At 45.2% G+C, this 71,208-nt stretch overlaps 3 protein-coding genes, 1 long non-coding RNA gene and 1 pseudogene across 7 annotated transcripts in view; all 5 read right to left on the bottom strand.

Moving 5' to 3' along the window:
- Positions 1-2,686, bottom strand: part of LOC109751558 (MICOS complex subunit MIC60, mitochondrial) — a 7,092-nt gene extending 4,406 nt beyond the window's left edge. The window contains exons 1-4 of the mRNA XM_020310439.4: positions 2,413-2,686; positions 2,270-2,333; positions 783-1,397; positions 108-194 (exon numbers count right to left, since the gene is read on the bottom strand). Coding sequence (XP_020166028.1) covers positions 108-194; positions 783-1,397; positions 2,270-2,333; positions 2,413-2,423 — 777 coding nt within the window. The 5' untranslated portion in view covers positions 2,424-2,686. The remainder of the gene's footprint in view (positions 1-107; positions 195-782; positions 1,398-2,269; positions 2,334-2,412) is intronic.
- Positions 2,687-4,550: 1,864 nt separating this feature from the next.
- LOC109751564 (epoxide hydrolase 2-like) lies at positions 4,551-5,917 on the bottom strand (annotated as a pseudogene).
- Positions 5,918-7,561: 1,644 nt separating this feature from the next.
- LOC141041824 (uncharacterized) lies at positions 7,562-14,814 on the bottom strand. 2 transcript variants are annotated; one of them, XR_012203539.1, is made up of 6 exons: positions 13,397-14,814; positions 9,743-9,865; positions 9,329-9,668; positions 9,015-9,234; positions 8,085-8,733; positions 7,562-7,999 (listed from the first exon to the last, which is right to left on the bottom strand). It is a non-coding gene; the product is annotated as an uncharacterized lncRNA (long non-coding RNA). The 2 variants fall into 2 exon arrangements; XR_012203538.1 differs by having other exon boundaries at positions 8,085-9,234.
- Positions 14,815-40,092: 25,278 nt separating this feature from the next.
- On the bottom strand, positions 40,093-44,548 carry LOC109751557 (uncharacterized). 2 transcript variants are annotated; one of them, XM_020310436.4, is made up of 3 exons: positions 42,936-44,548; positions 42,193-42,285; positions 40,093-40,794 (listed from the first exon to the last, which is right to left on the bottom strand). In XM_020310436.4, exons 2-3 carry the CDS (start codon positions 42,274-42,276, stop codon positions 40,351-40,353), a joined length of 528 nt encoding a protein of 175 aa, XP_020166025.1. In that variant the 5' UTR covers positions 42,277-42,285; positions 42,936-44,548; the 3' UTR covers positions 40,093-40,350. The 2 variants fall into 2 exon arrangements, with proteins under 2 accessions (XP_020166025.1, XP_020166027.1); XM_020310438.4 differs by lacking the exon at positions 42,193-42,285 and having other exon boundaries at positions 42,936-43,187.
- Positions 44,549-44,829: 281 nt separating this feature from the next.
- Positions 44,830-50,843, bottom strand: LOC109751556 (uncharacterized). Of its 2 annotated transcripts, XM_020310435.4 has the most exons (3): positions 50,783-50,843; positions 48,467-50,140; positions 48,005-48,328 (listed from the first exon to the last, which is right to left on the bottom strand). In XM_020310435.4, exon 2 carries the CDS (start codon positions 50,003-50,005, stop codon positions 48,476-48,478), a length of 1,530 nt encoding a protein of 509 aa, XP_020166024.1. In that variant the 5' UTR covers positions 50,006-50,140; positions 50,783-50,843; the 3' UTR covers positions 48,005-48,328; positions 48,467-48,475. The 2 variants fall into 2 exon arrangements, with proteins under 2 accessions (XP_040255950.1, XP_020166024.1); XM_040400016.3 differs by lacking the exons at positions 48,005-48,328; positions 50,783-50,843 and adding an exon at positions 44,830-45,005 and having other exon boundaries at positions 48,467-50,111.
- Between the last annotated feature and the right edge of the window lie 20,365 nt (positions 50,844-71,208).

The raw sequence follows: 71,208 nt of genomic DNA, 5'->3' as shown, positions 1-71,208 counted from the left end.
ATATGAATATTAAGTGTCATCAACTTATTTCTAGCAGCCTCTCCATCAATAGGAAGTATTTCTTCCAATGTTGGTATTGTCCAATTTTTAAAGGTGGGAATACATACCACATCTTTAGGAATATCATGCTCCTCCTGTAGTAAATATGTCTCAGCAAGAGATTTCTGTTCACCTACATCAGCACCTAATGGATCCTACAGATAAGGATTTATCAATTAGACGATTCTACCAGCGTCCTTATTCAATATATACTTAGAAACAGCATCATGCAAAAATACAGACATAAAAAAAGTTTCGTCAGATTTTGCTACATGGAACAACTGGTGGTGTGTTACTAAAAAGTAACTTACAATCTAGCGGTTCTAAACTTCACAGTGATAAACTCAAAGTCAATATACTATCAACTCAAAATTGCTCAAGAGCGCCAGCTCTAAATGTCAAATTCCAATCGAATAAAAAATTCAGAAATCACAAACATAGATAGATGATAGTACTGTTAAACAACAAGCTGTGACAGCTGCATGACTAATCATGTTTTTTAAAACTAGATTACTGGAGGATTTCATTAAGATCTCCATTTTTAGATATTTCTTCTGCATAAATCATATGGCATAACCTCTACAGTGTATAATCTATAAAAAGTGAAAGCAACACACAACACAGTAATCCTTGTTAAGCCTATAGAATCCATCGAATTACCAATTTGGAATGAGACAATATAAGTACACATGCAAATGATGATAAATCGTTGGTTATATAACAAGTTCAGGACGAACTCAAACCTTTTGTACTTCAGCCGTTGTTGGGCTTGATTCTACTGGAGAAACTGTGCTACTTATCTTGTCAGCTTGTCCAAGAGGAACTTCACCTGCTGCCTTATTTACAACATTTGGCTTTATATCAACAGAGAGAGTATCTTGAGACGGCAGTTTAGTATCAGCACCATGCTCATCTTGAACTGGCAGTGTTCCCTGGGTTACGGTTTCTGTTTCTTTTTCTTCTGCAGGAGTAGGCTGCTCACCGGCAGTTGGAATCCCTTCAGCTGGAAGGCCCTTGGGTGTATCCTGAACAATGCCATTCTTTGGATCCAACATGGTTTGTTTCTGATCAACCTTTTGTTCAAAAGGGGACTTCAGATTTTCATACATCTTTGTGAGATTTTGCTCCCTGATGGTCGAAGGCAATTTTTCATCCATAAACTGAAGGTCTATGTAGCCAGCTTGATAAGCGGCCATACCAGCAGCACCAACAAGCAGAGTTCCAAGCAGAAGCTTTGGAACCTTGCTTCCAGACTTAGAAGGTTCTTCTTTAGGTCCAGGGACAGATTTCTGTGCTGAACCTTGTTGGGATGCTTTTGTTGAGTTTCTTCTTAGTTGACCAAATGTTGGACTCTGGACCTGATAAATAGGTTATTCTGTCACTCTTTTGCACTTCAGGACTATCAGCAATAGAAAGAGAAAAAAATGCAAGAATACTCCCAACTATTGTGCAAACTTCCAAAGCTAAGGAACGGAATGAGGAAAGGCGGTTGCAAAAGCATTACAAACCTAATAACATAAATTGTGTGCATTCATTGCACATAGAAAATCACAGCATTTATGTAAATATATGTGATGAGCACATAGAATAAAAAACCTAGACATGGCTTTTGACAGGTCCGATCAACTCGCAGTAGAAGTTTGTGCTTGCACTGACAATATTACTAATGAATAAGTAACAACGTAACATTACAAAATATCACAAGAAGGTGTGGTCCTATTTCCTTCTAGAAGCATTCATCAAGGGTTTGCGAGTAATCAGTGTTCCATATGAAAAATAAAACAAACCGCATATGTAGCAAAACAAGTAGAAAATACATGATTCATGTGAGCCCATTGTAATTGGATTCTTTCATTACCAACTAAGCTAATGTCAACTCATATTAAGTTCCAAACATTGCCACATGTACCACAGCGTCATGCTCCAAACACAGACAGCCCTTAGGTAATCTCATCTCAAATCAGAGTAACACAAACGGGCTATGTTAACTAAAACAAATGACAGGACGAGCAGCATTCTCAAACTAATCATACATGAACAACCATAACACAGCCCCTCCACTGGCAGCTTAATCAACGAATCCACCAATCCCAGGTAAGCTCTCACAGGCAACCGAATTCCCAGCCCAACACGCGCCTGCCAGAGCAAGCAATTCGACCAACTGCAACCGCCGGAGACCGTCCTAATGGGGGGGATCGAGCCATGGGACATAACGGGGACGCTTAATTACCTCGCTGGAGATCGGCCTGGGGATCCTCCTGAGGGACCGCAGCGGGTACAGATCCCGCACGCACCTGCGAAGGCAGAGAGAGCCCGGCATTAGGCGTGGAAACCCTAATTCGGCGGGGCGGAAACCTAGGTCGGTGCCCGTACCGGCGCAACATGGCGGGCGATGCCGGGGGAGGCCTCCGCCTCTCGGTCTACTCGCGCCGGGGAGGGCGGAGGAGGCGAAGAGCGACGCGGCTCCGATCGTCCTGCGGGGTCACCGCCTTGCGCCGCGGGGGCGAGCCGGCGACGGCGGGGGGGAGGGGGAGCGGCGCGGGGAAGAACGGGGAAGACGGCCGTGTGACGCGGCCTGGTTATGTGCGGCTTCGGGAGAATACGAGACTGTTTTTCTGGTAAAAGGAATTGTTTTTCTTTTTCGAGCGAATGGTAAAAGGAATTTCTAGGAGTAGATGTAAAAGTCACCGGTAAACCTGAGGGAAGCCCGAGTAAAAGGCCCAGGGCCGAAAGCCCGGCATCCGGGCCCGACTCGTGCTTAGCTTTTGCGCCCAAAGCCTGGCCTAGAATCTCAGAAGAAACTCGAAGCTTCCCTAAAAAAGAGAAAAAACTAAAAAACTGGGACACCGGTATTTTAGGAAAGAAAAAACAGGTACAAAAATGTATTTAAATAATCCAAAAATGATTAAGTTTTTTTAGAATCTTCAAAAATGATTAAGTTAAATACTAAAAAATACTATTCATGTTTTTTAGAGGCAAAAACTACTATTCATTTGTTTTGGGTCAGGTTCGGGGTTGGCATTTCGGACTGCTTTGTTAAGCCTGGCTTGGCCCGATCCGGAGTATCATCAGGTTTCTATTGCATAGTTTTAAATAATTGTTTTTAAGTGTTTTCTAGTAAATGGAGTAAAACATGATACTACACTCACTTTTATCTTAGTGTGAGATATTATCATTCTAGAGGTTCACATGAGCGGAAAAAAAATCATTGTACTTGAGGTATATGAACTTGTCATGTTTATTCACTTTAGTCCATCAAATTTGTAAAATGCAATGTATAGTCCATGAACTTGGCTCATGGGTTAATTTTTATCTAGACCAAACTGGTTAGAAAGAGCTACATGGGCTGGACATTCGCTCCGATAACAAATCTCCCTCAAAAAAAACATAACACGTCTACACATCTAATATATACATGTGTTCCACCACTTTGATGTTCACATAACACTACACATGAAATACAACAAAGTATAAACATATAACTTTGCGATGTATGGTGTTCAAAACATACAACAAAGTATAAACATATAACATGAAACACAACAATGTTTTTTTGTAGCCATCACGTGTGTGCATGGTGTTCAAAAAGTTGGAGAAGAAAAACTTTACCATCATGCATTGTAGGTTGAGGTTGAAGGGGCAACAAAAGTGAAACCTATTCATAGCCAAGACCGCCGCGCAAGCCACCGAGGAAGAAATCGAGGATCCAACCGACCCAACAAAGGAACCGCCCAAGAAGATTAGAAGAGGATTCCGGGGAAAGAAGTGGGAGTAGGAGAGGGCAAAGCGAGAAGGTGTAGCTGCCAAGTTGACAGAGAAATTCGAGGACATCTTGTCGAAGAAGGAGGAGGCCCAAGCGGTCCGACATCAAGGAGGAAAAAAAGACAGAGGTTCAAACTGTTGATGGAGACAAGCGAGAAGAAACTAGCGCTCGAAGAGAATAGGACCTTGATCGAAGAGAAGAAGGCCATGCCCGAGGAGAAGAAGGCGTTGCTCGAAGACAAGAAGGTGCAGATGGCAGCCGATGCGGAGGACACCAAGAAGTTGACCTTGAATTTGGATGCCGACACAACAATAATCGTGCAAGCCGTCCGCTACAATATGTTGGAGCGGCAGAAAGATGACTAGAGGCAGTAGACAAGGAGGAGATGGAGGCGGCAGAGGAGGAAGAAGCGGAGCCTGGCTACACCTTGAGTATGGAAGCTCGAACTGCTGATCCGGCAGGGCAAAAAATCTAATTTTCTGCACGGACTAATGGACTGATATGTTTTTGTGGTCGGCATGTAAAATCTACAGCATACTTGCCTCTTTTTTGGGCGTGATCGCGCATGTGATCCGCCACTGTTGTGATCCAACGCTCCTATGACCCGGCGCGCTTATGGATTGGACTCATTAAATTTTAAATTAGCCTTTACTGACGGACATATATAAGATAGTTGGATGTCGGCTCCGGCATCAGTGTGGTCTCATGTCAGTCTGGTTCCATGTCCGCTGACGGATGCCCGAGTAAATGCCCTAACCATCCAAGTTTTACCATTCCAGAGTTGTCACGTCTCACAGAGTACAAGGCACACGAATACAAGGGCACTTGGATTTGGATATTTGCTTCAAGGATACACGTGGTGGTCGCTGTGCAAGGCAAGCCACTGTTGCGAGTTGCACCTACATTACTGTAAACAGTGTCATCCCCACCACGGCCGGGATCACGGGTGGTCCTTCAAGAAACAAGGAGGAGCTCGTTAACCTGCGCCGGGAACTGCTCCTGCACGAAATGGCTGCCCTCCGGGACGAAGGCGACCTTGAGGTCAGGCGCGAAGCCGGCCATCATGCCGCCCCTCACGGCGGCCTCGAACCCCGGCAGCTTCATCACGTAGTCGTTCTCCCCCATCACCATCAGCACCGGCACCTCGAACCTGGCGTCCAGCTGGGTCGCCATCTTGTCCAGGGACCCGTACGGCATGCGGATCGGGAACCCGAAGCCGGAGTTCTCGTAGAGCGCCGCGTACACGTCGAGGTCCTCCTCGGTGAACCACCCCGGCAGGGGCGCGGAGCCGTCGGTGAGGTCCATGGTCTCCTGGCCTTGTTCGGCGACCGGGACCTCGCTGCCGGAGAAGAGCACGTAGATGGTGCGCACCACGCGCCGGATGTCGTACCGCCCGAAGTCCGCCTCCGCCCGCCCCGGCTGGCGCCACCGCAGCGGGTAGAAGCCCTCCGGCATGGTGCCGGCGAAGTCGAAGGGGACCGGGCTGAAGGGGATGCCCAGGCACGCCACGCCGCGGGTGCGGCCCGGGTGCCGCAGCGTGAAGTCGTACGCCGGCATGGCGCCGAAGTCCTTGCCCACCAGGAACGCCTGCACGCACGCACGCACGCACGAAGGAAAGAAAACAAGGACGACGACGATCACTCGTGTACGCTTGGGAGTTGAGACTTGGGACCATGGTTTTCTTGGGTGGTGCTGCTTACCTTGGGGATGGAGAGGGCGTCGAGGATGGCGAGCACGTCGGCGACGAGGTCCTCCCAGGAGGGCTCCTCGTGCTCCGGCGGCTGGTCCGACAGGCCGTACCCGCGGCTGTCCGGTGCGATGGCGCGGTACCCTGCGGCGGCCACGGCCTGCATCTGGTGGCGCCACGAGTACCATATCTCCGGGAAGCCGTGCAAGAACACCACCGTCCCAAGCTCATCTGCATGCACAGATCCATTAGCTCCTCAGTTGCTCTGCTTACTCCATAGGATTTGGTGGGCTCGACGGCCATGGTCATGCCAACACTAGAAAAGTCACTGACCTTTTCCTACTTGAGCAACGTGTAGGCTGATGCCACGGACGGAGAGCTGTGTGTGCTCCATCTCTTGCGCCATTGCTGCTCCTTCAGACCTCCAAGGCTCCAAGTAGATGGTGTGATCGATGCTTCTCTTTTAGCTAAATTTTTTTAAATAATACATTTTTTTTATTAAATTACAGAAATATTACGCTGAAAAAATAATTTTCAAAAATAATACACCGTCGGCCCGCTGCAGGCCGACTGAGCCTAGTCAGCCCACAGCAGGCCGACTGGTGGCCTATCTGCTTGCTGCTGGACGATTGGGCTGTCGGCCACCAGATCAAGTCCAGTCGGCCTGCAGTTGGCTGACAGGGTCCAGTCGGCCTGCAGTTGGCCGATAGGCACTAATTGGCCTGCAGTGGGCCGACAAGGACTAATTGGCCTGCTGTGGGCCGACTGGTGCATGCCACCATTTTTTTCCCGAATGATCCCCCTTTTTTTTTTAACTATGACGTATTCCGCACAACCCTTTCCCGCCATATGTTCCCGCAAACTCTTTCCCACCATATGTTCGCGTCAACTATTTTTCCCACCATCCGTTTCCCGCCACCCGTTTTCCGCCACCCATTTCCCGCCAACCCTTTCCCGCCATACCGCAGTCGTTCTTTCCCGCCATTTTCTCCTCTCTACCTATAAAACCCCCTTCAGACGGAGGTGGATAAGCATTCCAGTGTAGTGTAGTTGAGATGTCCTATTATCCTTTCGATCGTAGTTTTCACCCTGGGATGAGCAGGACTCTTCTGAGGCTAGCTACCGATTTCAGGATGGATAATAGGATAGTTCCATGGGACGAACTCACCGGTAGTGACACCATAATGAATGAGTTGGCTCACCAATTACGTAGGTCTGGGTGGCCTGAAAGGACCTATGAGGAGGTACGTAAAGAACTTCTTAGGTTGCATGACAGGTGGAAGAAGGTAGTGGTGCCGAAGAGTGAAACTTTCAGAAGGACTGCAGCAAATAATCCATGTTTATGGACTGAGGAGAGCGAGGACGAAGATGATATCTTCATGCCGCCGCTTCCGGGTTCTGCATCGTCGAAGGTCAAGAGTTCTTCATCATCGAAGGGCAAGGTTTCTGCATCGTCGAAGGGCAAGAGTTCTTCATCGTCGAAGGGCAAGAGTTCTGCATCGATCGAGGATGACGATGATGACTTCATGTAGTTTTTATGCTGTATGTTGTGAGTTCAGTTACGTACCATTTAATTTAGATGTAGTTCTATCTAGTTGTTTGTAATGTCTTGTTGTATGAGTATTATGTTCTATCTAAATATGATCTTGTAGTTCGGATAACAGAGTACTAAAATAGAGTAGGCATATGTCTCATACATAAGTACATAGTCATTTGTCTCATACATAGAATAGACATAAGTCTCACACTGAAATAGATGGTAATGTCTCTACTGATAGATAGAAGCGTCAGTGACGACGTCTGGCCTAGCGGGGAGGCGGATCTGGAAGCGGCGACCATCCCCACCTGTCGGGTGCCCTAATGTGACGAGGAGGAATCTCAGACTCTCCCTGGTCATGCTGTGTATCCTGTGTGGGGCCTCGGAATGTTGATCACTCCCCCACGTATCATGTGATGCCGACATAGACGCCTGATATCCGCAGGCTCCTACGCGATGGAACATTTCATCATGAAGAATGAGGTCGCGTCAATTAATATTAAAAACAATAAATATGAAGACACATACTTGTTGGCTGTGACGGCTGCTCTGGCTCAAACACGAAACTGGACGAGGGACCGTGCTGCTGTGGCTGTGGAGAAAACACGAAGCTCGACGAGGGACCGTGTTGTTGTGGCTGTGGAGAAAACACGAAGCTCGACGTGGGACCATAGTGCTGCGGGTGCCACGTAGAACTGCCAGGTTGGTCAGGACGGCGTGGCCTGGTTGTCGGCTGATGTGCTAGACGTGGACGTGGTTGATGTCGGTGCATGGAGTGACGCGGCTGCTGCTGCTGGTGCTGAACAACATCGGTTCTCCGGGTGCACGTGATAGCCTCGTACACAGTCCGTATCTTATTCTGAATTCTTTCCAAGGAGGGCTGTAGCACTTGACGATGCTGAAGAAGAGGTCCAGACGATAGTGATCGTCCAAAGGTGGTCACGTCGTCATAGAGTTCGCGTGTCAAGGTAGCCTTCAAATTTCCATGACGATTAATAATGTCTGTCTCTTGCACGTCAAAGTATGTGACAACATTACGTAAAGAAAATATATCTTACCGCGTACTACCTAGAGCCCGAAGTATCATAGCTCGGGTACATATCCGACGGAGTAGGATCCGGTATCTCCTCTGGGTGGGAGTACTCAACGATGCGTAACCGTGTTCCGGTCATGTAGTGCCGCAAATAGAGATTGAATTCATCGAGATCGAAATTGTGATTCTCGTTCCATAGATTTGTGTTTGCTGTCTCCCATTCTATAACATATGGCTCTAGTCTAACTAGCCAGTCAGCAATTGTCCTGGTCATGCCCTTCCTTGTCGTCCTAAAATTGTGGTGTGTGTTCAACAATTACCTAAAGCTTCGAATGGAGTACTATGAAAGATAATGCAACATTGAAAAACTGGTTAATACCTGTGGATGTGTGCTGGCACCGGGTTCTCTATAGGGGAGGTAGCTCCAACTGCAGAAGACCAAATTGCCTCATAACCCTCTGTTGTGCCATCTCCTCGACGAAGACATCGAAGATGATCTTAGATTTTGTCATCCAGTAATCTCGGTCCCTTGTGCATAGCACAGACATACCACCAGGGTATCTCGCTTGTATGGCTGCTTCCGTGTAGGGCTGCCAGATGACCCCGGTGTACGCATCGAACTGCTCGTTCAATGCTGTGTATGCCTTCCTGGTCTGATCACTAGCAAAGCGTCTCTGCAGAGAAGAAAAGTTAGTAGCCGCTAGCATCGAACTATCTCTTGTGCAGAAAAAAGTTGCATTAAACTACAACATGGTGCATGCCTCGCGACGTGTCCAACACAGACCGAAAGTAGGCATGTCGATGCCGTCAACATCAAACATGGCGTCTATAGGCTCATGAACACGTACATCTGGTCGCCCTATAGAGAACCTCTCCCACGACCACAGCTGTAGGAATAGAGGGCATCCAAGAAGGGATGGCTTTCTCGATGTAAGCTGGCAACCGTTGCACATACCTCGGTATGTAGCCGCTAAGACCGCCGAACCCCAACTCCTCTGTCTGATCTGATCCGCCGTCTGAGCGCTCGCTATCTCGAGTGCCATAGGGATGTAGAGCGCGCTAATAGTGGTGACATGGTTCTCCGTGAACATCACCTTGCCGAAAAGCCACATTAAGTAGGCCTCCAGGCTCCGAGTGATCTGTTCCGCAGTCAACGGCGCCCGGAAGTTTTGGATCTGCATTAAGCGAAGAGAAAGTTTAGTAAGCCGCAATTATTTTCTGTAAAACTGTATGCACGATAACTTGAAGATAATAGGTAGGGGAAATTACCCGGAAATTTAGCAACCACTCATACTTAGGTCTGTGATGCTCCCATACCGGATCCGGAGCATCCGGAAAAACACCATGAAAACGTTGTGTAAGAGCTCGCTCCCAACCAGCCGGTGCGTCCAACAGTCCTACGGCATGACCTGCCAACGGTAGTCCGAGCAAAAGTGACACATCCTCCAGAGTAGGAGCCATCTCTCCCCATCTGAAATGAAACGTGTGGGTCTCTGGCCTCCAACGGTCCACTAAGCAGCTCAGCAAGGACCCATCGATGGCGAGGCGTTTCTCACCCGGGATAGACTCAACCAGACGCGCGAAAGGTAAAAGGCCGGCCCATTTCAACCTTCATCAGAGAACATTTCAGTTAGTGTCTCCCATTAATATGCATGTCAGTTTGCAAATTAATAAAGCACGTACCGCTGAAGCCATCCTGAGTGTATCATCCAGTTTTCCATAGGAGTGCGAGTGACCAGAGGCTCAAGCTTGCGCTCATACCATATCGCAGCATGTCCCCATTCGGCAACCACAATCCCGACATTCCTGCACATACAAAATTCAGAACATAGTGCCACACTTAATACAAATCTCCTCTCAAGCGCCGCATGCATACAAATTCAGAACATAGTGTCACACTTAATAAAAATTCAGAACATAGTATCACACTTATTACAAATTCAGAACATAGTTCCACACTTAATAAAAATTCAGAACATAGTGCCACACTTAATACAAATTCAGAACATAGTGCCACACTTAATACAAATTCAGAACATAGTGCCACACCACACTTAATACAAATTCAGAACATACTACTGCTAGCTTAGCTTCTTCCTCTCGCCCTTACTCCTCTACTGCCTCTACCTCCTCTTCTTCCCCGGTTGCCTCGTCCACGCCCAGTGACGAAAGTGGGACAATTAGTGTCCCTATGGCCAAATTCATTGCATAGAATGCATTGCCTAGTCGGACCTCCTGCTTCAGATTCATCCATATCATTCCGGATGCGCTGACACTGCCGTCTGCCTCTACTTGTACGCATATGCTCTGGGTTTGGAATGTAACGCCTTTCGGCGGGGTTGACGCTGTTGAAATTACCCATTGATCGAAAACCCATCAGCTCACCTGTCCAGGTATTGAGGACAGACTCTTTCAGAAAAAATGGAGACACAAACGATATTGCGTCCATTTCAAGCTGCCCGCAAGCAGCAAGTACATGTGAGCAAGGTAGGTGAAGCAATTTCGGTTTATTGCATGTGCACTCACACGTTGGCCAGACTTCATTGCCAATTTTCACCTCATGCGTCCTCAACTCATTTGCACATCCGAATTTGTTGTTGGCCAAGCGGACCTCAAACCTTCTTTCTTGATTACCGATGGCGACTACAGTGTGTGACCTAGCTTTTTGCATCTTGTTGTCCATGTACTTCGTGACTCTTTCACAGTACCATGTATTTGGGTTTCAAGATATGCTACTCTGCTTTTTGACGTCTATCTCTGAAATACTTGATGGTGCCATAGAAATACCCTCAACGATGGCTGTAAGTGGCAATGTCCGGTTTCCTCTGAGGACAAAGTTGTATGTTTCTGCGAGGTTCGTTGTCATGACACCGTACCTTGCTCCATGTGTGTCATGTAGCAAAGACCACCTCTCCAGACTCTATCCACTGCTCGAAGGTTTTAATCGACCTCCCGAGCCTTCTCCTAGTACCAGGTGGGTCAAAGCCTGGCAGGTCACATAGCCCAACAGGCTCCTCCTCCACGGCCGATGTTCCTGTTGCCAACTGTGCAGCTACTGCTTCAACATGTGCCCTCACCGCTGCATTTCTTGCAGCTTTCCTGTCCCTCACGTGTCTCTCCGTGCACACATTAAGTTTGTCGCGTATCAAATTGTACTTCCATAACTGGTTCTGCTTGCAGAGTTTTTTGAACAGATTCATCAGGTTCTTATTGCTAAACTGCGAGAAGAAATTAGCCCCCAGATGGCGCATGCACCAACGGCTCTGCAAGTCCTGCCATGGAACTTGTTCCTCAGGGCCTGGGTTTGTCAGTGTCCTTATCGCACTGAGTATACCTACATGCCTGTCATGAAGGATGCACACATTGGGCTTCTCCTTCACAACTGATATTTTCAACTTCCTGAAGAACCATGTCCAACTTTCAATGTTCTCACTCTCCACAAAAGCAAATGCCAGTGGGACGACTTGATTTTGGCCGTCTTGACCTATGGCTGTCAGGATCTGACCCTTGTACTTGCCTGTGAGAAAAGTACCGTCAACACAATTCACCGGTCGGCAATGCTTGAAAGCTTCGATGCATACACCGAAAGAGAAGAAGAGACGATGCAACACCCTCACAGTTGGGAACTCTGGCATGAACATGTCTTGGATATCGATATAGGTGCCTGGATTCCGCTGCTGCAGGGTGTGGAGGAGGTGGACAACAGAGTCATATGCATCAAAATAAGAACCAAATCTCCTCTCAAGCGCCGCATGCTTAGCCCTCCAAGCCTTGCCATAAGAAATTCTGTACTTGAACCTGGCGAAGACTTTTGTCTGGACTGCCTTCACTTCCATAGCTTTGCCCTGCACTATCTCATCGTAAAACAATCGAGCAATAAGCATGGATGAAAGGTTGGCATGATCTTGAGGGATGCAGGGAATAAGACAAGTGTGATTAACTAAGTCACTTATCACCCAACTTGTGGCATACTTAGGGAGAAAGCCGTGCACCCTGGCGGGACAATCTGCGTTCTTGCATACCATTGTCAGGAATTTCTGACTGGACACCTGAGCTGTGAAAACCCTTTGCGTGGACATTGCCCAATTAATTATTGCATCCTTCAGGGCTTGCTTGTTCGGATACATAGCACCCGTCGCAATATTGTTCTGGTGATATTGCCAGGCTGAATCATGTCCATCATTCACGGTCATTGCAGATGAGAAGTCATGATTCCACGATGCAGGATTCGGGACCTCCTCTGCATTTTCTTCTTCATCTGACTCGTCAGAATCATCGGCATGACCCCTTTCAACATCGGTGTCTTCTTCTTCCATCTGGTTCTGCATGTGCCCATCTACCTCGTCAGCGTCCACCTCGCCATTGTAATCACCATCGGCATTTCCTCCTTCTACCTGACTACTCTACCCTGGTTCATAACCATAAGCATTTCCTCCTTCTACCTGACTGCTCTGTCCTTGTTCGTAACCATAAGCATTTCCTCCTTCTACCTGACTAATCTGTCCTTCGTAGCCACCCTCGCCTTCATGTGCAGTGACCTCCTTCACGACGGGAAGCACTAAAGCAACAGGATTGCATCCCCTTCGTTCACAACCTTGTAACCACCACACCCAATCGGAGTCTCCCTCTATTGGCCTCAAATAAAAGTTAATTATTGAACTTGACCATGAACACCGACGGTGTGTGTTTCAGTATCAAGACCTAAACTTGCCGCAATCCATTCTTTCAACTGACAGACAGACCATGTTTGTGGTGCGCTCATTGGCACCTCTATGTGAGTAAATTCACTCAGATCTGCTCCCATCTCAGTTGTTTGGACAGTACCAGGACCGTAGTAAAATCTGAACTTCACTACATCGGACATCTCAACTCACCTATTTTTTTTCAACAACGAAATACAATTATTAAGCAACAACTTAATATCCCCACTAACAAATATTAGACATGTCTATATATTACCTAGCTATATATATTACAGAATATTAACGGAGCAACTAATACAATTCACACACCTACAAGTATATTACGAATATTTGCCGTAGCAACTACAAATATTGACAGATTAATATATTTGACTGGACTGCCTATATTACGGACCTTTTTTCGGAACTACTACAAATACTGACACTCCTAAATACTTGACATCCACATATAGTACGGAATATTACCGGAGCAACTACACATTTTTACACAACTAATTAGTTGACATCTAAATATATTTACGTATACTACCGGGGCAAATAACAATAATCGCACACCTAATTTATTTCACATTGAAACATATTAACAAATACTACCGGAGCACCTACAAAAAATAAATTGTTTGCTGAAATATACCCTTGAAGCGTGCGTGCGAACGAAGAACGACGAACGGCGGCCACCAAACTGCCGGTGCTCCGCCTCCAATGAAGAACGACGAACGACAGCTTCACCTCCACCACACTGCCCCAACTTCACCACCACCACACTGCCCCAACTTCACCACCACCACCTCCACCAAAATGCTCACCACGACCACCACGAGCTACCCCATCAGTAGATCGAGACCTCTTTTGGCTGCCCTAACTGAGTTGAATCCATTCACGGTGCCAAAATCGCGAAAAACTTGCTCATTTAGGTGTATAAATTGGTGGCATTTTTGTGTAGAGAGAGGAGAAGGTAAGAACAGAAGAAGAACAGAAGAAGAAGGGAGGAAGGGGAGGATAAGGCCGCAGGGAGCCAGCCAGCCGCGCGCGAGGTGGGGCCTCACCCTGTCGGCCAGCAGCTGGCCGATCGGCCCGCGGTAGGCCGACAGGGGCACGCCCGCGCCGACAGCTCCCTCCCTCCCCCTCGCGACGTGGCCAGCCCAATCCGAGGCCGACGCGTGCCAGGCGGGCCAGCAGTCGGCCAGCAGCAAGCCGATCGGCCTGCTGTTGGCCGATTAGGTCCAGTCGGCCCGCTGCGGGCCGACGGTGTATTATTTGTGAAAAATATTTTTTCGGCGTAATATTTTTGTAATTTAATAAAAAAATGTATTATTTAAAAAAAATTAGTATGCACGTAGAGAGAAAGAATATTCTCCTCCCTTGATATTACCCTTTTTGGCTTCAGCTCTTTGGCTTTTTTTCTCGAGGCCGGCCAGGATGAACATAGTAATGTAGCATAACCTGCATCGATGGAATCTACAAACGAGCGTAGCCACAGATACCCGAATGATTATTTACAATTTGTTTATAGCTATATGAGGCATCTTATGTCCACCCCTATTTTTCTACGGATTTGCTAAATCTCATTCGAATGAGAAACAAATTGGTCTCATTCAGTTTTCTGACCGTCCGATCTACCTGCGCCACGATTCGTGTTTCGTCCTGGGCGAGCTGTTTTGTTTGTTGGGCTGGGCCGCGAGTTGAGCGAGTTGTTTGTTTCGGGCTGGGCCGCCCCGTTTTTTGTTTGTGTTTGGGCCACGCTTTTTAGAATGCGAACAGTCTAACCTTTTCCCATCGACTTGCAGCTGTTGTCACTCTCCTCACGTCTCTTCCCCTTTCCCATCGGCTGCCTTCTTCCCCAGCAACGGCGCTCTCACATCTGATTTCAGTGTAAGCGTGGAACGGCTTGGTGGCTTCTAGCGAGAGAGATGGCAGGGGAGGCCGGCGATGTGAGTGTTCGTCTTCTCTTCTTGTTCTTTTTTTTAGATTTGTTTTTTGCATTCTAGGGTTTGTTCCTCTGTTTTTGTTTTGAGGTAGTTCATCATTATCCTGATGGTGGTTGGGGGGGGGGGGGTGGTGTTTTATATGAGCGACCTACGTTAGGGCATGTTCGGTTAATCCCCACCGCAAGGGGATTGGAGATTAATGGATGGATTTGAGGTGGATTTTGAGTTGTTGGGGATTTAATCCCTTTTCCAATCCCCTTCAAAACCCTTTTGAAATGCTATGAAACCGAGCAAGGCATTAAGAGGAATGTTGTTGAGTGTGGAATGCACACGTTTTTTTAGAGTGAAATAAAATGTTTTTTGATTGTGGCCATAGGTTCAGATCATGCCCCTGTGTGTAGTTGTGCATGTTCATATAGCTGCTGAATAGTAAGCAGACTAGTTTCAGAGCCTGCTGTTTGGTTTTTTTGTGCTCATCTTTGTTTAGATTCTTGTTTGTTGTACTGTATGTAGCAGATAGCACCCATATTGCAGACTAGAGTTTTCTGTTTGTTCGTTTTGTTTTTGTATTTCTGAATGTATCAGCTAGCATTTCAGCTTTTGTAATTTAGAGTATGTACAATCATAGCACGCACGTACGTACGGGGGAGTGTCGTACGTGCTGTCTGTCGTTGTTGTTGGCTTCACCGTGCCGCCGTGCCGTGAATCTTTCTTCTTCATTGATCTGCATCCAGCGGCTATGACTTTCCAAGTGTGCCCGCCTTGCTGGAAGTCTGCACCCTTAACTGTCAGCCACGCATTGCACGAGCGTATGTGCCGGTGCGTGCCGGTATGTGCCGGTGCGTGCCGGTATGTGCCGGTGCGTACCGAGTTGAGTGCCACCTTCCTCTGCGATCCAGGCCAGGTGTGCCCTCCCATCACCCGCGCTTACTGAACCCAATGATATGAAACTAACCTTTGCTATCCAGCCCGGTCACTTGGGTGGAGCTGGTGCACTATCCAGACCATGAGCCTTTGAAGATATCCAAGACCGGCTCCTCTCCAGCTGCCAACTTTGAGTGCAAGTTCCTGCTGACATTGAGTTGTTTGTTTTTGTTTTTTTTCTGAATGTATCAGCTAGCATTTTCAGTTTTTCTAATTTAGAGTCTGTACATTCATGTACTTCTAGCTCATTTATATAGGGCAGCACTTCTAGGACCCAGTTTGTCATCTTCAGTTCCAGTCTGTGTTATCATTCATTTTGTTAGAATCGCGAATATAATTCTTCCATTTGAGATCATGGAAGTTATTTTTTTGCAGTGGGGATACTGCAAAACTTCTGTTTGTGGAGTTCATTCAGCAGAACTTCTGTTTGTTTGTTTTTTTGTCCTAGTATACGGCTGTTTTTTTGTTCGAGTAACTACGACGCCTACCGCTTTCTCTTGAATATGATTTCACACATTGCTGTGATTCTTTATTCTTCTTTTTGGGCTTTTTTGCCTGAAGTTAGAACCATGCATCTGCGGCTGTTCTTTTTCCATCTTTCTGTTTAGTCTTGATAAGTACTCTAGAATCTTATTCACACATCGTCTGGAATTTTGTGGGGCATCGGCTTGAGTCTGTATAATATCCACAGTTTAGTAAGCTGGACTTTTATGTTTATTGTTCCTGTCTGACAACGCCTTTTTTACCCGGTGTCTGATTTGTGCTGGAGCAGGCCCTTTTTTTTGTTTAGCCTCCTCATGCATGTATTTCTGGAAGCTTAGTTCGGTGATGCCCAGAGCAAGAGGGAATGTCTCAATTTTTCTCATGACCAAGTTTTTTTGCATTAATAAGTGCAGATACCAAGTGTAATTATAGAGCTTTTGCAAATTTGCTTGACTAAAAGAATACTTGTTTTTTTCTTTTTCTCTTCTCAGGTTTTTTCTTGTGAGCTATATGGGAACTTTTGCCATGGTAGTGCTGACAACAACTTCAAGATCGACATTCGTGATGAGTTCCTGTCTAAAGCGGTAATTGGGCTGATTTTTTTTTCATGTGCAATTTTTTTTCTTTTTGCTTCATATCAGCTTTTTCTTTAATAAGTATGTCAATTTTGTATCGCTGTTTAGAATGTCATCGTCGGTGATGACATGGGACTGGGGAAGACCATGCAACTAGGGTTTCTAGCTAAATCATTGGTTATACTGTCAGATCATTGATTTGTTTGTTCTTTCAGAATAGTTTGGTTGATTACGTCATTACTAGTTCTGTAATATCATAGTTTTTTAACGATTGTTATCCTGATTGTACAAGTTACGGTCAGAATTCTTTGCGTATTTTGCCATGGATGGTCGCGCTCTTTGTATTCAATGATGTCTTTTTTATTTTATGTACAGTTTCCTAATTATATTTTTCTTTTGTTTTTACATTTTTTGTAGACTCTCCCATGCAATGCAAGAGTCTACGTCAATGGTGTTACCGGGGACTACATGCGTTTTGAAGCCCATGGACGCAAGTACTCTGTCGACATTGTGAAGGGGGCACACAGGACCAGGATCAAGGGGAGTGGCTGGAAGAAATTCACTTCTGACTTTTCTCTTCAGAAGGGTGCTGTGGTCATTTTTGACTTGGAGAGGCGTCCCCGCCAGGCATATGTTGTCGCTCATAGTGTTGACTTGCACACAGACGTGGATGAAGAGATGATAGATGGAGGCATCTCATATGTGGATGAAGACGGTGGCAACATAAAGATCGAGTATACAAAGGGTCTAACTCTGAATGATGCACAACAGGACATTCTCAATGAACTGGTGCTCAGCTTCAAGTCCAAGTTTTTAGGAGTGTCTTTTGTACACTGTCTTACTACACCTGACACTCAAGTTGGACAAATGGTATGTTTTGTTGTTTCTTTTTTATTAAAATTTTGCTTTTTGTGTTTACTTTATTTGTTTATATGCATTCATTATTTTCTTAAATGCATGCAGTTTTTGTTGTGTTTGCTTTCAAGCTTTTTTATTTTCATGTTTTTTGTTTTCTGTTCTTTGTTGTCGATACAGAAAGTGCCAGAGAGGGTTGCTACAAGCTTGAACATCCCTAAAAATGGGTTGGCTTGTGTTCGTCTAAGCAGTGGGGAGGCAAAGACTCGTGTTGAATACAGCACGTCTACTGATGGACGTATAGCTTTCAACAAAAAGCAGTGGAGGCGTTTCCTTCCAAAGACTACCCTGGAAATCAATGACTGCATCTTCATGTTCTTCAAGGCCAACAGCAAGTCTTGCATGAATGTTACTGTTGTCGTCAGCAAGCTTTAAGTTTCACTTTCTTTTTCGAGAAGCTATGTTCCTAGTTATGTAGTATGCTGATGAAAAACATCGCTGCGGTCTTTTGTTTATGCGGTTGACAAGAACCAAGTAACCCCCCCGGCTCGTCGTTTGCGATGTTTTATTATCTATGTGTGTTTCAAAACTATGTGGAATATGTGTTTCTCGTAATGATAAGTGATGTTATATATTTTTCATCAGTATGTTTCTTTAGGAGTAAAGGCGTTTATGTTTTTTAATGTTTTCTTGTTATGATTTGTAGCGATAAACACCCTTTTGCCTGTCTGCACTATACATGCAATTTTGTTTGCCCGGTTCCTTTTTAGTAACAAAAATATTGTTTTCTCATAGATGCCTTATTTTTTGCAAGTAGTCATCTTTGAAAATCATAGGTCTAAGAGAGTGCGGTCAAGGTCGTAGTTGAAAGTCTACCGTCTACTCACAATTTAGAACATACTGAGTTTGCAACTCAGCCATCAACTAGCAGAGTGCGCGTCTTGTTGAAGGTGCCCAGTTGTATGCGATCCATCAACTCACAACAAGGGGGAGTGTGTGTTGTTGATGGTCCCCAGTTGCAAGCCCACCATCAAATGGGAACTAGGAGGGGGATGGGGGAGTGTTTGTGTTTTCTCGAGGGGCCCCATTTTTTTGCTTGTTGATAATTGAGGCGCAACTAGGTGTGTGCCTGTGTGTCTTGTTGGTCTCCCCAGTTGCAAGTTACTCATTGACTCGTAACTAGGGGTGTGTGTGTGTGTGTTTTATCCATGGCCCCCAGTTGCAAGTTGACATCGACTCGCAACTAGGGTGTGTGTGTGTGTGTTTTATCCAAGGCCCCCAGTTGCAAGTTGACATCGACTCGCAACTAGGGTGTGTGTGTGTGTGTGTGTCTGTGTTTTGTCGTGGATCCCTAGTTGCAAGTCAATAATCGACTCGCAACTAGAAGTGTGTGCGTGTGTTTGTGTTTTTTCAAGGGCCCCCAGCTGCATCTCAACCACCGACTTTGTAACTAGGGTGTGTGTGTGCGTGTGTCGAGGACCCCTAGTTGCAAGTTATCCATCGACTCGCAACTAGGGGGTGTGTGTGTCTTTGTGTGTTTTATTCGTGGCCCCCAAGTGTAACTGGGGCACCCAGTTGCATCTCAACCACCGACTTGTAACTAGGGGGCGTGTACATGTGTTGAGGACCCCTAGTTGCAAGTTGCCCATCGACTCATAACTAGGGTGTGTGTGTGGGTGGGTCCCCAGTTGTAGTTTACCCAATTGAATGTTGATAACCAACTTTGCAACCACAGGTTGTGTGTGTGTGTCCCCAGTTGCAAGTTACCCATCGACTCGCAACTAGGTTGTGTGTGTGTGTGTGTTTTATTCGTGGCGTCCAATTGCAAGTTGACATCGACTCGTAACTAGGGTGTGTGTGTGTGTGTGTTTGTATGCGTGTGTTTTGTCGTGGGTCCCGAGTTGCATGTCAATAACCGACTCGCAACTAGAAGTGCGTGTGTGTGTGTATTTTTGTCAAGGGGCCCCCAGTTGCATCTCAACCACCGACTTGTAACTAGGGGTGTGTGTGTTTGTTGAGGACCCCTAGTTGCAAGTTGCTCATCGACTCGCAACTAAGGGGCGTGTGTGTGTGTGTGTTTTTGTCGTGGGTCCCTAGTTGCATGTCAATAATCGACCCGCAACTAGAAATGTGTGCGTGTGTGTGTCTTTTTTGTCAAGGGGCCCCCATTTGCATCTCAACAACCGACTTTTGTAACTAGGAGGCTGTGTGCGTGTGTCGAGGACCCCTAGTTGCAAGTTGCCCATCCGACTCGCAACCAGGGGGATGTGTGTGTGTGTCTTTTTGTCAAGGGTCCCCAATCGCATGTTGACCATCAAACTCGCAACTAGGGGGGGTTGTTTGTTGAGGACCCCTAGTTGCAAGTTGCCCGTCGACTCGCAACTAGGGGTATGTGTGTGTCTTTTTGTTGAGGGTCACCAGTTGCATGTCAAGCATTGACTCGCAACTAGGGGTGTGTGTGTGTGTGTGTCTTTTTGTTGCGGACCCCCAGTTGCAAGTCGCCCATCGACTCGCAACTAGGGAAGGGTGTGTGTGTGTCTTTTTGTTGAGGACCCCCAGTTGCAAGTCGCCCATCGACTCGCAACTAGGGAAGGCTGTGTGTGTGTCTTTTTGTTGTGGGTCTCCAGTTGCAAGTTCCCCATTGACTCGCAACTAGGGTGTGTGTGTGTGTTTTGTTGAGGACCCCCAGTTGCAAGTTGCCCATCGACTCGCAATTAGGGGGTGTGTGTGTTTGCTGAGGACCCCCAGTTGCAAGTTGACCATCGACTTGCAACTATGGAGGGTGTGTGTGTCTTTTTGTTAAGGGTCCCCAGTTGCATGTCAAGCATCGACTCGCAACTAGGGGTGTGTGTGTGTGTTTTGTTGAGGACCCCCAGTTGCAAGTTGCCCATCGACTCGCAACTAGGGGAAGGGTGTGGTGTGTCTTTTTGTTGAGGGTCACCAGTCGCATGTTGACCATCAAACTCGCAACTAGGGTGTGTGTGTGTCTTTTTGTTGAGGGTCACCAGTTGCATGTCAAGCATCGACTCGCAACTAGGGGTGTGTGTGTGTCTTTTTGTTGAGGACCCCCAGTTGCAAGTCGCTCATCGACTCGCAACTAGGGGGTGTGTGTGTTTGCTGAGGACCCCCAGTTGCAAGTTGCCCATCGACTCGCAACTAGGGGGGAGGGTGTGTGTGTGTGTGTGTTTTATTCGTGGACCCAGTTTGCAAATTTGCAAGTTGACCATCGACTCGCAACTAGGGGGAGGGTGTGTGTGTGTGTGTGTGTGTTTTGTTGAGGGTCCCCAGTCGCATGTTGACCATCAAACTCGCAACTAGCGGAGGGTGTGTGTTTGTTGAGGATCCCCAGTTGCAAGTTGACCATCGACTCACAACTAGGGGTGTGTGTGTTTGCTAAGGACCCACAGTTGCAAGTTGCCCATCGACTCGCAACTAGGGGGGAGGGTGTGTGTGTGTTTTTTTTGTTGAGGGTCACCAGTTGCATGTCAAGCATCGACTCGCAACTAGGGGGGCCTTAGTTGCAAGTTGCCCATCGACTCGCAACTAGGGTTGTGTGTGCCTTTTTGTCGAGGGTCCCAAGTTGCATGTTGACCATCGACTCGCAACTAGTGGGGTGTGTGTTTGCTGAGGACCCCCAGTTGCAAGTTGCCCATCGACTCGCAACTAGTGGGGGAGGGTGTGTGTGTGTGTGTTTTTGTTAGGGTCACCACTTGCATGTCAAGCATCGACTCGCAACTAGGGGGGGCCCTTAGTTGCAAGTTGCCCATCGACTCGCAACTAGGGTTGTGTGTGCCTTTTTGTCGAGGGTCCCAAGTTGCATGTTGACCATCGACTCGCAACTAGTAGGGTGTGTGTTTGCTGAGGACCCCCAGTTGCAAGTTGCCCATCGACTCGCAACTAGGGTTGTGTGTGCCTTTTTGTCGAGGGTCCCAAGTTGCAAGTTGACCATCGACTCGCAACTAGGGGGGTGTGTGTTTGCTAAGGACCCACAGTTGCAAGTTGCCCATCGACTCGCAACTAGGGGGGAGGGTGCGTGTGTGTGTGTGTTTTTTTGTTGAGGGTCACCAGTTGCATGTCAAGCATCGACTCGCAACTAGGGGGGAGGGTGTGTGTGTGTTTTTTTTGTTGAGGGTCACCAGTTGCATGTCAAGCATCGACTCGCAACTAGGGGGGGCCCTTAGTTGCAAGTTGCGACTCGCAACTAGGGTTGTGTGTGCCTTTTTGTCGAGGGTCCCAAGTTGCATGTTGACCATCGACTCGCAACTAGTGGGGTGTGTGTTTGCTGAGGACCCCCAGTTGCAAGTTGCCCATCGACTCGCAACTAGGGTTGTGTGTGCCTTTTTGTCGAGGGTCCCAAGTTGCAAGTTGCTCATCGACTCACAACTAGGGGGGTGTGTGTTTGCTGAGGACCCCTAGTTGCAAGTTGCCCATCGACTCGCAACTAGGGGGGAGGGTGTGTGTGTGTGTTTTTTTTGTTGAGGGTCACCAGTTGCATGTCAAGCATCGACTCGCAACTAGGGGGGCCCTTAGTTGCAAGTTGCCCATCGACTCGCAACTAGGGTTGTGTGTGCCTTTTTGTCGAGGGTCCCAAGTTGAATGTTGACCATCGACTCGCAACTAGTGGGGTGTGTGTTTGCTGAGGACCCCCAGTTGCAAGCTGCCCATCGACTCGCAACTAGTGGGGGAGGGTGTGTGTGTGTGTGTGTTTTTGTTGAGGGTCACCAGTTGAATGTCAAGCATCGACTCGCAACTAGGGGGGGCCCTTAGTTGCAAGTTGCCCATCGACTCGCAACTAGGGTTGTGTGTGCCTTTTTGTCGAGGGTCCCAAGTTGCAGGTTGACCATCGACTCGCAACTAGTGGGGTGTGTGTTTGCTGAGGACCCCCAGTTGCAAGTTGCCCATCGACTCGCAACTAGGGTTGTGTGTGCCTTTTTGTCGAGGGTCCCAAGTTGCAAGTTGACCATCGACTCGCAACTAGGGGGTGTGTGTTTGCTAAGGACCCACAGTTGCAAGTTGCCCATCGACTCGCAACTAGGGGGGAGGGTGTGTGTGTGTGTTTTTGTTGAGGGTCACCAGTTGCATGTCAAGCATCGACTCGCAACTAGGGGGGAGGGTGTGTGTGTGTGTTTTTTTTTGTTGAGGGTCACCAGTTGCATGTCAAGCATCGACTCGCAACTAGGGGGGCCCTTAGTTGCAAGTTGCCCATCGACTCGCAACTAGGGTTGTGTGTGCCTTTTTGTCGAGGGTCCCAAGTTGCATGTTGACCATCGACTCGCAACTAGTGGGGTGTGTGTTTGCTGAGGACCCCCAGTTGCAAGTTGCCCATCGACTCGCAACTAGGGTTGTGTGTGCCTTTTTGTCGAGGGTCCCAAGTTGTAAGTTGCTCATCGACTCGCAACTAGGGGGTGTGTGTTTGCTGAGGACCCCTAGTTGCAAGTTGCCCATCGACTCGCAACTAGGGGGAGGGTGTGTGTGTGTGTGTGTGTGTTTTGTTGAGGGTCACCAGTTGCATGTCAAGCATCGACTCGCAACTAGGGGGGCCCTTAGTTGCAAGTTGCCCATCGACTCGCAACTAGGGTTGTGTGTGCCTTTTTGTCGAGGGTCCCAAGTTGCATGTTGACCATCGACTCGCAACTTAGGGGGGTGTGTGTTTGCTGAGGACCCCCAGTTGCAAGTTGCCCATCGACTCGCAACTAGGGGGGAGGGTGTGTGTGTGTGTGTGTTTGTTGAGGGTCACCAGTTGCATGTCAAGCATCGACTCGCAACTAGGGGGGCCCTTAGTTGCAAGTTGCCCATCGACTCGCAACTAGGGTTGTGTGTGCCTTTTTGTCGAGGGTCCCAAGTTGCATGTTGACCATCGACTCGCAACTTAGGGGGGTGTGTGTTTGCTGAGGACCCCCAGTTGCAAGTTGCCCATCGACTCGCAACTAGGGGGGAGGGTGTGTGTGTGTGTGTGTGTTTTTGTTGAGGGTCACCAGTTGCATGTCAAGCATCGACTCGCAACTAGGGGGGCCCTTAGTTGCAAGTTGCCCATCGACTCGCAACTAGGGTTGTGTGTGCCTTTTTGTCGAGGGTCCCAAGTTGCAAGTTGCTCATCGACTCGCAACTTAGGGGGGTGTGTGTGTTTTTTATTCGTGGACCCAGTTTGCAAATTGCAAGTTGACCATCGACTCGCAACTAGGGGGGTGCCGCGTATTTATGTGTTTTGTTAAGGTCCATAGTTTTTGCGAGTCTACCATCGAGCCACAACCAAGGACGAGGCGGAGAAGTTGCTAGCCGAGGATCGACTTGCAACTAGGGGGAGGGGGAGGGGAAAAATTGTTTTCTGTACGAATTCTTATTTTTTTGCAAGTCAACCACCGAAAATCGCAATTTGAGAGGTGCCGGTGTGTGTGTGTGTTTGTTGAGGAACGTTTTTCAACCAGTTCCAAGTTGATGCTCGACTCACATTCTTTTTTTACAACTATTTTTTTTGATAGATTTTTTTCCTTTTTTTAATGGAACAAAACAAATGATTTTTTACTTTGTAAACAAATATTTTTTTGTATCATTTTTTTCTTGCATGGTATGATCTCGTGTATGTTTTTACACACAACAACCTCTTGCGTAGGAGCACAAAGGACGTTTTTTGAACTCTACTGTATTACTTTTTTTCTGGAGGGTTTTTGTGGAAGATGTCCAATGTTTTTGCAACGGATAACCTCAGGTTGTGCGGCTCTGCTTCTATCTTTTTTTTGGCTGGCACTGTTTGAATCGGTAGGAGAGAGAGAAGGGGGAGACGGGGGCGAGCACATCGAAGACGATGGCCTGCGATGTCGCCGCCGACGAGCCACCCGCCATCCCCACCGCGCTCGACAAGGCCCCCGCCGTCTGCCCCGTCCAGGAGCCCCGCGCGACCGACAACTCCCCCGCCGTCTGCACCGTCCGGGAGCTCCGCACAGGCGACGCGTCGTCCGCCATGGGCAGGGGCCCCGATCTCTGCGCCGGGGACACTGAGCATGTGGCACACGATAGAGTAAGACCAAGCCCACATCACGCTATCTCTATGATGTTTTTTTTCGTTTGTATGCAGGGTTCCAGTTTGGTTCCGTTCCGTTCAACTCCGCGCCGCGATTTCGTTCTGCAGAATGCGTCGCCTCGCCGCGATTTTTTGTGTAGGTCACGTTGGAGTAGTGGGTTGGGCAGCAGAGGGATGAGGATTTCGATTCATTGAGCCAGGAATCTCTATTTGATAGATGTCTGTCTCTGTTAGAGAAATTGTACGGCAAGTCTAAATTTGTTAGATTCAGAGTGTGGTTATGCGGCAAGGGTGGGTGCTTTTTAGGTGTTTCTCCCTATGAGGGGATTTTTTTGGTGATCAAAGTGTTTGAACAGACTAACTGTTTCGCTGTTTTGATTGGCTTATGTTTATGGAACATTTATTTTGTCTGTGTAGATGAAGGGCTTGCACCCTAGTTGAGATGGCCGAACTTCTAGTCTGGAAGACCATGCATGCTTCTTCTTTTTTCTCAGTCAGCTCTGGGTATAACAAACAGAGCCAGCATACTACTTTCAGCTTTTGATGAATTGTTCAAGCTTTGATGAAGGGCTTGATTTTGTCGATGCTTGATTTTGTAAGTTTTAAGAATGTGCTTTTCAGGAATGTTTTTTGTTGATGCTTGATTTTGTAAGTTTCAGAGTTTGGGATTCAGAATGTTAGCACACAGTTTTTAGATGTTTTATTAACAAAACCAATAGATCTCAATGTATGACAATTCTCTTTTTAATATACACAAAAACTCAAGTTGCCTGAGTGAAGCTGAGTGTGCCTCAATGACATATAAGAGTGTCTACAAGTATGTTTATGTTTTTCCTTCAGCTTATTGCTATGTAGACAGTATATTCGAATGTACACAATTAACAAACTTGGAGTTTTTTCGCTGGCTGCTCATGTTCTGGTTTGGTGTTCCATTTTCACACTATGTCTACTAGAGACTGTTTTTTATGCATTTTTTTGCTGCTGCTCATGCATTTTTTGTCTAAATGTTTGTTTTATCTTAAACAGGAGCTTTTAAGCAAAGATACAAATCCTGACCTTTTGGAGACAAACAACAGTAGCCAAGAACATGATTCAGGGGATGACACCATGAATGACAAACATGAACAAAGTATAGTGGATCTGACAGAAACAGACGCATCTGACGGCATGCTGTTTGACGGCTTGAGAAGAATTGTAATTATGTTTTGAACTAGTAGAAGCTAATTTTTATTTTTGTGTGTCGTTTTTTGTAAGTTCAATTTTCCGACAGAAACTTTCCATTTATTTGTACAGTTAGAGGAAAGACAAGAGAGGAAGCAGGAAAGGAGTGCTTTGAAAGAGAAAAGGAACAAGGTATGCTTCTTCACTGTTTTTTCTTCATTTTTGTAACTTCTGTGAGCCATAACTAATTTTTTTTCTAGAGAATAATACTTCTTATCCCCATTTCCAGAGGAGAAGGCCAGAGGAAGGAAAACTCAAACGACACATTAACAAAGAAAGAGCAACTGCATACAGTAGATTTAGCATTGGATATTTCGCAAAGATTGTTGATGTTGTGTGCAAAAGCAATCATAGGATGGAGGTTGTTAGGAACGGTGGTTTTGGATACTTGCTTGAGCTAGATGATTGTTATGTTCCACGGCCATTCGCACAGTGGGTCGCGGACAACATATCCACAAAAGATGAAGCAATTGTACTTGGTGGGAAATCAATTCCTCTCAACCCTGAAGCCGTATCATTAGTTCTTGGTATACCAGCAGGCGGAACAAAGATCACAGTGCTAGACGAGGAGTTTGGCAAAGCGAAGTTTCTATCACTGTTTGGGCTAACAGATCTTCCATCCATAAGTTTCTTCGGGAACAAGATTATAAATGAAGAGCTGCCTGACGACGTTTATCTTCGCTGCTTCTTGACTGTCGCACTAGCAACCTTCCTGTATCCCACATCCAACACAAAGCCAAGCACCAAATATTTGGGAGCACTTGTGGATGTGTCAAAGTCAAAAGATCTTGATTGGTGCTCTTTTGTCCATACATGGAATATCGCCTATGTCAAGAAGTACCAAACAGACAAGCTGAAGCAGAAACGGATAACAACCACTTTGGGAGGCTGCATTTATCAGCTAGCAGTATGCGCCTTCTTTTTGTTTTTATGAAACTTTTTGTTAATTTGATTTTATTTTATGAGCACTCTGCTCTCATCAAACATTCTCAAGGCTGCATTTGTATTTTTGTTGTTTATTTTGCAGGTTCGGTGTCTAGACTTCAACAATTTTGGATCAATAACAATTCCACCAGCACTACCCAGGGTTTGTTTTTGGAAAGGACAAACCATTAAACATTTCAGTGATATGCTAATTGGGAAAGATGGATTATATGGAGCTCTTCAAGTAATTATCATACTCTGCTATTTTTTTGCCTCTGTTTTATGCGTATCTTTTTGGTTTCTTACATCTACTCCTTTTTTATGTTTGTTTATTGTTTTCCATTTTTTTGTCAGATAAAAGATGAGGCAGAAACTTGCTATGCAGAAACTGACGGTGCATGGGCAAGCACCGCCAAGAACTCAAACATCCAAAAAGCTCTACAAAGGGTCTTAGGCAACTCTTTTTCAGATAAGGTAAAATACATGAGAGTTGGTTGAGAGAGCAACTTCAACAGCCAATTTAAGCTATTTTGGTTTCCCCTTTTTATATTTTTTTTGATTTATTTTTGTGGAATTTTTTTCTGCTTGTTAGATCAAAGAAGATATATTCCTCAATTTCCAGGAGCGTGTAAAAGATCAAAACCTGACCACTTGTCTGATAGCAAAACAAGTGTTGCTGGATACTTTGAACGTTGTCTCTTCTTCTTTTAATGGCTCTCAACATACAGAGAAGTTAGAGTCATCCGAGCACTTGTACATCACATCCGACAAAGATAATGGGTCTGGCAGTACTATTAGAGTTGATTCTAATGGGATTGAAATTGGCAGTGGTATGTTATTACAGCATTTTTTCTTGTTCTAATTCATGTTGTGTTTTCTGTAATAAGACACCCACTATATTTGTGGCAGATCAAAGAGGCAGGAAGAAGAGAATGAAGACGAGTACACAGCAGTCAATAACTTCAACAACTAAGGATGTATTGTTGCAAGATAAAATAAAGGTATTTTTGTTCTTATTTTTTAGTCTTTTTAAATCCACATTTTTCGTGTGTAATTTTCAGTTCATTTTTTTTCTGTACCAAATTTATGACTATGCCCATGGTCACACCTCCAGCAAAGCACACCTGAAGTTGACACACAAGGAGTCAAAGCTGAATTGCAACCAGTACCATGGAATGGTCCTATAAATGAGCACAAACATCTAGATGAAATGGTTAGTTTCATATAAAAACCGAAGATCTAACGTTTTTTATCCTTTTTTCTTATTTTTTTGTTATTTAACATGCAACTCTGTAAACTAATTTGCCAGGAAGTAAATTCTGAAATTGGTAAAGGATGTACACATATAGTTGGACAACCGGTGCGTGCTGAATGCATTGCACTGCAACAACAAGTAAGGATGTTTCTTTTTTGTCAACGCATTTTTTTTCTTTTTTAGCTTGGTGCATATAACTCTGACACCAACCACTTCAATTTTTTTTTTTGTTGCAGGGAGAAAGCATGAACAAGGTTGGCCCTGCTAAACACAACCAAGACACAAATATGTTGGATGGACATAGCAACATCCTCGAGCGCAGTGTCAATGCTTGTCCTATTGAAATAGAAGCACCACAGAAAAGCACTAGCCTGAACTACATGCTATTATCAGCTAGATTGGCAAAAGCAGTGATGAGCACGACACAAGTTAACAATTCAAAGGAAGTATCCACCAGAGATGTACAGACAACATTCACAGGGTTAGAACATAATACTGTTAACAACAATAAAACACAGGTACACCCCCTGAGGAATTCATTTGACGTTTGTCTTAGTGTCATCATTCAAAGACGTTGTTCTGTCTGTTCTTTTTTTGTATAGACAAAATGAACCTGTGTTTCTTCTATGAACATAGCATTGCATAGACACTAGTACCATGGAGCAACAAAATGAGAAGCAAGCAGTGGTTTCTGAATGTGTGGAACATCAAAACAACATTGACAAAGGTGTTTTTCCAGGGAAAAACTTTCACACATTTCAGAATTACAAGAAGCACTCCTAAGCACGTGTTTCTTGTTTTTCTAAAGTTTTTTTGACTTGCTTTGTTTCTTCATTTACTTGTTTTTTGTTCATTTGTTTCAGATCAAAACACTGCGAATAATGTCAGCGATTACAAGAAGCGCGTTGAACTTGATATAGATATCAACATAGCACTATCAAACAGTACTGCCTACATTTTTTCATTTTTCTACTATTGATCAGACAATATTTTTTTGTCTTGTTTTGCATGCTTTTGCTGGCAGTGATTTTCTCATTGTTTTGTGCCTTTTTTCCTTTTTCTTCTTCTTTTACATGACAACGGGATAGACGATAAGCAACAACATGTCAAAGAGTTACAGGACACTTTGCATCCATTAGATATTGCAAGGCAAAAGTACTTCTTCACAGATGATGCAACACCTAGCTGCAGAATTCTTCCAGACCATGATGATTGTGGGAATCAAATAACAGAGCCAGAATTGTGGCGCCCATTAGAGATGAACTCGGAAGAATATAATTCTCAAATAGAGGTAATTGTTTCTCCATAGCCCCTATTGCCTTTTTTAGTTGTCATTTTTCTTACACACCCAATTATATTTCTACAATTGTAGGAAGCAAAGAAAAAATATCCATGCAATGCAAGCAAGGATGAGCAAGAAGTGCAAGGAGATTCCTCGATACAGTGTGCGCAGAGACAACCCGTGTCCACAGGCATTTGCAAGTACAGAGACTTTCTTCCACAGTTTGAAGAAAAGGATGGCATCATCGACTTGGTATGTCTTTTTTTCCAAAAAAATTATCTTCGTTTCTCGCTTGCTCTTTTTCTGTTTTCTAATCTCCTTAGTTTTTCCTGTGTTTCATTATAATATACAACAAAACATTTTTTTTCAGACATCGCCTGTTGCACGCATGTCACACACTTGGGACAGAGCAACAACATGCTACTCCCCAATGGGCAAATGGAACAATGAGAACGCTGAAAGTCCTACACAAAAGCACAAGAAGGTATCATCATTTCTTTTGTTATGTTGCTTATGTTCTTATTTCCTCTTTTTTTTTTACTTTTTTTATAAATTCTGCTATTTTTTTAAATGTGTGTGAGTCTGCCCTGTAAAAGTGTGTTTTTGGTTTCTTTTTTGATTGATTGCTGAACACGTCCTCTCAACATTATTTGCCACTTTGCAGAGATATTCAACAACAGCAATTTTAGGGAAGAGGCTTTTCTCAGATGAGTTTGATGAAAATGATGAACAAGAAGGCACTAAACACCAACCAATCCCTGTAAGTGACTACCTACATGTAAATTTGTTGAACAACTTTCTTTTTTATGTAGCTCTTTTTGACACCTACTTCTCTGCAGCATCATCTTTTTTTGCTGTCACACAAACTAACCATAAATTGTGTGTGTTTATGATTTTTTGTAGGTGTCTCCGGATGTTCAAGTTTTGGGGGAAAGATCATTCAATGGTTCATGCTCTAGTATGGTAAACACGGCGGACAATTTATACAACACGAAGCTATCATTAGGCACTTCATCAAGTGGTAAAGAGAATTTGCCTCCAAAAAGGATAACACACCCAAGCAAGTGGCTCTCCTCACCATATGATCACAACGAGAGAGGACCTCTTCAGCCACATGAGATAGAGCTACACAGGGGCATAGTGGCACTAAGCAAAGTTGAACCTCACAGAAGGTTTTTTTTCTACACTTTGATTTTCCACTTTTTTTCCCATGATTAAATGGTTTCTGATATTTTTGTTGCCTTCACTAACAATACTGGTTCTCAACCACTTGCAGCAAAGTGGTTGTGTTGATTGACAAAACAAGCCTTTTCCTTGGACAACTTGGCGATTCATTTGGTGTGAGTGGTCACGTGGAAGCATATGTTTTCAATGTTTTCTGTCGGATGCTCTTTCGAGAGAATCATCCAAGGAGATAAAAAACGCACTACTTCTTCACTACACTAGGTGTAAGTACAAAGAAATTTCATATCCAAGCACAACTCAACATATTTTCAACATAGGGGTTTTTTTGTACAACACTTTACTGGACTTCTTGGGTGGAAGATCAATGATTAAATTTTGTTCTTTTTCACAAATCAGGATTATTTTCTTGAAAATTGGAAATCTGAAGAAGGAAGGAGGGAAATGAAGAGAAAAACACTTAGAAGCTTCAATGGAGCTGGGAAAGCATTGCCTCTACACGAAAGTGATCGTGTATGCTTCATTACACCAAACTATATTAATTTTTTTATTTTTTGGGTTTTTATTATCCTTTGTTTTTAAATTTTTGCAATCAAATTGTGTGTCCAAAAAATGCAGATCTTCTTTCCGTCAGTACATGATGAGCACCGGTTCTTGTTCGTTGTTGACATTATAGCAAGAAAGTTTGTCTTCCTAGATTCATATTATGAAGGGAACACACCATTCCACATCGGGATCAGAGATTTGATGGTTAAAATAGTTTTTCTAATCTTTTCTTTTTCTGTTATTTTTTAAATTAAGTTGGTAATGCAACACCCTTTCATTTTTGTGTTCCTAAACATATTCATTTTTCAATTGTCTCTAGATAAACAATTTCATAAAAACATGGGAAGATTCTAATCTGAGAGGAATGAGTTTCAGAAAGTTTGGTGTAGAGTACCCAAACATGCCAAAGCAAATCGGAAGGTAAAAATAAGCTAATTTGTGTAAATATCAATTCAGAAACTACTGTTTTTTTCATTTTACTTTTTGATATTTTCTTTAATTTTTGTTGTTAAATTTTCTGCAAAAAAACAGTGACGCTTGTGGGATTTTTGCTCTTAACTGGATGCAAACTTGGGCTTTGCGAAATCCTCTGCAGCGACAGTTCACAATGAACGACGTAGCAAACGCAAGGGTCAGATTTGTTGTTGACATTCTATTTAGTATTCACAACACAGAGGATCAAGGCAAAACACTCGTCAAGAACTTCGCATGGTAAATTGGTATGTTTTTACTTCTTCCATTGAAGCAAAGTTTTTCTGCTTTTTTTAGCAATGACTTGTGATACAAAATTGTTTATCTTTTTCTCCTGTCTTTCCAATTTTTGTGTATTTTTTTTTTGTGTTTGCCACTGTAAACAAAGTTCCTTTTGTTATTGTATGTCATTTTGAGGTTACTAACTAGTTCTTTTTTTTGTACTTCTTCAGAAGGTCAAGGAGGCCAACCAACTGCAACATTCTCTGTAATGGATGGAGGAATACTACAATAAAGGACTTTAGCAAGATGATCAAAAACAATCACAAAAGTTAAACAACATCAAAAAGTGTCCGGTGTACATGGAGGAACGATATGTTTTTTTCTTTTTCATTTGAAAGCAAATCCAAGTTGTATAGCAGTGTCGTAGAAACTGGTCATTAACCAGAAAACAATTTGGAATGTCCCATTTTGTTTTCAGATCAATATCGAAACATCGGTTTTAGAGTGTTCTTTTTCTAATTTGTTTTATGCTTTTAAGTCTGATTATTTTCAGTATCCCTCTTTTTCTAAAAAAATTATGTCGTCTATAGCGGCACTAACGAGAACATTTTTTTGCCCTTGTTCTTTTGTTTCTATCATTTCCCCCCAACATTTCTTTGGTGCAGGATTTCAAAATTCTTTGGCACACGGAATCTACTTCTACACCGCAAGCGAAAAAGTGGATGAAAAAATTTCAAGGAACCTACTGTGTTAAGGTCAGTGTTGCTACCCCAACAGTAAAGCAATTCTTTCCCTGGTTTTTGTCTACCAGTCTACCAGTACAACTGAAATTTATAACTTATGCATTTCCTAAAACAGTCTTAAAACAGTAGCAAACGTGCTATCATGCATGAACAATCATAGTTCCTTCTTGTTTTTTGTTCAGTGGCACAACAAACAACCAAAACTTGAGTGCATTTACATTTTTCCAGTCATCACTTGCATATTTTTTTGCCTTCTTGAACTTCCAGCACCCAAATTTTCATTTTTCTTTTCTTGCCTTCCTCCTCGGGTTTGCACCAGCTGGTTGCTTGCCCGTAGATGTCCCAGATGAGGCTGCAATTTTTTTTCATCAAAATGAATAAAATGAAATACAAGACCTTTTTGTAATGCTGGAAAAGTTAGGTAACACCAAAAAGAGAAAAGTTTTTGATGCGAAACCTGAGGTTTGTTTGCGACTGACTTTCTCTCTCTGAGCCAAATTGACATCTTCAGTACTTGCAGTACAAGAACTTTTATAATGATCAGGCTTCCCACACCGACTGCATGTGACTTTCTGTTTAGATGCCAAACTTTCCATGAAAGTTTTGTAACGTCCTTTTTGTGGACGCCCTTTTGACACTGCAACATCAGGATCTTGAAGTTTGTCTCCATAACCATCAGGATGCGGTGCTGCATCAGTCTCTGTTGTGTCCTTGTCAACATTTGCTTGTTGCGCTTCTGCAAGTTCATCCTCTTTAGTCATCTCATCCAACCTTTGTTGCACCCTTTCACATTCTGCTACAACATACAGATATTTTCTGTTTGTTGATGCACCGTCCGAGGCCATCTCATTGAGCCTGTTGGATAGAAGGGTATACCTTAAGTGTTGACTTCCAGCAGTTAGTTCCAAAGGAACATTGAAACGGATGTCCCGTATGTCCTTTGTATTTTTTGGCCTCCACCTGTCTATGTAATATTTTTCTGGCAGCACAGACATGTTGAGATGAGAAAGGACTCTCAAGACATGGCAACACACAATCCCATCTTTCTGAAATTTCCCACAGATACAACTGAACAACTGTTGCTGCAAGTTCACAATCACAACAAATCTTCGCGTTCTGAAATCCTTTTCAGCTAGCATTGGTGTCTTGTAGACTTCATATTTCACATTTCTCTCAACCTCTTCAACATGCAAATTCAGCACAAACTTTATCTGCTTTTGGAATCTGTAAAATATCTTTCTGTTGTACATTTTTGCAGCTTGTATCTCAAGCTCACTTCGTGCCCAGAATGTCGGCGAAGTTGTTCTTGTGATAGAGTCTTGCTCCCTCTCCTTATCTTGTATGGTTTCTGAAATCTTCTGGTACTCTTGGAGGAAGCTGATCACATTGTGAGTTGACGTGATGTTGTCCTTGAAAATGGCGTTGGTGCCTTCACTACGCGCAGTAGAGTGAATGAAGGGGAAGAAGTCCGTCTTGAAATACACAGGGACAAACCTTTTCCTTTTCTTCCACATGATTTGGAAATACTTCACATGCCCAATGTTGTATCTCTGGATCATCTCTGTCCACAATTGCTCAAACTCAGCCACCGTCAGAGAGTTGTGAATGATGTCACTGAAATCATCATGCAGTGTTTTATTTGCTGCAAAAGTCCTAGTACATTTTTCCTCAGCCTTCTTTTTAATATGAAACAAACAACGCCTGTGGCAAATATGCGGGACAACTAAAGGGATAGCTGTCTTCATCCCAGCATCCTCGTCTGTTATGATTGTGGACGGAGATTTCCCACCCATGCAATGCAAGAATGTCTCAAACAACCATTGAAAGGTGTCAGCTGTTTCGTTCTCTATGATAGAGCAAGCAAACAAACAGTTCTGGCCATGTCCTGTGACACCAACAAAGGGAGCAAATGGGAGGTTGTATCTGTTTGTCTTGAATGTTGTGTCGAAGCTGAGGCAGTCTCCGTACAGCTCGTACATTTTCCTAGAATACCCGTCAGCCCAGAAAATGCACAAAACTTTACTTGCGTCATCAGAGACTTTAGTTGTTTTGAACGCATAGTAAAATTGTGGATCTTTAGCTTGTCTCTTCCTGAAATATGTTAGCACCTGCATCATGTCATTTTGATTGCTCTCTTTGCCAATGGCTGTTCTAACATTGCTTACATGCTTTTTGGTGTAAGGAGTGTTCCCGCCTCTCAAGTAACTTAGGATTGCTATTATTTGTCTTGTTGGTAGCTTCACAGCATTGAAAGTTCGGATTAGGAGTTTCTCCTCCTCTGTCATGTAGTTATGAGAACGAAGGTATTTCACTTCTGTGTGAGGACTCAAATCATGGTTGTGCTGTACGTTTATGGTTGTTATCACCCACTTCTCATCCTTCTTGGTGACAATGAGCTGAGCTTTACACCCTGTTATTGCAATGGTGTTTGCTTTTTTCTTCCTTGCGTTGCGATAGGGCTCTTGTCCTGTTTTCTGTTGCCTTGTGTCACGTCGTTTCTTCTTCCTATTCTCTTGTTCTTCTTCATCAATTACTCTTCCTGACCGATTGCACTTGAAAGTTACCCGAGTTGCTGCACTGCCTCCTTGTTTCTTGCCACAATATCGAGATGCTTTGATCACAGAAAAACCAGCAATTGAGGCATACTCATTGTAAAAGTTGTAAGCTGCATCATCCATATCAAAGACCATGTCCACATGGGGTACGTGATGGCTGCGCACTTCTTGGCTAGCACTCTGAGCGGCTTCTATACTGTCATTTTCAAGGAATATCAGTATATCATCCTGTGTTAATTTTTGAACTTCGCCAGCTGCACCACTGTTTTCTTCTTCTCCAGCAGTTGTAACAGTAATCTCAGAGGCTTTTTGCAACAACGCTGGAGAATGATCATCCTCGGAACCAGAATCATTGTCAGAAGCAATCTCATTTGACACCATAGAGCCGTTTTTGTTTCCTCCTGCTTCTGTCTGCATTTCATTGTCCCAGTTCAAATCATTCAAGCTTCCTGAAAAACGGTTGTCAACAAAAGGTTCAAGCTCTATATCATGCTGGTCATCGACTCCAGATACATGCTGAGCTCCACCCCCAGTGTGTGCTTGTAATGGATCTTCTGAAGATCTACTGTATCGCCCAGTTATCATGTACATATCGTTCTGTAGAGAGAGTTTTTTTATAGTTATACACAGCAGTCAAACAATTTTTATTCAGGGGACATAGACACAAGTTTAAGCAGGAAAAAACATACCTCAGTACGAACAAGGCAATCTTCTTGCGATTGTGAGGATGCATATCTAGCACCCTGAAAATTAGAACAGCTCTAGTTAGTTCTGTTTGTTTGATGTTTTTTTTCTTTTTTGGGTTTATTTTTGTAAGTTAATACAGTTTTTATCCACAACAAGCAAACAGGAGTATGTTAGTAGAGAACCTCTTCTTCAGCAGCAAGTAGGAGTTGCGTGTATGACATGGGGGCTTCATAAGCGACTTTGTTTGCCTGCATCATTATTTTTGCCAATTTCTTGTAAAACAATCATAGTGGAATTTTTCTTTTTTTCTTCCATTTTCTCTAAACTGTAAACACTTACAGGGGGTTGGAGCGCAGTACACACTAGGTTGGAGTCACCCACTGAAGTATGTGGACCCAGGTTCACAGGAAAGTTTACCTGCACAAAGAAGTTTTAACATTCACAGAAATGTCTACTGACAATTTTCAAAAGCAAGTGGTTTTTTTTGAAAGAGCCCAGAAATACCTGTGTATTGCCTTGACTATTGAAGATACCATACATAGCTGCACTCACTGGAATGTTCAGGGCATTCCCTTGTGTTATGTTCATAGAAGCATGAGGAAGCATCTGATTTTGCATCCAGGGGTGTGTATGATGCAGCCCTTGGTTCCAAGCACCAGAAGTCAGCCACTGTTGCTGCTGGGTATCTTGCGCCCCCCCCTGTGTTTCTATGTTTTCCACATAATAGTAGAAATGATCAGACATCAAATTTCTGTAACCAAATAACCAGAATAGTACAAGCAAGATTCAGATGTTCATTAAAATTTCATTTGCTTTTTTTGTAGGCACTAACCTGAGAACCAAACAGAGAAGCTCCATAAGCATCAAGAACAGCTGCAATCAACGTCAAGAGTTTTCTTTGTCAGCTATATGAAGGATGCAGCACCTAGGAAGAAAGCTCCTTGTTTTTTACGAATTTGCAGCTATGGGGGTGTTTTGTATTAACTTTTTGTTTTTACCCTTTTTTGTGTTTTCACAATAGAATTCTGAAGAATACAAGAACAGAGACAAGAATCCGAGATCTGGAGAGGGGAGAGGCGTGCATACCCTGGTGAGTGCTTTGTGCCCTCTGATCTCTTCCTGCATCCATGTTTTTGCGTGTTGCGATGAGGGTTTGTGATTTTCGTGGATGGGGGCTGGCGGCTAGGGCTGGAGGAGGAAGGAGGAGAAGTGGGTGGGTGTGTGCCCTGGCGGCTTCCTCTGCTCACAAGCTTCCTTCCTCTGCTCACATTGCCATTTTGGAGGGGAAAGGTGTGTCCCCTGGCGGCTGGGGCTGGAGGAGGAAGGAGGAGGAGTGGGTGGGTTGGGGTTGAGGGTTTGTGATTTTCGTGGATGGGGGCTGGGGCATGTGCTGCGATCAGGAGAAGAACAGGGAGGAACAAAAAGCAACAGAGCTTTTTTGCTCCTGTACAGCGGGGCCTGGGCTTTCTTTTGTCTTTTTTCTGCTTTTTCTGTAAAGTATGAACAAGCTTTTAGTCAAAAAGGCCCAACAAGGACAATCAAAACAAACAACCAACAAAGGCCCACAACCTACAAATAACAACAGAACAAAGGGCCGGGATTGTATTCGGCCCAATAGGGCTTTGTGCGGGGGAGAAAGGAGCCTCGCTCGGGGCGTGCCAGGTGATCGGGCTGAGAAATAGCGAACGACGTCATCACCACGTCATTTGACTGAGACCAATCTATTTCTCAGTCGAATGAGTTCCAGGCGCTCCCATTTTTCTAATGCTCCATCTCATCCCCCAGCCTTCAATTTCTTATCTTTTGAGGGTTGAACTTTTGTCGTCTAGGCCATCCTCCAAACTTAATCCCCCAAATAAACTTGACCCCACATGAAAGCTTCTCTTCTCTTCTTCCTTCTTCTACACGATCAACGATGACTTTCAGCTTAGAGATGGATGCCTTCTGGCAGGAGGTAGAAGGGTGGGCTTTTTCGATAAATGATGGATTTTATTGACTCAATATGAAGTATCAAAAGGGTACAAACACAATGAGCACACACCCTCAATTAATTAGAGCCCTTCACTTAAGGGTTTTTCCCTCTACGTGCCATGTTTCTTTAGACCGAAGATGTTAGTTTATTAACTTTAAATGAAGACTTAGAACGGATCAAAGACGGAATTAACAAAAAAGACTAGCAAAGAACATTAATGAACTTAAAAGTTACATTAGAACACTCTAATTTCGTCATCTCTAGCTCCACCAATCACATCCTGATGTTCTTCTTTGCACTCGGAAAACAAATCACATAAGACCATACACGTACGAGATTAACCAACTTCGAAGGTTTTGAATAGCCACATCAACCGCCCACCATCAGTGGTGAGAATCTTAAACCATTGAATGCACCGTACCTAAAGACACATCCTCACAAGGCAGGTTATCAAACCAACACTTCATTGCCGAATTGTTGAAAGAAAAGACCATGGTCACACTATGACGAAATGATTTTTTTAAATACCACTAGCTCACCGATGTTGGTCGCGAAAGCTAGACACGCCAGGATGAGGATGGAGTTTGCAAACGATAATTAGTTATTCCACACTATGTCGCCCCCACCTTGGCTACCCCACCGCCAAGGATGCACAAAATTAACATAGAAAGTTTTAATCTACATAGGGTCCGGATCCCCGGTCTCAGTGGCAAGAAGTCTGTCGGGGAGGAGAACCAACGTAGTGGGGCGATGGAGATCGTTGGTGGCTAGGGTTTGTAACACGTGGCATGCTTTAGATACAAGTGAGTTGGAGTATGACTGTATGAGAGTACCAAATTGCCTCATTTGTAATTCTAAATGCATCTCTCCTATTTAAAAAGAACGTAAGGCTCTGTAGTCCCTCCTATTTTGTTCAATCTTACCTACGTTTGCTCTCTCACCTCCTTCTCTTCCTGTTTGATTTCTCCTCTCCCATATATGATTTTCCATCGGGTTTTCTTGACAGACGCCTCAACTGCCCCACCTCTTATTTACTTACCAAATAAACTTTTGTCTTCTGTTATAATCATATTTCTTTTGCATAATCAAATTAATATGGGCAGATAAATCATGGATTAACCTATTTATGCCCGTTGCAATGCATGGACAATTTTGTTTTTAGTATAAATTTACATACATTAATCAAACTCATACAGAAAAAAGACCTTGGACAACTGGCTATCTTGTGACCAAGAAAAATTGAGCCACAAATTTAAGAGCACACACATTTATTTGGGCTTCTAGACACATAAGTTTAAAGCTTGTCAACAATACCAGATAAATACAGGAAAATGCATCATAGTATCGGAACTCAACATACAAGTTCACTGATCTTTAATGTTTGTAATTTGAATTAATTTGCTATATCTAAATATAAGCCACTCTCCACTTTTTTTTGGCGAAAAATGACCCAAATATGTTATAAAGGTTCATAAGATGTACAAAGCATCCCAAACATAACAATAATTACATCAAGGACTTTGCACCACCTAGAGCAAGCCACCGACGCACCGTTTCGTTGTTCCCCTATAGGAGTCAGCTTAATCTTGTCGATAACAGCCGAGAAGTCTTAGTGCAGATGTACCTAAGGACCTGCGCCTCATAGCCGCGGTCATCACATTAAACCCTTGAATCAATCTAAAGCGCCCGACGCAAAATCTGGTCGTCGCACACGAACGACGAGAAACCCTAATTCCGATGACCCAAGGAGACGACGGAAATCTAGGCCATAGCTCTGTTGATTCCGTCCGATGGACGAACTTGAGGTGAATCAGAGCCCAAAAGACTAGCTCAAAGATGAAACGCCGCCATCCACCCACCTAGCGCCCCTACCAAAAAAAAACCTAACCTAAACTACTAGCCAGAGCCGGAGCACCGGGATCCTCTCCTGCCACCGGTCATCTAACCTAAACTATTAGCCGGAGCCGAGGCACTGACTGGGATCCTTTTCATGCCATTGGCCGCTCCATGGGTTCCTTGACGAAGCTTGGAGAGGATGATTGTCCTACCAATCGCAACCGCGAAAGGGAAAAAGAAACCTCCTAACAGGGAGGTAACGATTTCCTTTTTGATATGAGCTACTTCTCTGAAGGGTGGCATCAGTGACACTGTGGCACCTTCCTAGATCACGCCTATGGGTGTGACATCTGAGCCATGCTGCTTGGACAGTGTGCAAAGACCAAGGGAGATGTTCTCTTTATTTTCTTTTGGACAGAGATGTTCTGTTTAATTATCTAGAAAATACTCCATCCGTTATGAGGGAGAACTACAGTAACAAGCCATATAACTAGACATTACCGTAATCATCACCATCATCAGCAGAATTATGCAGAAACCAGACAGCACCCACGATAAATCCAGGAGCTATCAACAATGTGATTTGGCCTTATTTAAGGAGCTACCAACACAATGTGTTCTGAACAAGATTGCACAGAACGATGCCGGAAGGAGATAAAAAGAGTTGACTGACATATTCAAATCTTGAGGCTTTCGCCACTCAGGTACAATTATGTTAGCGAAACATCTGTTCGATCAACTCCACAGAAGCAAAACAACGATGACAACAAAGTTCCCTCTAATCGCTCCTACAAGCCCACACATTGTGATCGTGTGGGGCATTTTTAACTCTAAGGAAAGTTTCCAGAACACAGTGAAGAACAGGCACATCTCATCGCATGGTGACTAAAGCAGCCGCGTCGAAGGGCTTCACTTCTTCCTCTTCTTCGGGGGCTGGAGCGAGTCCTCGTCGTCATCCTCCTCGTCATCGTCGTTGTCCTGGTCGTCATCCTCCTCTTCTACTCCATCCTCATCATCTTCAGCAGCGACTTCATCGTCATCATCGTCATCGTCCTCATTGTCATCGTCGTCGTCGTCATCATCGTCGTCACCTCCTCCACCTTCCTGCTCCTCTTGTTCTTCCTCATCATCCTCGCCATTCTCCTCACCCTCGCCTATTTGTTTCTTCTTGGCGTCACTGGCCTTGGGGTTGTCATACTCCTCTCCTTCCGAGATTTCCTCTTCGCCCTCCGCGAAGTCGCCATCCTCATCCCCGTCATCATCTTCGCCATCTTCATCACCAGCATCAGTAGGGGCAGATTCATCGCCCCTCTTTCCACCCATCTTGAAGTCTGGCATACCACAAATAATGCCCTGTACAACGATCAGGCAAACATAGTTAAGTCACAATACCAACATCCAGACCAAAGCTTGAAAACAAAACCTGAAAAACCCACAAACACAACACAAGAACAAAGGATTAATAAAAGTGACCAAAAGCTAGTCAGTAACAAGCGGCATGGAAGCAGATCATGCGTTTTTCTTATGGTAAACTCAGCAAGTCATATTAGTGAGCAAAAAGAGCAGAGCTCAACAAACAACAACCCTGCTTGCTATCCTAGAATCGGCTGCTGTGCACTGTTTGTCAGCGCTAATCACTTTAGCAGGAAAGGAGCAGACCAGCTGAAGCTTCAGGCTAGTGTAGCCTGATCTCACCCCTCAGTTCCTCACTTATAAAGAGGCTGAACAACCTCAGTCTTATCACTTATACACAGCTCAGCCAGTTTACCTTCAACCCATATATCTTCTGAATCCCTCCGTTCCTAAATATAATTCTTTTTAGAGATTCCACTACAAATTACATATGGATGTATATAGACATATTTTAGAGTGTAGATTCACTCATTTTACTCCGTATGTAGCCCATAGTGGAATATCTAAAAAGACTTATATTTAGGACACAAAGATCTACCTCCATAACCACAAGCATGTCCATGCAGTTCCATACCTTGTATGCTACTCTGGACCATGTTGTGGTTGGGAGCACAGAAATGACAAAACCATGTGGTGCTCACTTGCAGCGAAGCCCCTTGGCTTTGTGGACAAACATGGACAGTGAGAGGAGAAAGCGACCCTATCACAAATATCTCTAGTCAGAGGACCCCCACCGCAAATAATTACAGAAAAGTCCCCTGTGTCACTCTCAATGGCGAGCAGGCACAGACAGGTGGGGCCGTGGGCGCGACAGCTCTCGCGTCAAAGACAGCCTGGCTCACGCTTAAGAAAGTGATTAACCGTAGCATAATACGCACGTATACCGTCACTTGACTACATGTTAAGCTACGAAGTTTTTTCTTCAGGGAGAGAGAGAGAGAGCATCTCTGAAGGCATATTCGCGTGGCCTGTGGGGAGCGAATATTCGGGCCCGGGTGGCAAGGAGCTGTAATAAAGAAGCAAGCAAGGAGCGGGCTGAGGCAGGGCCCACCCACACGGAACTGAAGCCCACAACCGAAAACTGCAGCCTAGAGCGCACCACACGGTTCCGCATCCGGAAAAGTCCAAACCATATCTCACTCTCGCAACGGTACAAAAGCTGGATGGAACGGCCGTGATATTTTTTTTTTCTTTCACACATCTTTTTTCGTATATAAAAAAATACACGCATGCTACTCGAGGGTGAAAAAAGAACTTCAAAGTAACCCACACGAAAATAGTAGTAAAACGACAGAGAGAGATGTGATTTTTGCCGCAGGGATTTCGTTTGGGCTTTACCTCGGTGTCGGTGCCGGTGCCGACGGTGAGCAGGTCGGCGAGGACGTCGTCGTCGCCGGCGGCGGGGTGCATGGCGGTGTCCATCTGCAGGGGCTGAACACGTGGGCAGGCAGGAGAAACCAACACGTCAGTCACAGAGACGGGGCTTTACTTTTACCGTTAGTTAGTAGCCAGAGGCAGCAGCACACAAGCAGCAGCAGGAAACCTTAAAACCTCCGCCCGCAACATTTTACTTTCCCAACAAGGTTTGGGCCGGCAGAAAAAAAGCGGTTCTCCCCAGAGAAGTTGTTGCACCTAATTCTAGCAAAAAATCCACCCTATCCTCCGCTGCTAGCAGGTCAGAGAACAGAGGCGAAAACACATATTTTCTTCTGAACAGATGGTACTACTGCCCCTAGCTAGCTCACAGAAGTGCCAGGCAAAGATAAGAGAGAAAACGAGTATACAGAAAACGAGGAAGAAGAGCAGGAGTATATTTCTCTCAGCGAGTGAGAAAATCTGTGCTGAAGCCTGACGGTTTCAGACTCTGCAGGTGCACACAAACGAGCTCATAGCACAATTTGCCATGGCCTGCTAGAGCAGAGCCTAGAACAGGTGCGAAATCCAACCTCTCGGCAGCTAGGGTTAATTGACAGGAGGAACAAAAGAGATATGATTATGCAATATGCATACTACTAGTAGCAGTCGTGAAAAGTAGTTGAGATGCGTTAATAAACGCGAGATAAACAGGAGAGGTTAGTTACCTTGTTGTTGTGAGGAGGCAGAGACTGCAACAGACCACAGATCTGGAGGTCTCGAGGATATATGAGCGCTCTCAACGGGCAGAACTAGGCCGACTCCATGGGAGGAAGGAGAGAAAGAGGATGCTGGAGAGAGAGAGAGAGAGGATAGAGGAGCGGGCAGCACGGGCAGAAGGGGCAGGTGGGCAGTGATGTGTGCGCGGAGGGCAGACGCGTGAATTCTCCGCTAACCCGAGGACCCGACCGAGATTTTGTGCCGCTGGTTTGTAGAAGGACCCGGTGCATGGCAGGAAATCCGTTCGAGAGAGAGGCGGAAGGAAAGGGATCATCATCGTCGGATCAAACGGCCAGCGTGAAGCCAGGCCGCGCCAGATCCCCACCGAGAGCGCCGGTCGTCGTCGCCCGCCCGTTGGGAGCGGAGCGGCCGCACCTGCGGGCCCCGGAGGTCATACACATCGCCCGGGACGGGAGCGCGTCATCGGCGGATTGCGCGTGACGTGTCCCCTCCGCGTCCTTGCACCGCATTGAGTAGTGGGAGCTCTTGAAAGAAAAAATGTTTATGTTGGAAAAAAAAAGCATTGAAGGCTAGCGGCTGGGGTAGGTGAGAACACGGCCGTGACACATCGGGCAGAAGAGAAATATCTGTGCAACGTCAGGTCAGATCAGGTGGGAGCCCCGCCCCGTTTCTTCACGTAACACGGCAGGTCTAGCAGCACGCGTGCTTAACGGCGTCCATGGTGACAGCAAACGGGTCGACATGCCGCACCCTGCACTTCCGCCACTGACATGTGGGCCTGTTGAGATCCCGGCCCGCATGTCAGGTGCCCACCGTTAGGCAGCGCACGGCAAAGAAAGGAAAAATCTCGTTAACCACAAAGGCACCGTGTCACTTTGCGAGCTGGATGCTTGTGGCGGATGGCAAGTCGGGGAATAGGATTCCTAACTTCTGCAAGGCAGAAGAAACTTTGGATATCAGCTGATAAACACGCTCGAGTCAGCACCATTTAAAGAAAGGCTCTAGGTTGCCTGACCCACCGACCGCTCTGTGTGCCTCCTAAAATTCACGCTCTGCATAACCAAAACCCAAATCTACCTGTTCTCTCAGAAATCTACCCCAAACAAAAGACAAGATCCGACACCCAGCATGGCCTAATCGGTGCAGTAAAAATCCAGCCGAGCCGTCAAACTGGAGCTTCCCAGAAAAAACAGGTCCCAACAAACAGGGTATAAAGGACTTGAACAATATAATGCCATGACAACTGAAGCAATATGATTCCACGGGAAATGAAAACTTGTATGCATGCTTCACTTGCGTCATCACAGGATAATCTTCACTTGCTCAACATGTAAATAACTATAGACAGGAGTGCCTAATAATGGTTTTTTCAATCAAATTAACAAAGGCATCGTTCCCAACAACCCAGAACACAAGCTTTATGACAGTAAGAGTGCAACCATGATGCAGCAGAGCCATGCAACCGGCAAACTGTGCGTACTGAACCTAATAAACGAAAAAAGACTCAAAAGCACATTACGGGTACATTTAACGCAGCATTACCACCACTACTTCAAAAGGACAAGAGAGGCAAAGGCAACTAAGACTATGGGCAAGCAGAAATGTGTTTATATAGCCAATAAAAGTTTGTTGCTTGTGACTTTCATCACTTCACGGCCCAAAAGGACTGCAATTTATGTGATTGTCTACATCCTGATTTGGCCATTGACTTTACTACTCCCTCCGATCCATATTAATTGACGCACTTAGCATCAATTAATATGGATCGGAGGGAGTAATTTCATAGACTGGCAAGGTTTAACAAATTTATATTCTAGTGCAGGAAAACATTCAGGCATTAAATTTATCTGTTGGCAGAACCATTGAAGCACTCATGAGATATTTGCCAGAACCGAACAGATACAGCATAGTGATTCCAAAACCATTTAATTTAATACCTGGGCAATGAATACTTCAGTTGCTAATTCTACCAGAGTTTTTCCCAGTTCGGTTTAGAAAAAGGAGATGCTGAGCTCTTTCTCAAATACTCAAAAGATACCACGGTATTGGAGAAACACCTGTTTATGAAACTGCTGTATTACTTGATGCCAAATGCGCCAGTATTTAAAAAACTAAGCTGCCAAACGTAGCATAAAGCATTGTCAAAACACACTCTGGCAGACCATCAAGAGAACAGGAAAAGAATCTAACACTTCATCCATTGGAAAGAGTCTAACAAAGTTTTTTTCAAGGCATAGTTTCCAACATCCCACAACAGAAGCTTTATGACAGTAGGATTGCAACCATAACGGTGTGGAAAGCAGAAAACAAAAGACGCCGATGCAGCAAGGGACAAACTCCTCACACTAAACATAAACAAAAAAGGCTCAAAAGCACAGCAATGGTAGCTACTTGAAAAGGATAAGTGAAGCAAGGTAACTAAGATTATGGGCGAGAAGCCGAGAAGAAACGTGTTTAGATAATTGAACTGACCAGCCTTAACAAATTTATATTCCAGTACTAGCGAAACATTCAGACGTTTATATGTTGGTAGAACCGCATAAATATTCATGAGATACTTGCCAGAACCAAACAAATACACGCTATCAAGGGCTCAAAGCATAAGCATTGTCAAAACACTCCGTCCGTTGGAAAGAAGAAAATTAATAAACAAATGAAAGACAGGTAGTAGCTCACTGCTGATTCCATAACTGGCCCGCTCTAAGCACCTTATTGAACTTCAACACCAACGCAGCCATGGTATGATAAAGTTCTTTATTCGAACCTAATTAGCTATTTCTGGATCCACACAACAAAAATGGGAAGTACGGAAAATATGCCTACAAATGTTCAACGATAGATCTTCAAATACATGGAGGCAAAAGCTGAATAACCAGCAGAGAAAATGCCAGATATCGGATAAGTCTCAACCTGGATTGGAAGGGAATGATTTTTATCATTTTTCCAGAGCCCAAATTGTTCAATCAAGCCCGCTATACAAAGCCAACATAACACGACATTGTTTACCAGTAGATTTCCGGTGATGTTTGGACTGCTTGGTTAAAATCAAGACCATCAGCAAGAACATGGAGGCAAAACTAGCCTAAACTTGGATTGGAAGGGAATGATTTTTTTTCAAGCCCAAATTGCTCAATCAAACCCATTATACAAAGCCAACAAAACCCAACATTGTTTACAGACTTCTGGTGAAGTTTGTACTACTTGGTTAAAATCAAGATCATCAGCAAGAACATGGTGGCAAAACAAGCCTAAACTGGGTTTGGAAGGGAATGATTTTTATTATTTTTCTAGAGCCGAAATTATTCAATAAAACCAGCTACAAAAAGCCAACAAAACCCGACAATGTTAACAGTGGATAGACTTCTGCTGATGTTTGGACTAAGATCATCAGCAAAAACATAGAGGCAAAACAAGCCTGAACTTGGATTGGAAGGAAATGATTTACATCATATTTCTAGAGCCCAAATTGTTCAATCAAACCAGCTATACAAAGCCAACAAAACCCGACATTGTTTACCAGTAGACTTCTGGTGATGTTTGGACTGACCTGGTTAAAATCAAGAACATGAAGGCCAAACAAATTATCAAATCATTGCAAATCAAATATCAATTGTTGTTATTCTATAATTATCTATTTTGCTACACGTTTGTAGTTAGCTGATCAGCAAATGTAACACAAGCAATTAACATCATCGGAAATTTGATTCGTTTAGTGTGGTACAACAAAAAGAAATGCCTACCCAGGAAACTAATTATGAAAGGCCAAGGCATGACTGGTCTCGCAAAGAGACTGACCAAACATGAGTTCTGAACGCTATGCTTTGATCTTTTATAATAACATTGAAATTGAAGACACTTAGTTTGCACAGAACATGCTTTCAAGAGGTCATGTTTCTGATGAATTATGATCGGTTAAGAGACTGAATGTCGACACTACCATTAAAGTAAACAGGACCCACTTTAAGAAGCAACTTTAAGAGGCAACTTCCAAGGAGAATAAAGCTCCCTATAATTGAAGATTTTAAAGGCCACAGCTGTCAAACTCGGCGTCAAGTGAGAAATTACCAGAATCTACTTCACTATTTCCAGATGTGCCTATTTCTTGCCTAAACATCAGACATATTTAAACTACGTCACTGTTGTCGTAACAAAAATGGAAAAAATGGACAACTGTGCAACATCAACTTCAGCTACCGCATCCAGGATTTTGCTACATACACAGCAACAAGCTGAATAACATGCAGAGAATATGATGGATATCAGATAATTCTCTACTTGGATTGGAACGCAATGATTTTTATCATTTTTGTAGAGCCCAAATTGTTAATCAAACCCACTATACAAACGCAACATAAGACAGCATTGTTGACCAGTACACTTACGGACTGCTTGGCTGAAACCAAGACCACCAGCAAGAACAGGGAGGTGAAAAGAAGATCAAATCATTTCAAAAAAATATGAATATACCATTACCGAATAATTAATCAATTTAGGAACCTACTTACGAAAAGCCAAGGCACAACTGGTTGCGCAATGAGACTTAACAAACATGAGTTCAAGATACTTTTTAAAGAACATGCCTCAAAGAGAATGTTCCTTATGAATTACGATCAGTTGAGAAACTGATCGTCGAGTTGGCTATAGGTGTTGTGCGCGGGCGTGCACCAAGCCTGCTACCTGTGTACAAGCCCTGTGCTCTGCAGTGGGCCTCATGGTTGTCTCTCCTTAACTATAAAGCCACCACAGCTAGCACCTATTGGTCTAGTTTCTTTTAATGAATTATGATCAGTTAATCACCACCCTTAAGTGCACACAGCCGATTTGAGATTGTATATAATGTGGCGCGCTTTAAACCTATTGTCTCATGGCCAAAGTAAAACAGTGGCCACTTTAAGAAGCAACTTCCAAGAGAATAAAGCTCCCTATAATTAAAGATTTAAAAGTCCACAGCTGTCAAACTCAAGCTCAAGCCAGAAATTACCAGGATGGATGCAAAAAGATATGGATATCCCATTCCTACAAATCCCACTGCAACTGCAACCAGAATGAGATCAAGTGCCCAGAAACCATTCGACATTATCATTAAGACCAGACGACAACCCAAGTAGCCAAATACAGATACTTGCAGTACATGAAACCAACTACAGAACTATAAGGTACATGATGAAGTTGCAACTGGAAAAGTACATAGTTGGCAATAGAAACAACATAAATACTTCAAGAAAGTTCCTTCTGCAAATACTGCCACAAAGGTATCTGATTCGAAAGCATCTGACAGTAAAAGTCAACAGCCCTTCTGCAATACTTCGGCACCAACACAGGTTCAAAATCCATCCGAATGCAAAACCACACGAACGAACCACGACCAGCAGATGCCAAACTAAAAACATAGGGAGAATCAATCAGAAATCTATAGAGCAAAATCACCAACTCAGATAGAATGCATAGAGATTGAAAGAACTCAAATCAATAGTAGTGAGTGTGGCATTGGAATGGAAGAGGCTGTGAGTTGATATACCTAGTGCTGTCAATAGCCACCCTGAAAACCAGTGCCACCAATCTGGGTATTGGACACTTGGCCCTGCCCAGCAGCCCCAGCCTGATAACCACCAGCAGCACCAGTGGCCGCTGCAGTAGTGCCCGTTTGGGAAGCTGCTTGGCCGACCTGAAACCCAGCAGAAGTGGGGAACCCAGGTGTCCCCTGAAAACCAGGAGGCCCTCCTTGATATGCTGCAGCTCCCTGAAGACCTGCTGCATTTGGAAAATTGACGCCAGCAGCCCCAAACCCTTGTGTCCCAAAGCCCTGAGCTCCAAAACCAGGAATGCCAGCTTGCCCCCCGGCGCCCAATGCAGCAGCAGCAAAAGCTGGATTTAGCGATGCAAGCATGGCTGGGTTCTGCATCGCGGCTGCCATCATGGCCAGCATTGCAGTATTGGGCTGCGCAAATGCTTGCTGCTGTGCACCCATCCCCAGCAAGGCAGCTTGCTGGGCGAACCCCATGTCATGAACAGCAGTGGCACCATACGCTGATGGATCATATGGATTAATGGCGGCAATAGAGGGCACGGTCATTTGTGTAGAAGCAGCGGTGGCATTGGCATTGTTAGCATTCGAGTTCGACCCAGATGAGCCCTTTGTCCTCCCATCTATGGCCTTCTGCACATTGAGCATCTTGCCATCAAAATTCCTCATAGGCTCCTCCAGGGCACGGCGAGCACTGTCCACAGACTTGTAAACGAACAGCGCAAACCCCTTGGGCTTGCCGGTGCTCTTGTCAAAGCCCAGCGGCCCCTCTTCAATCTCACCAAACTGCGAGAAGTACTCATAGAGGCGATTTACATCAACATCAGCGTGCACGTTGCCAACAAAGATCTTGCGCTGCATGTTGTCAGGCAGCGAGGAGGAGGAAGCGGGGGCGCTGTTGTTGGTGGCGCCCGAGCTGGCGTTGGCGTTGGAGCTAGGGTTCTGGGACTGGGAGGCCGGGGGAGCGGGGCCCGAGGCGGCGAGGTGGCAGAAGGCGAGGCGGCCGCCGATTTCGAGCTGGGGGCGGCGGAGGGCGCGGAGCGCCGAGGTGCGGGACTGGTAGAGGACGAAGCCGTAGCCCTTGGACTTGCCGGACTGCTTGTCCGTGATGACGCGGCAGTCCTCGAGCTCGCCGAAGCGGGAGAAGGCGGAGCGGAGGTCCTCGACGCCGGCGCCCCAGCCGAGGCCGTGCACGAAGAGCTTCCTGCTGGCGGGGTCGGACTCGGCCGCGCGGCGCACGGCCGCCATGGTGGCGGGGCTGGCCTCGGCGGCCGCGCGGAGCAGCGCGACGAGCTGCTCCCGGGAGAGCGGCTCGAGCAGCTTGGTGACGTCCTCCTCCTCGTAGTCGTAGGCGAGGTCCTCGTCCTCCAGAGCGGCGGCGGCGGCGGCGTCCGCGGCCGGCTCCGGGGGGTCGTCGGTGATGGGGTAGTAGATGGTCCCGACGCGGGGCTTCTGCTCGGGCTTCTCGTGGTGGGCGGCGGGGTCGGCGCCGGCGGCCGCCGCCGGATCCGCCTTCCGCTTCTTCGGCGCCATGGGGGCGGGGCGGGGCGGGGAGGGGGGAGGCGAGCTAGGGTTTTAGGTTCGGCGCAGGTGCGGGGTGGAGGCGGAGGCGGAGATTGGGATTTCCAGACACGCTGTCACGGGCGAGCCGAGAGGATTGGGGTTGGACTAATAACGTGTGGGACACAGGCGCCAGGCAGGCCGGCGGCGGCACACGGCCCATGAAAACCTGGGCCGGTTTGTAGGAGGCGTTCCTACCATACACTATAATCATCTTGGGCTGGGATCTCAAAAAACCTAAGCTCTGTTTGGATGCCATTATTGTGATGCAAGAACTGAATTGGGTGAACAATAGCAAGTGGGAATTGTAATGGGCTTCCATTCACATAAAAAAGAAACAAATGGGCTTCGACTCAAGTTGTGTTGTTCGGCTGTGAGATGTAATTGCTAGTTGGAATCAAGTCAGGTGGCCAATTCAAACTCCGAGAGCAACTAATTAATGAATTTTTTTTCCGCACGCGTTTTCTGCTTTTTTAATGGGGTTTTTCCCGGTTTTTCCGACGTTTTGGTTTTCCACCGGTCTTCCTTAGCTTTTCGATAAAAAAAATCATGAAAAAAATTGCGCAAAAAAAACACGTTTTTCTTTCTTTCGCGAGAGTGACGGTCTTGCTTTCGCGAGAGGCACGGTTTTGCTTTCGTGAGAGTCACGCCCGTGCCTCTCGGAAACGGAAAAAAACGCGTTTTCTATTTATTTTTTTTGTTTCGCGAGTCACGGTTTTGCTTCCGCGAGAGGCACGGTTGTGCTTTCACGTGAGTCATGGTCGTGCCTCTCGGAAACGGAAAAAAACTTTTTTTTTTTGTTTTTTTTCGTTCGCGAGTCACGGTTTTGCTTCCGCGAGAGGCCCGGTTGTGCTTTCGCGAGAGTCACGGCCGTGCCTCTCGGAAACGGAAAAAAGAACGCGTTTTCTGTTTTTCTTTTCTTTCGCGAGAGTCACGGTTTTGCTTCCGCAAGAGGCACGGTTGTGCTTTCGCGAGAGTCATGGCCGTGCCTCCTCGGAAACAAAAAAAAACGTGTTTCCTCTTTTTTTTCCTTCCGCGAGAGTCATGGTTTTGCTCACGGTTGTGATTTCATGGGAGGCACGGGCGTGCCTCTTTCGAAAGGGAAAAAACCCGTGCTCTCGGTTCGGTTTTTTCGTTTGTTTTTTTTGAAAAAAAAACAAACGTCAAAACCTATCAACATGGGATCTAGTTTTAAAGATCTCGACGCGAGGAATCCAACGGTGAAAGCGATTCGAGATTTGGACGCTAAGAGATAAAACGTTTTGAATAAACAGATCTACGAAAAAAGGGGAAAACTCCCAGGTTGCGACAAATGGCACATATGCAACGCGCCACTTGTTGCAACTTGAGGAGGTTGTAGTGATCTTCGCAACAAGTACTCCTCAACTAGTGATTTCGTCAAAATAACATGCTCCCTTCTTTTCGGTTTGTTAAGCTAAGCAAAATTTCGGATCCCAATTTATTAGGCACTACAGTCAAGTCGCAATTATTTCATGTCGTTCTACCCCGCCCCCACCTTAAATGGTGCTCGTGTAATCTTAACTTTTTTTATTAGCCATGCATATGTGGGCTGTTAGGCGTAAGGGGAAGGAGAGAGCATGCACGCGAAACGTTAACCGCAAGCAGGGAGGGGTGGATCTGGCATGTGTGATCCAAATTTACATGCAAGCAAAAGTGAAAATAACCGCTGCCAGTAACCTTCATGGTTTCTCTTGGAACATTTCACTAGTAGAAAAAGAGGCTTCCATACGCCCCCATTAGTCCCCAAAATAATCGAACCGCGACCAAAGGGGTCTTTAGTCGCGGTTCGGGAGAAGACCCGCGACCAACTATCTGGGCCCAGCGCGCGCTGGCGGACGGGGGGGGGGGGGGGGGGGCTTTAGTCCCGGTTGGCCTGGCCAACCGGGACTAAAGGTCCTCAGGCTGGCCCGAAGGCCTTTAGTCGCGGTTGGCCAGGCCAACCGGGACTAAAGGTTAGACCTTTAGTCCCGGTTGGTCTGGCCAACCGCGACTAAAGGTTAGACCTTTAGTCCCGGTTGGTCTGGCCAACCGCGACTAATGACCCGCACCTTTAGTCGCGGTTGGCCAGACCAACCGGGACTAAAGCTTAGACCTTTAGTCCCGGTTGGTCTGGCCAACCACGACTAAAGGGATTTGAGGCCTCATTTTCAAACTCTACCCCCCCGGTGGATCGCCTTTTCAGTTTTAGAAAAAACAAAAGAAAATGATGGAAATGTCAAAAAAAATAAAATAAAATAAGTTTCCCATGTGATATGTGGTCTAGTTGTTGGGAAAATTAACAAATATGAATTTCGACTTTATTTGCAAAATCTCTCTGGAATTTCTTAAAATGGGCATAACTTTTGCATACGAACTCGGATGAAAAAGTTTTTTATATGAAAAACCATCTACTCGAAAAGTTACATCCGAATTTAACTGGGGGAACCCCGTTAAACATTTTCAAAATCCTCAAAAACCTAACAGAAAAAAGGATACGGGGCTTTTAAGATCTGGAGAGGCAAAAAAATTCAAAAAATTTCAAATTGTGGTCAAACTGTGGTCAAACAATGGTCAAACTAATTATTCTAGAATATTAGTGTTACTAAATAATTATTTCAGTTTTTTTAAATTTTGGTCAAATCTGGTCAAACAGTGGTCAAACAATGGTCAAACTAATTATTCCAGAAATATTAGTGTTACTAAATAATTATTGTTTTTTAAAACAATAGTTTCAAACTCAAACAGTGAAATGTGTCACTTCATGCTCAAGCTAAATTCCTGAGGGTTAATAGAATTGACATCCTACTACTGTTAGGAAAACAACAAGTGCAGACTTGGAAACGAGGGAGAATAGAACCCGGAAGTTAAGCATGCTCAGGCTGGAGTCGTGAGAGGATGGGTGACCGTCCGGAAAGTTAGATGATTTAGAATGATGAGGGGTGATTAGAGATTAGAGGTTAAATTGAGCAGTGATGAGGGGTGGTGATTAGAGATTAGAGGTTAAAATAATTCAGAAATTTGAAAATAAAAAAAATTAAAAAAATTCGCAAAAAAACCCTGCGGAGGAGGCCTTTAGTCCCGGTTAGCCACGAGAACCGGGACTAAAGCCTTTAGTCACGGTTCGTAAGAGGCGCGACTAAAGGGAGGGTCTTTAGTCGCGCATATTTAGTCCCGGTTACACAGCCGGGACTAAAGGCCTTTTTTCTACCAGTGTTTAGACATGAGTTTCCCTTTTCACATAAGGAAGGGAGAAAAAAATGTTGGATTGGTTATCCATTTTTTTTCTAGAAGTGCTTTCGTTGTTTTCTTTTCTCGGGAGGTTCGAAAAGCCACGTGATCTTAAATTGTGTCACAATTATTTTATGTCGTTGTTCTCCGTCGTCGTCGCCTTAAATGTGCTCGTGTAATCTTAACTTCCTTATTTATTAGCCATGCATGTGTTGTATGTCATGCGTTAGGAGGAGAGCATGCAAGTGAAGCGCAATCAACTTTATTGTTTAATGTGGACGCATGGTACATGTGATAGTTTTTAGTAGGAGATAGTAGCGTTGGACTGGTTCTTGTAGCTCGAACCTGTTTTGGTTTTCCGTAATGGAAATTGGAAGGGGGAAGCCCTTCTTTTGCTCAAACAAAAAAAAAATGGTACATATGATGCACTATTCTCTTTGGATTGCCAATACAAATCAGCGAAAACTTATTTAAAAGAACATATAAAACGGGTCCTCCTCTCTTCTTCTTCTTCTTCTTTTTGCGGGAGAAAGGACTGCATTCATCAAGGAAGATTGTTACAATCCTGTTGGCAAAGGGTGCCAATTGGGTCCTCCTGTCTTTGATCAAGGATGTTACTCCAAAACACTTTAGGTAGAAAGGGTGTAACTAAGAAAAGCAAAATATCTATACCCGGAATTAGGCCAAACTAAAACCCACCAATACAGCACCAAGTCAAACCTCCGAGATGCACAAGGGGGCCGAATAATGCAGGTGGATAGTCAAAAGCACAAGGAATCTACTCATGATCGAGCTGCACCGGTCAATGGGCACAAGCTATAGTGAGCCAAAAGGTGCATGGAAAATGGACGACCGGAGGCCAGCCATGGTGACGCACATAGTGTCCTTCTCCACGAGGTGAGGTGTTTTCTGTCCCGGCCCGCGAGCACAGGGGGGAGCCTACCTACATCGCCTTGTGCCTGTCCAAATAAAGGAAATAATGTGAGGCAGAGAGGGCTCCATTTTTATTGCTGGATGGATGGATACACGTTGTCTACGCGAATTATTGGGCTGGGTGGGACAAAGGTAGGCGGAAGGTGTATATTCGGAGGTAGGTCGCCCCCACCATTTCACACTTTGCTGGGGCAAATGGAACCTCCATTTCTTGTCCTTCTGAAAAACAAAAACACCCCTCTTTTTCAGGGAAAACAAGAGAGCTAAGATTCCCTTATGACGTATTGACCCTAAAGAACACGGTGTATTATTATGCAGCTAAAGTGGTGAAGTATAAATACAAACAACTAGCATGTTGTGTATTTTTTTTTTTTGAAATGGAGGAGGACCTCGGCCTCTGCATCTGAACGATGCATGCAGCCACTTTATTAATTATTCACACAAGACCTTATAAAGTCATACAACAATAAGACTAAAGCCACCGTCTAGGCAACATTTGTCGCTACTTCTATCCAGTTGATGAAGGGATGCTGATACTCTGGGCCTAATACCAAACAGACCTCGCAGCTAAACCTAACATCTAAGACCCGAGGTCTCAACCGGGACGCCTGCCAGGTATGAGGCACCCACCAGTCCGGCGCACTTCTCAACCACGATGCCTGCCGGGTATGAGGCCACCGCAACCACCTGCCACCAATCCATCTTTAGTGTTGTACTGCTGCATCTACCTTGCTTGGTCTAGCTGCCGTCGATGCCAGACAACGCCACCATCCTGCGCTCGTCCATCAACACACGCCCACCGGCGAGACCCCGCTGCTCCATGCCGCTGAGACCCGCCATTGTCGACGTGTCAGATGCCACGCCGCTCCTCCTCTTGTCCCCTCCACCCAGCACTTGCTACAAAACGATGCCCCCAGGAGGGAGAACGACATCAAAAACGTTGTCATCGTCCGAAACGATCAGGTTGACGTGACCTACAACGACGATGCCTTAAGAAGGGAACAACGTCCGAGACGCCGCCATTGTCCGCCATGACCGCAATCAGGCGCGAATTTCACAGGAAGCCACGTCGTCCCGATCTCACGGTTGGCTGGAACCGAGCGGAGCCTCGCCACGAAGACGAACGCCGTCGTCGGTAATCCGGCAGAGAACCGACATCTCCTCACCAGTCCCTCCACGCGCCGTCGATCGGCGGAAGGCCATCCAACGGCGGATCCGATCGGGGCATTGGATCCGCAGTCGCCGCCGTCACCATGTCCGCACAGATCAGCCACCCCGCCGGATGTGGCGCTGCCACCGCCGCCGTCCAACGCAAGGCCGCCGCTCCGCCGGCTTATGGCGCTTCGGCCACCGCCGCACGGCATGGGTTCGCCGCCCCAGCCGCTGCCTTCGGATCCCACAAGAGGAGCCGCCCCTGCCGCCTCAGATGAGATCTCGCCGCATCCACCCGCCCAGGTGCCTTCGACACCGGGCCCGCCGCCACCGCGGCCCACGCCGGCGGCAGCGGCGGCAAAAGCAGGGGGAGGGGGAGGCCTGCGGTGCTAGGGTTTGGGAGCCCCTGGCGTCGCCCAGGGGGAGGCGACGCGAGGTGTTAAAAAAAATGAGTTTGATTATTTGAAAGATGCTAATGTTAGACTCCGAATCAAATGAATCCACTGGCTGTTGAACACTGATGATCCAATAATTGTTTGTCCTCCAGCTCCTACAGTCTGATCGCTAACCGGCCAAGGTCACCACCGTTGGCACGTTCATGCATGCTGGACCGTCCGTCCACGTTGTTAATGCTTCCCATAATAGTTTACAAGCACGAGCACACCTAACAGATCAGATATACTACATGCCTGCTTGCCCCAAGAGTTCAGCTTGCCAGAAACTCTAGAAGTACTCTTTGATTAATGTATAAACGCGCACGCAACAGTGAAGTCAAAAGTTTGGCTTCCTTAGCTCGATAGGCAAGAAATGCGTGTCCTTCTTCCTCCGGAGATATGCATGCGTGAAGTCTTTGGTTCTGACGAACTTGCGCAATGTGTCAATCCTCCTCGGTTGGATGTTCACACAATCTTAATTAATCAACGTGTTAGCAGATGCGCACACCTTCTTGCACTCACAAAAATGAAAGCAGCTACTCTACTGCCGTTGGGTGGTATACACCTTTCGGCAGAGGATCAGAGGAGTATATGCCGTCATGTTATGTTAGTACTCCATTCGTTTCTAAATACAAGTGTTTCTAGAGATTTCATTATGGACTACATACGGACACATATAGGCGTAGTTTAGAGCGTGGATTTACTCATTTTGCTCCGGACGTAGCCTCTTGTTGGCATCTTTAAAAAGACATATATTTAGGAACGAAGGAGTACACGTCAGTCATTCTGGCCATTGTGTAGTAGTACACGTACGCACATGGCCTTGACGACGTACCCTCTGAGTAGGACTACTCCTCGCACCCTAGTTAGCTACACATGGGAATAGCTCGATCGTGTCGGCCATCAAGAGTTTTTCCCTTCATCATCGCAAAAGAAATGAAAAGAGACGTGCACCATTCGTTGGCGTTCCGTTCGCAGCGCATCACCAAAAGCATCCATCCCGTCGGAACCAAAAGTGGAAGGAGGGGGTGAGCGGTGCGGTGAGCCTCACACCTCGCACAACACAAAGAAGAAGAAAAAGAGAGAGGGAGAGGGATCACCTCATGCAGGAGCATATGCTGGTCATGCAACCGGTCAGTTGGATCGCAAGTTGCCATGGCTAGCTCACGTACGTGGTACGACGATTTTTTGGCAACTTGGAGAGATTGCTAGTGGGCAGCTAGCACCGAGGAATCGCGTCCCGTGCCCCATGGCCCAAGCCAATAGTCAAGTTCTCCATCTGATAATAGTTCTCTACACAAAACCCCTAAAAAAAAGTTCTCCACACAAAATATCACGCCAAGTTGCATGAAGATGCATGCGCTTTGCGCCCCTGCTACATCATTCATCAGCTTAATTAGGCCACATCTACTCACTCATCAACACTCCTAAGACGATATAAAGCAAGATCCATTCTCGCTTTGGGATCCAGGATGCTATGTTTATGTTTAACCTTCGCTTTCTTGCAATTGAATAACTTATCACCGTTCACTTTGCTTGATTCTTTTGATCCTAAGAAATAACTAACCACGACAAGCACACAAAGGTAGGTAGCATGCAATGTATATAGGCAAATTGACATGTACATATGTAGATAGACAGATATAGGGGTCAAGCGCACCATAGTGCTCACGCGAGAATCTTAGTCACTCGCCATTACTTGCTTGCTTCGGTGCACACTTGGTGAAGTGAAATATACCGCCTCCGTTGCAAAATAATTGAAGTTCCGGGTTTGTCATAAGTTAAACTTGTTTAAGTTTAACCAAGTCTGTAGAAAAATACATTAACATCTACGACACCAGATTAGTCTCATGAGATTATTTATGAAATTTATTTTCATACTCTGTGTATTTGGTGTTGTAGATCTTATCATTTTTTTTCTATAGACTTTGTCACACTTAAGAAAATTCGACTTAGGACAAACAGATGGGCAAAGCATGGCGAGCAAGACAGAGACAACCAGCCTCTCCTTTAGTTGCTTTCGCTGTGCTCTGCCAGCGCCTTTCGTATGCGTGTTTTTCTCCTTGCTTTTGTCCCAAGTTTTCTTCGCGTCATGCTGCTTTGGCTATATTTGTATGTATACCAAGTTGATCTTCTGACCATACCAAATTTATCATAATAGTGACAATTATCAGTGACCATTGTCCGAGATTAAACTGACCAAGCTATGCTGCCAGGTCAAGTGGTACTCACTCCGTCCGAATTTTTTTTGTCCCAAGCTTGTCCCTAGTGCTAGATACATCCATTTGAGGGACAAGCTTGGGACAAGTTTTTTTGAACGGAGTGAGTACTTCACAACTTAATTGACATATTATAGCTAACTAAACTAAGACCCTACTAGGTCAAGTGGTTTGGCTTAACTCACATAGTAGCTTAATGTGCTTTGTTTTTTGTCATCCTTTTTTGAGGTACCGGTCGGTGGCCAAATGGAATGTGATTTCCTTAGATCTAGATACTTTGGGAAAAGTGATAACATAAAATGGAAAGTACCGTTTATTTGAATGGATATTATTTGTGACCCAAGAGAACAAGGTGAAGGAAATATGCCCTAGAGGCAATAATAAAGTTGTTATTTATATTTCCTTATATCATGATAAATGTTTATTAATTCATGCTAGAATTGTATTAACCGGAAACTTGGTACATGTGTGAATACATAGACAAAACAGAATGTCCCTAGTATGCCTCTACTTGACTAGCTCGCTAATCAAAGATGGTTAAGTTTCCTGACCATAGACATGTGTTGTCATTTGATGAACGGGATCACATCATTAGAGAATGATGTGATGGACAAGACCCATCCGTTAGCTTAGCATAATGATCGTTAAGTTTTATTGTTATTGCTTTCTTCATGACTTATACATATTCCTCTGACTATGAGATTATGCAACTCCCGAATACCGAAGGAACACCTTGTGTGCTATCAAACGTCACAACGTAACTGGGTGATTATAAAGATGCTCTACAGGTGTCTCTGAAGGTGTTTGTTGGGTTGGCATAGATCGAGATTAGGATTTGTCACTCCGTGTATCGGAGAGGTATCTCTGGACCCTCTCGGTAATGCACATCACTATAAGCCTTGCAAGCAATGTGACTCATGAGTTAGTTACAGAATGATGCATTACGGAACTAGTAAAGAGACTTGCCGGTAATGAGATTGAACTAGGTATGAGGATACCGACGACCGAATCTCGGGCAAGTAACATACCGATGACAAAGGGAATGACGTATGTTGTTATGCGGTTTGACCGATAAAGATCTTTGTAGAATATGTAGGAACCAATATTAGCATACAGGTTCCGCTATTGGTTATTGACCGGAGATGTGTCTCGGTCATGTCTACATAGTTCTCGAACCCGTAGGGTCCGCACGCTTAACGTTCGATGACGATTTGTATTATGGGTTATGTGTTTTGGTGACCGAAGTTTGTTCGGAGTCCCGGATGAGATCACGGACATGAAGAGGAGTCTCAAAATGGTCGAGAGGTAAAGATTGATATATTGGAAAGTTATATACGGACACCAGAATAGTTCCGAAGAGGTTCGGGGATTTTTTGGAGTACCGGGAGGTTACCGGAACCCCCCGGGAAAGTTAATGGGCTTCATGGGCCATAGTGGAGAAGAGGAGGCAGGCCACAGGAGGTGGCGCGTGCCCCCCCCCCCTTGCCCAATCCGAATTGGACAAGGGGTGGGGGCGCCCCCCCCTTTCCTTCTCCTTCTCCTCCTCTTTCCCCTTTCCCCTCTCCGTTGGAAGGAAAGGAGGGGGGCGAATCCTACTAGGAGTGAAGTCCTAGTAGGACTCCCCCCTGGCGCGCCCCCTCTAGGACGGCCGCCTCCTCCTCCCCTCCTTTATATACGGGGGCGGGGGTGGGGGGCACCCCAAAGACACAACAGTTATTCTCTTAGCCGTGTGCGGTTCCCCCCTCCATAGTTTACACCTCCGGTCATAGCGTCGTAGTGCTTAGGCGAAGCCCTGCGCGGATCACATCACCATCACCGTCACCATGCCGTCGTGCTGACGGAACTCTCCTTCGACCCTCTGCTAGATCAAGAGTTCGAGGGACGTCATCCAGCTGAATGTGTGCTGAACACGGAGGTGTCGTACGTTCGATACTAAGATCGGTTGGATCGTGAAGACGTTCGACTACATCAACCGCGTTAACATAACGCTTCCGCTTTTGGTCTACGAGGGTACGTAGACACACTCTCCCCCTCTCGTTGCTATGCATCTCCTAGATAGATCTTGCATGATCGTAGGAATTTTTTTGAAATTGCATGCTACGTTCCCCTACACAAGGGGGCTTCATGTTCAATATTTCAGTACTGAGATCAATGTATTTTAGGTGCTAGCAAAACTCCCCTGCTCTCACGTCGCTCCTCACGGGCAACGCATGAGGCAGACAACCCTAGCCGCCGCTTTCCCCTTCCCATCCTTTTGCTCCTCACTGCCACATGAGGGAGTCAGCGGGCAAGCCTGAGGCTCCTGATAATGGCGGCAATGATGCCCCCTTCTCTATGGAGGGGTCATGTCGGGGCGAGCATGACTGCGTTGGTTGGCGCGTCGATCAGTGGTAGTTGGGGAGTGGCGGCCCGAGGATGGTACATATCCGATGGGTTCCACTTCGAGTGGGCATGGTGTGGTGTTGCTGGTGGTTGCACGTTGCTTGGGCAGCTAGGCTCAACATGGAGCCCGCGCATGATTGTCTAAGGTGGAGTCGGCAATGGCGCCTGACATCCGGCCGAGTCCGTGCGCAGTGGCCGGAACAACGTTGCCGGGTTGTGGCGGTGGTGGGTGCGCAATTCTATGGCGGTGTGTAGCCGTGGTGGCGACTGGAGGTTGATTCGTCGTGGATTTGAGTCCCTTCTGAAGGAAATATGCCCTAGAGGCAATAATAAAGCTATTATTTATTTCCTTATATCATGATAAATGTTTATTATTCATGCTAGAATTTTATTAACAGGAAACTTAGTACATGTGTGAATACATAGACAAACAGAGTGTCACTAGTATGCCTCTATTTGACTAGCTCGTTAATCAAAGACGGTTAAGTTTCCTAGCCATGGACAAAGAGTTGTCATTTGATAAACGGATCACATCATTAGAGAAGGATGTGATTGACTTGACCCATTCCGTTAGCTTAGCACTTGATCGTTTAGTATGTTGCTATTGCTTTCTTTATGACTTATACATGTTCCTATGACTATGAGATTATTTAACTCCCGAATACCGGAGGAACACTTTGTGTGCTATCAAACGTCACAACGTAACTGGGTGATTATAAAGATGCTCTACAGGTGTCTCCAATGGTGTTTGTTGAGTTGGCATAGATCGAGATTAGGATTTGTCACTCCGATTGTCGGAGAGGTATCTCTGGGCCCTATCGGTAATGCACATCACTATAAGCCTTGCAAGCAATGTGACTAATGAGTTAGTTATGAGATGATGCATTACGGAACGAGTAAAGAGACTTGCCGGTAACGAGATTGAACTAGGTATTGAGATACCGACGATCGAATCTCAGGCAAGTAACATACCGATGACAAACGGAACAACGTATGCTGTTATGCGGTTTGACCGATAAAGATCTTTGTAGAATATGTGGGAGCCAATATGAGCATCCAGGTTCCGCTATTGGTTATTGACCGAAGACGTGTCTCGGTCATGTCTACATAGTTCTCGAACCCGTAGGGTCCGCACGCTTAACGCTCGTTGACGATCGGTAGTATGAGTTTATGTGTTTTGATGTACCGAAGGTAGTTTAGAGTCCCGGATATGATCACGGACATGAAGAGGAGTCTCGAAATGGTTGAGATATAAAGATCGATATATTGGATGACTATGTTTGGACATCGGAATGGTTCCGGGTGAGTTCGGGCATTTACCGGAGTACCGGGAGGTTATCGGAACCCCCCGGGAAGTATATGGGCCTTATTGGGCCATAGTGGGAGAGAGGAGAAGGGAGCCTAGGAGGGGGCGCCCCCCAAGCCCAATCTGAATTGGGGGGGGGGGGGGGGGGCGGCCCCCCTTTCCTTCCTCCTTCCTCTCCCTTCCTTCCTTCCTAATCCAACTAGGGAAGGGGGGGATCCTACTCCCGGTGGGAGTAGGACTCCTCCAGGGCGCGCCATAGAGGGCCGGCCCTCCCCCCTCCTCCACTCCTTTCTATACGGGGAGGGGGGCACCCCATAGACACACAAGTTGACATTGTTTAGCCGTGTGCGGTGCCCCCCTCCACAGATTTCCACCTCGGTCATATCGTTGTAATGCTTAGGCGAAGCCCTGCGTCGGTAACTTCATCAACACCGTCACCACGCCTTCGTGCTGACGGAACTCTCCCTCGACCTTAGCTGGATCAAGAGTTCGAGCGACGTCACCGAGCTGAACGTGTGCAGATCGCGGAGGTGCCGTACTTTCGGTGCTAGGATCGGTTGGATCGCGAAGACGTTCGACTACATCAACCGCGTCACTTGACGCTTCAGCTTACGGTCTACGAGGGTACGTGGACAACACTCTCCCGCTCGTTGCTATGCATCACATAGATCTTGCGTGTGCGTCGGAATTTTTTTGAAATTACTGCGTTCCCCAACAGTGGCATCCGAGCCAGGTTTATGCGTAGATGTTATATGCACGAGTAGAACACAAATGAGTTGTGGGCGATAATAGTCATACTGCTTACCAGCATGTCATACTTTGATTCGGCGGTATTGTTGGATGAAGCGGCCCTTGACCGACATTACGCGTACGCTTACGTGAGACTGGTTCTACCGACGTGCTTCGCACACAGGTGGCTGGCGGGTGTCAGTTTCTCCAACTTTAGTTGAGTTGAGTGTGGCTACGCCCGGTCCTTGTTGAAGGTTAAAACAACACACTTGACGAAAAATCGTTGTGGTTTTGATGCGTAGGTAAGAATGGTTCTTGCTCAGCCCGAAGCAGTCACGTAAAACTTGCAACAACAAAGTAGAGGACGTCTAACTTATTTTTGCAGGGCATGTTGTGATGTGATATGGTCAAGACATAATGCTAAATTTTATTGTATGAGATGATCATGTTTTGTAACAGAGTTATCGGCAACTGGCATGAGCCATATGGTTGTCGCTTTATTGTATGCAATGCAATTGCCCTGTAATTGTTTTTACTTTATCACTAAACGAGAGCGATAGTCGTAGAAACAATAGTTGGCGAGACGACAACGATGCTACGATGGAGATCAAGGTGTCGCGCCGGTGACGATGGTGATCATGACGGTGCTTTGGAGATGGTGATCAAAAGGCACAAGATGATGATGGCCATATCATATCACTTATATTGATTGCATGTGATGTTTATCCTTTATGCATCTTATTTTCCTTTGATTGACGGTATCATTATAAGATGATCTCTCACTAAATTTCAAGGTACAAGTGTTCTCCCTGAGTATGCACCGTTGCGAAAGTTCGTCGTGCCGAGACACCATGTGATGATCGGGTGTGATAAGCTCTACGTTCACATACAACGGGTGCAAGCCAGTTTTGCACACGCAGAATACTCGGGTTAAACTTGACGAGCCTAGCATATGCAGATATGGCCTCGGAACACTGAGACCGAAAGGTCGAGCGTGAATCATATAGTATATATGATCAACATAGTGATGTTTACCATTGAAAACTACTCCATCTCACGTGATGATCGGACATGGTTTAGTTGATTTGGATCGCGTGATCACTTAGATTATTAGAGGGATGTCTATCTAAGTGGGAGTTCTTAAGTAATTTGATTAAATTGAACTTTAATTTATCATGAACTTAGTCCTGGTAGTATTAGCATATCTATGTTGTAGATCAATAGCTCGCGATGTAGCTCCCCGTTTATTTTGTATATGTTCCTAGAGAAATATAAGTTGAAAGATGATAGTAGCAATGATGCGGACTTGGTCCGTGATCTGAGGATTTTCCTCATTGCTGCACTGAAAAATTGTGTCCTTGATGCACCACTAGGTGACAGAACTATCGCAGGAGCAGATGCAGACGTTATGAACGTTTTGACAAGCTCGGTATGATGACTACTTGATAGTTTAGTGCACCATGCTTTACGGCTTAGAACCGAGACTTCAAAAATGTTTTGAACGCCACGGAGCATATAAGATGTTTCAAGAGTTGAAATTGGTATTTCATACTCATGCCCGTATCAAGAGGTATGAGACCTCTACCAGTACTTTGCCTACAAGATGGAGGAGAATAGCTCAACCAGTGAGCATGTACTAAGATTGTCTGGGTACTACAATTGCTTGAATCAAGTGGGAGTTAATCTTCCAGATAAGATAGTAATTGACAAAGTTCTCTAGTCACTATCTCCAAGTTACCAGAACTTCGTGATGAACTATAATATGCAAGGGATGACAAAAGTAATTCCCAAGCTCTTCGTGATACTGAAATCGACGAAGGTAGAAATCAAGAAAGAGCATCAAGTGTTGATGGTTAACAAGACCACTAGTTTCAAGAAAAGGGCAAAGGGATAGAAGGAGAACTTCAAGAAGAACGGCAAGCAAGTTGCTGCCCAAGTGAAGAAGCCCAAGTCTGGACCTAAGCCTGAGATTGAGTGCTTCTACTGCAATGGAAATGGTCACTGGAAGTGGAACTACCCGAGATTATTGGCGGATAAGAAGGATGGCAAAGTGAATAAAGGTATATATTTGATATACATATTATTTATGTGTACTTTACTAGTGTTTATAGCAACCCCTCGGCATTTGATACTGGGTCAGTTGCTAAGAATAGTAACTCGAAACGGGAGTTGCAGAATGAACAGAAACTAGTTAAGGGTGAAGTGACGATGTGTGTTGGAAGTAGTTCCAAGATTGATATGACGATCATCATCGCACACTCCCTATACTTTTGAGATTAGTGTTGAACCTAAATAAATGTTATTTGGTGTTTGCGTTGAGCATGAATATGATTTGATCATGTTTATTGCAATACGATTATTCATTTAAGTTAGAGAATAATTGTTGTTCTGTTTACATGAATAAAACCTTCTATGGTCATACACACAATGAAAATGGTTTGTTGGATCTCGATCGTAGTGATACACATATTCATAATATTGAAGCCAAAAGATGCAAAGTTAATAATGATAGTGTAACTTATTTGTGGCACTGCCGTTTAGGTCATATTGGTGTAAAGCACATGAAGAAACTCCATGCTGATGGGCTTTTGGAATCACTTGATTATGAATCACTTGATGCTTGCAAACCATGCCTCATGGGCAAGATGACTAAGACTCCGTTCTCCGGAACAATGGAGCAAGAAACTGACTTATTGGAAATAATACATACTGATGTATGCGGTCCGATGAGTGTTGAGGCTCGCGGCGGGTATCGTTATTTTCTGACCTTCACAGATGATTTGAGCAGATATGGGTATATCTACTCGATGAAACATAAGTCTGAAACATTTGAAAAGTTCAAAGAATTTCAGAGTGAAGTGGAAAATCATCATAACAAGAAAATAAAATTTCTACGATCTGATCGTGGAGGTGAATATTTGAGTTATGAGTTTGGTCTTCATTTGAAACAATGCGAAATAGTTTCGCAACTCACGCCACCTGGAACACCACAACGTAATGGTGTGTCCGAACCTCATAACTGCACTTTATTAGATATGGTGCGATCTATGATGTCTCTTACCGATTTACCACTATCATTTTGGGATTATGCATTAGAGACAGCTGCATTCACGTTAAATAGGGCACCATCTAAATCTGTTGAGACGACACCGTATGAACTGTGGATTGCCAAGAAACCTAAGCTGTCGTTTCTTAAAGTTTGGGGCAGCGATGCTTATGTGAAAAAGTTTCAACCTGATAAGCTCAAACCCAAATCGGAGAAATGTGTCTTCATAGGATACCCAAAGGAAACTATTGGGTAAACCTTCTATCACAAGATCCAAAGGCAAGATATTCGTTGCTAAAAATGGATACTTTCTAGAGAAGGAGTTTCTCTCGAAAGAAGTGAGTGGGAGGAAAGTAGAACTTGATGAGGTAATTGTACCTTCTCCCAAATTGGAAATTAGTTAATCACAGAAATCAGTTCCAGTGATGCCTACACCAATTAGTGAGGAAGTTAATGATGATGATCATGAAACTTCAGATCAAGTTACTACTGAACTGTTGGAAATATACCCTAGAGGCAATAATAAATGGTTATTATTATATTTCTTTGTTCATGGTAATTGTCTATTATTCATGCTATAATTGTATTGTCCGGAAATCGTAATACATATGTGAATACATAGACCACAACCTGTCCCTAGTAAGCCTCTAGTTGACTAGCTCGTTGATCAACAGATAGTCATGGTTTCCTGACTATGGACATTGGATGTCATTGATAACGGGATCACATCATTAGGAGAATGATGTGATGGACAAGACCCAACTTAAGCATAGCATAAAAGATCGTGTAGTTTCGTTTGCTAGAGCTTTTCCAATGTCAAGTATCTTTTCCTTAGACCATGAGATCATGCAACTCCCGGATACCGTAGGAGTGCTTTGGGTGTGCCAAACGTCACAACGTAACTGGGTGACTATAAAGGTGCATTACGGGTATCTCCGAAAGTGTCTGTTGGGTTGGCACGGATCGAGACTGGGATTTGTCACTCCGTGTAAACGGAGAGGTATCTCTGGGCCCACTCGGTAATGCATCATCATAATGAGCTCAATGCGACTAAGGCGTTAGTCACGGGATCATGCATTGCGGTACGAGTAAAGAGACTTGCCGGTAACGAGATTGAACAAGGTATTGGGATACCGACGATCGAATCTCGGGCAAGTAACATACCGATTGACAAAGGGAATTGCATACGGATTGATTGAATCCTCGACACCGTGGTTCATCCGATGATATCATCGTGGAACATGTGGGAGCCAACATGGGTATCCAGATCCCGCTGTTGGTTATTGACCGGAGAGGCGTCTCGGTCATGTCTGCATGTCTCCCGAACCCATAGGGTCTACACACTTAAGGTCCGGTGACGCTAGGGTTGTAGAGATATATGTATGCGGAAACCCGAAAGTTGTTCGGAGTCCCGGATGAGATCCCGGACGTCACGAGAGGTTCCGGAATGGTCCGGAGGTAAAGATTTATATATGGGAAGTCTTATTTTGGTCGCCGGAAAAGTTTCGCGCTTTATCGGTATTGTACCGGGAGTGCCGAAAGGGGTCCGGGGGTCCACCAGCCTCGGGGGGCACATGGGCTGTAAGGGGTGCGCCTTGGCCTATATGGGCCAAGGGCACCAGCCCCAAGAGGCCCATGCGCAAGAGATAAGAAAAAAGGGAGAGTCCTAAAGGGGGAAGGCACCTCCGAGGTGCCTTGGGGGGGAAGGACTCCCCCCTGGCCGCACCCTTCCTTGGAGGAAGGGGCAAGCTGCGCCCCCCCTCTCCCTTGGCCCTATATATAGTGGGGGGAAGGGAGGGCAGCAACCTACAGCCTTGGGTGCCTCCCTCCTCCCCTGCAACACCCCTCTCTCTCTCTCGCAGAAGCTCGGCGAAGCCCTGCCGGAGACCCGCTACATCCATCACCACGCCGTCGTGCTGTTGGATCTCCATCAACCTCTCCTCCCCCCTTGCTGGATCAAGAAGGAGGAGACGTCGCTGCACCGTACGTGTGTTGAACGCGGAGGTGCCGTACGTTCGGCACTCGGTCATCGGTGATTTGGATCACGGCGAGTACGACTCCGTCATCCACGTTCATTGGAACGCTTCCGCTCGCGATCTACAAGGGTATGTAGATCCACTCCTTTCCCCTCGTTGCTAGTAGACTCCATAGATGCATCTTGGTGAGCGTAGGAAAATTTTAAATTATGCTACGATACCCAACAGTGGCATCATGAGCCAGGTCTATGCGTAGTTACTATGCACGAGTAGAACACAAAGAAGTTGTGGGCGTTGAGTTTGCCAATTCTTCTTGCCGCTACTAGTCTTTTCTTGTTTCGGCGGCATTGTAGGATGAAGCGGCCCGGACAGACCTTACACGTACTCTTACGTGAGACAGGTTCCACCGACTGACATGCACTAGTTGCATAAGGTGGCTAGCGGGTGTCTGTCTCTCCTACTTTAGTCGGAACAGATTCGATGAAAAGGGTCCTTATGAAGGGTAAATAGAAATTGGCAAATCACGTTGTGGTCATACATAGGTAAGAAACGTTCTTGCTAGAAACCTACAAACCACGTAAAAAACTTGCAACAACAATTAGAGGACGTCTAACTTGTTTTTGCAGCAAGTGCTATGTGATGTGATATGGCCAGAAGATGTGATGAATGATATATATGATGTATGAGATTGATCATATTCTTGTAATAGGAATCACGACTTGCATGTCGATGAGTATGACAACCGGCAGGAGCCATAGGAGTTGTCTTTATTATTTTGTATGACCTGCGTGTCATTGAATAACGCCATGTAAATTACTTTACTTTGTTGCTAAACGCGTTAGCCATAGAAGTAGAAGTAATCGTTGGCGTGACGACTTCATGAAGACACAATGATGGAGATCATGATGATGGAGATCATGGTGTCATGCCGGTGACAAAGATGATCATGGTGCCCCGAAGATGGAGATCAAAGGAGCATAATGATATTGGCCATATCATGTCACTATTTGATTGCATGTGATGTTTATCATGTTTCTGCATCTTATTTGCTTAGAACGACGGTAGCAAGTAGGATGATCCCTTATAATAATTTCAAGAAAGTGTTCACCCTAACTGTGCACCGTTGCGAAGGTTCGTCGTTTCGAAGCACCACGTGATGATCGGGTGTGATAGATTCTTACGTTCGAATACAACGGGTGTTGACGAGCCTAGCATGTACAGACATGGCCTCGGAACACACGCAATACACTTAGGTTGACTTGACGAGCCTAGCATGTACAGACATGGCCTCGGAACACGGAGGACCGAAAGGTCGAGCATGAGTCGTATAGAAGATACGATCAACATGGAGATGTTCACCGATCTTGACTAGTCCGTCTCACGTGATGATCGGACACGGCCTAGTTGAACTCGGATCATGTTTCACTTAGATGACTAGAGGGATGTCTATCTGAGTGGGAGTTCATAATCAGATGAACTTCATTATCATGAACATAGTCAAAAAGTATTTGCAAATTATGTCATGGCTTGCGCTTTAGTTCTACTGGTTAAGATATGTTCCTAGAGAAAATTTAGTTGAAAGTTGGTAGTAGCAATTATGCGGACTGGGTCCGTAAACTGAGGATTGTCCTCATTGCTGCACAGAAGGCTTATGTCCTTAATGCACCGCTCGGTGTGCTGAACCTCAGCGTCGTCTGTAGATGTTACAAAACATCTGACATACACGTTTTGATAACTACGTGATAGTTCGGTGCGGTTTAAGAATTGTGGCACCAAAGACGTTTCTGAAACGTCGCAGAACATGTGAGATGTTCCGAAGACTGAAATTGGGATTTCAGACTAGTGCCCACGTCAAGAGGTATGAGACCTCTGACAAGTTTCTTAAGCCTGCAAACTAAGGGAGAAAAGCTCAATCGTTGAGCGTGTGCTCAGATTGTCTGAGTGCCACAATCGCTTGAATCGAGTGGGAGTTAATCTCCCAGATGAGAAAGTGATAGTTCTCCATAGTCACTGCCACCAAGCTAGTAGAGCTTCGTGATGAACTATAACATATCAAGGATAGTTATGATGATCCTTGAGCTATTCGCGATGTTTGACACCGCGAGAGTAGAAATCAAGAAGGAGCATCAATTGTTGATGGTTAGTAAAACCACTAGTTTAAGAAGGGCAAGGGCAAAAGGGATACTTCATGAAACAGCAAGTCGTTTGCTGCTCTAGTGAAGAATCCCAAGGTTGAACCCAAACCCGAGACTAAGTGCTTCTGTAATGAGAGGAACGGTCACTGAAGCAGTACTACCCTAGATACTTGGTAGATGAGAAGGCAGGCAAGGTCGACAAAGTATATTGGATATACGTTATATGAATGTGTACTTTACTAGTACTCCTAGCAGCACCAGGGTATTAGATACTGGTTCGGTTGCTAAGTGTTAGTAACTCGAAATAAAAGCTGCGGAATAAATGGAGACTAGCTAAAGGTGAGATGACGATATGTGTTGGAAGTGTTTCCAAGGTTGATGTGATCAAGCATCGCATGCTCCCTCTACCATCGAGATTTGGTGTTTGCGTTGAACATGATTGGATTATGTTTACCGCAAAACGGTTATTCATTTAAGGAGAATAATGGTTACTCTGTTTATTTGAATAATACCTTCAATGGTCTTGCACCTAAAATGAATCTCGATCGTAGTGATACACATGTTCATGCCAAAAAGATATAAGATAGTAATGATAGTACCACATACTTGTGGCACTGCCACTTGAGTCATATTGGTATAGAACGCATGAAGAAGCTCCATGTAGATGGATCTTTGGACTCACTCGTTTTTGAAATGAATGAGACATGCGAACCATGTCTATTGGTATATATGCATGAAGAAACTCCATGCAGATGGATCGTTTGGACTCACTTGATTTTGAATCACTTGAGACATGCAAATCATATCACATGGGCAAGATGACTGAAAGGCCTCGTTTTCAGTAAGATGAAACAAGAGAGCAACTTATTGGAAGTAATACATTTTGATGTATGCAGTCCAATGAGTGCTGAGGCATGCAGTGGACATCGTTATGTTCTTACTTCACAGATGATTTGAGTAGATGCTGAGTGTATTTACTTGATGAAACACTAGTCTGAATTATTGAAAGGTTCAAGTAATTTCAGAGTGAAGTTGAAGATCGTCGTGACAAGAGGATAAAATGTCTGTGATATGATCATAGAGATGAGTATCTGAGATACGAGTTTGGCACACAATTGAGACATTGTGGAAAGTGTTTCACAATTAATACCGCCTGGAACACCATAGTGTGATGGTGTGTCCGAACATCATAACTGCACCCTATTGGATATGGTGCATACCATGATGTTTCTTATCAAATTACCACTATCATCTATGGGTTAGGCATTAGAGACAACCGCATTCACTTTAAAAGGGGCACCATGCAATTCCGTTGAGACGACACCGTTTATAGAAACCTAAGTTGTCGTTTCTTAAAAGTTTGGGGCTGCAATGCTTATGTGAAAAAGTTTCAGCTGATAAGCTCGAACCCAAAGCGGATAAATGCATCTTCATAGAATACCCAAAAACAGTTGGGTATACCTCCTATTTCAGATCTGGAAGCAAAAGTAATTGCTTCTAGAAACGAGTCCTTTCTCGAGGAAAAGTTTCTCTCGAAAGAATTGAGTGGGAGGATGGTGGAGACTTGATAAGGTTATTGAACCGTCACTTCAACTAGTATGTAGCAGGGCACAGGAAGTTGTTCCTGTGGCACCTA

The sequence above is a fragment of the Aegilops tauschii genome, chromosome 2 (genome assembly GCF_002575655.3).
Source record: "Aegilops tauschii subsp. strangulata cultivar AL8/78 chromosome 2, Aet v6.0, whole genome shotgun sequence".
Classification (NCBI taxonomy): Eukaryota; Viridiplantae; Streptophyta; class Magnoliopsida; order Poales; family Poaceae; genus Aegilops; species Aegilops tauschii.
This window is presented reverse-complemented; position numbering and strand designations above follow the sequence as displayed.

Bases quoted from the DNA above. Each gene is read 5' to 3' on its own strand.
- LOC109751557 (XM_020310436.4), bottom strand. From the start codon at position 42,276: ATGGACACCGCCATGCACCCCGCCGCCGGCGACGACGACGTCCTCGCC. The intron at 40,795-42,192 runs GTAAAGCCCAAA...ATCGTTGTACAG, and splicing joins GCACCGGCACCGACACCGAG to GGCATTATTTGTGGTATGCC.
- LOC109751556 (XM_020310435.4), bottom strand. From the start codon at position 50,005: ATGGCGCCGAAGAAGCGGAAGGCGGATCCGGCGGCGGCCGCCGGCGCC.